General features: G+C 38.0%; 1 long non-coding RNA gene and 1 pseudogene across 1 annotated transcript; one reads left to right on the top strand and one right to left on the bottom strand.

Moving 5' to 3' along the window:
- The first annotated feature begins 6557 nt into the window (after positions 1-6557).
- LOC132683203 (uncharacterized) lies at positions 6558-39703 on the top strand. The gene is made up of 9 exons (XR_009612100.3): positions 6558-7199; positions 7922-8142; positions 9145-9256; positions 10718-10802; positions 11922-12062; positions 13354-13454; positions 18887-18985; positions 32570-32673; positions 39617-39703. It is a non-coding gene; the product is annotated as an uncharacterized LOC132683203 (long non-coding RNA).
- LOC132684237 (eukaryotic translation initiation factor 3 subunit E pseudogene) lies at positions 37626-39082 on the bottom strand (annotated as a pseudogene).
- Positions 39704-65984: the final 26281 nt, after the last annotated feature.

The raw sequence follows: 65984 nt of genomic DNA, 5'->3' as shown, positions 1-65984 counted from the left end.
TTACTGGGTCTCTGTCTGGTTTAGGAATCAAAGTAATATTGGCTTCATAGAATGAGTCTGGAAGTTTTCCTTCCCTTTCTATTTCTTGGAATAGCTTGAGAAGGATAGGTATTATCTCTGCTTTAAACGTCTGGTAGAACTCCCCTGGGAAGCCATCTGGTCCTGGACTCTTATTTGTTGGGAGATTTTTGATAACCGATTCAATTTCTTCGCTGGTTATGGGTCTGTTCAAGCTTTCTATTTCCTCCTGATTGAGTTTTGGAAGAGTGTGGGTGTTTAGAAATTTGTCCATTTCTTCCAGGTTGTCCAATTTGCTGGCATATAATTTTTCATAGTATTCCCTGATAATTGTTTGTATCTCTGAGGGATTGGTTGTAATCATTCCATTTTCATTCATGATTTTATCTATTTGGGTCATCTCCCTTTTCTTTTTGAGAAGCCTGGCTAGAGGTTTGTCAATTTTGTTTATTTTTTCAAAAAACCAACTCTTGGTTTCGTTGATCTGCTCTACAGTTTTTTTAGATTCTATATTGTTTATTTCTGCTCTGATCTTTATTATTTCTCTTCTTCTGCTGGGTTTAGGCTGCCTTTGCTGTTCTGCTTCTATTTCCTTTAGGTGTGCTGTTAGATTTTGTATTTGGGATTTTTCTTGTTTCTTGAGATAGGCCTGGATTGCAATGTATTTTCCTCTCAGGACTGCCTTCGCTGCATCCCAGAGCGTTTGGATTGTTGTATTTTCATTTTCGTTTGTTTCCATATATGTTTTAATTTCTTCTCTAATTGCCTGGTTGACCCACTCATTCGTTAGTAGGGTGTTCTTTAACCTCCATGCTTTTGGAGGTTTTCCAGACTTTTTCCTGTGGTTGATTTCACGCTTCATAGCATTGTGGTCTGAAAGTATGCATGGTATAATTTCAATTCTTGTAAACTTATGAAGGGCTGTTTTGTGACCCAGTATATGATCTATCTTGGAGAATGTTCCATGTGCACTCGAGAAGAAAGTATATTCTGTTGCTTTGGGATGCAGAGTTCTAAATATATCTGTCAAGTCCATCTGATCCAATGTATCATTCAGGGCCCTTGTTTCTTTATTGACTGTGTGTCTAGATGATCTATCCATTTCTGTAAGTGGGGTGTTAAAGTCCCCTGCAATGACCACATTCTTATCAATGAGGTTGCTTATGTTTATGAGTAATTGTTTTATATATCTGGGGGCTCGGGTATTTGGCGCATAGACATTTATAATAGTTAGCTCTTCCTGGTGGATAGACCCTGTGATTATTATATAATGCCCTTCTTCATCTCTTGTTACAGCCTTTAATTTAAAGTCTAGTTTGTCTGATATAAGTATGGCTACTCCAGCTTTCTTTTGGCTTCCAGGAGCATGATAAATAGTTCTCCATCCCCTCACTCTCAATCTAAAGGTGTCCTCAGATCTAAAATGAGTCTCTTGTAGACAGCAAATAGATGGGTCTTGCTTTTTTATCCATTCTGATACCCTATGTCTTTTAGTTGGCGCATTTAATCCATTTACATTCAGTGTTATTATAGAAAGATATGGGTTTAGAGTCATTGTGATGTCTGTATGTTTTATGCTTGTAGTGATGTCTCTGGTACTTTGTCTCACAGGATCCCCCTTAGGATCTCTTGTAGGGCTGGTTTCGTGGTGACAAATTCCTTCAGTTTTTGTTTGTTTGGGAAGACCTTTATCTCTCCTTCTATTCTAAATGACAGACTTGCTGGATAAAGGATTCTCGGCTGCATATTTTTTCTGTTTAGCACACCGTAGATATCGTGCCAAGCCTTTCTGGCCTGCCAAGTTTCAAAGGAGAGATCAGTCACGAGTCTTATAGGTCTCCCTTTATATGTGAGGGCACGTTTATCCCTTGTTGCTTTCAGAATTTTCTCTTTATCCTTGTATTTTGCCAGTTTCACTATGATATGTCGTGCAGAAGATCGATTCAAGTTACGTCTGAAGGGAGTTCTCTGTGCCTCTTGGATTTCAATGCCTTTTTCCTTCCCCAGTTCAGGGAAGTTCTCAGCTATAATTTGTTCAAGTACCCCTTCAGCACCTTTCCCTCTCTCTTCCTCTTCTGGGATACCAATTATGCGTATATTATTTTTTTTTAGTGTATCACTTAGTTCTCTAATTTTCCCCTCATACTCCTGGATTTTTTTATCTCTCTTTCTTTCAGCTTCCTCTTTCTCCATAACTTTATCTTCTAGTTCACCTATTCTCTCCTCTGCCTCTTCAAGCCGAGCCATCGTGGTTTCCATTTTGTTTTGCATTTCGTTTAAAGCGTTTTTCAGCTCCTCGTGACTGTTCCTTAGTCCCTCGATCTTTGTGGCAAGAGATTCTCTGCTGTCCTGTATACTGTTTTCAAGCCCAGCGATTAATTTTATGACTATTATTCTAAATTCACTTTCTGTTATATTATTTAAATCCTTTTTGATCAGTTCATTAGCTGTTGTTATTTCCTGGAGATTCTTCTGAGGGGAATTCTTCCGTTTGGTCATTTTGGAGAGTCCCTGGCGTGGTGAGGACCTGCAGGGCACTTCCCCTGTGCTGTGGTGTATAACTGGAGTTAGTGGGCGGGGCCGCAGTCCGACCCGATGTCTGCCCCCAGCCCACTGCTGGGGCCACAGTCAGACTGGTGTGTGCCTTCTCTTCCCCTCTCCTAGGGGCGGGATTCACTGTGGGGTGGCGTGTCCCGTCTGGGCTATTTGCACACTGCCAGGCTTGTGTTGCTGGGGATCTCGTGTATTAGCTGGGGTGGGTAGGCAAGGTGCACGGGGGCTGGAGGGGCAGGCTTAGCTCGCTTCTCCTTAGGTGATCCACTTCAGGAGGAGCCCTGTGGCAGCGGGAGGGAGTCAGATCCGCTGCCGGAGGTTTGGCTCCGCAGAAGCACAGAGTTGGGTGTTTGCGCGGAGCGAGCAAGTTCCCTGGCAGGAACTGGTTCCCTTTGGGATTTTGGCTGGGGGATGGGCGGGGGAGATGGCGCTGGCGAGCGCCTTTGTTCCCCGCCAAGCTGAGCTCTGCCGTCCGGGGGCTCGGCAGCTCTCCCTCCCTTTGTCCTCCAGCCTTCCCGCTTTCCGAGCAGAGCTGTTAACTTATGACCTCCCAGACGCTAAGTCGCGCTTGCTGTCGGAACACAGTCTGTCCGGCCCCTCCGCTTTTGCCAGCCAGACTTGGGGGCTCTGCTTGGCCGGCGAGCCGCCCCTCCGCCCCGGCTCCCTCCCGCCAGTCCGTGGAGCGCGCACCGCCTCGCCGCCCTTCCTACCCTCTTCCGTGTGCCTCTAGTCTGCGCTTGACTCTGGAGACTCCCTTCTGCTAATCCTCTGGCGGTTTTCTGGGTTCTTTAGGCAGGTGTAGGTGGAATCTAAGTGATCGGCAGGACGCGCTGTGAGCCCCGCGTCCTCCTACGCCGCCATCTTCCGGCTTAATCTCTTCTGCCCATTCTTTAATTGGATTATTCATTTTTGGGGTGTTGAGTTTGATAAGTTCTTTATATATTTTGGATACTAACCCTTTATCAGTTATGTCATTTGCAAATATCTTCTCACATCCCACAGGTTGTCTTATAGTTTTGTTGATTGTTTCCTTTGTTGTGAGGTAGTTTTTTATTTTGATATAGTCCCAATAGTTTGTTTTTGATTTTATTTCCCTTGCCTCTGGGGATGTATCTAGAAAGAAGTTGCTATGGCCAATGTCAAAGAGGTTACTGCCTATGTTCTTCTCTAAGATTTTAATGGTTTCATGTCTCACATTCAGGTCTTTCATCCATTTTGAGTTTATTTTTGTGTATGGTGTAAGGAAGTGGTCCAGTTTCATTTTTTTTTGCATGTAGCTTGGTTTCCCAACACCATTTGGTTTCCCAACAAATAGTTTCCCAACACCATTTGTTGAAGAGACTGTCTTTTTCTCATTGTATATTCTTTCCTGCTTTGTTGAAGATTTACTGACCATATAGTTGTGGACTCATTTCTGGTTTTTCTATTATGTTCTATTGATCTATATGTCTATTTTTGTGTCCCTACCATACTATTTTGATCACTACAGCTTTGTAGTATAACTTGAAGTCCAGAAATGTGATGCCTCCCGCTTTGCTTTTCTTTTTCAAGGTTGCTTTGACTATTTAGGGTCTTTTATTGTTCCATACAAATTTTAATATTGTTCATTCTAGCTCTTTGAAAAATGTTAGTGGTATTTTGATAGGGATTGCATTAAATATGTAGATTGCTTTGGGTAGCATTGACATTAAAACAATATTTGTTCTTCCAATCTGTGAACATGGAATGTCTTTATATTTCTTGTATCATCTTCAATTTTTTCATCAGTTTCTTACAGTTTTCAGAGTACAGATGTACAGGGTATATCTTTGGTTAGGTTTAGCCCTGGGAGTCTTATTGTTTTGGATGCAACTGTAAATAAGATTGATTCTTTAATTTCTCTTTCTGCTCCTTTGTTATTGGTGTATAGAATTGATTTTGTACACTGTGACTTTACTGAATTCATTTATCAGTTTTAGCAGTTTTTGGGTGGAGTTTTTTGTGTTTTCTATATAGAGTATCATGTCGTCTGCAAAGAGTGAAAATTTGACTTCTTCCTTGCCACTTTGGATGGCTTTTATTTCTTTTTGTTGTCTGATTGCTTATAGTTAGGACTTCCAGTACTATGTTAAATACCCTCTTAATAAAACTTTAAGTTTACAAATCATTGCTGTTGACTATGGGTACAATGTTATATAGCAAATCTCTAGAGTTTATTCATCTTGCTTGCTTGAAACTTTATGCTCATTGATTAGTAATTTCCCATTGAGAACTTTGTTACGGAAAGTGTGAGCTAAATAGTGAAATCCCAGAAAAGCACTAAATGAGTAAGATTCGCCATTACCAGATCTATATTGTTGCCATGTGTCACAATCTCTCAAACTAGGAAAACGTTTTAATGATTTATGGAATACAGATTTCCATTAATTCTTCAGAATTGTCAAGCATATCTCATACAAAAGCATGTCTACATAGGAAAGATCAACGCTTCATTTATCATTTAATAAAGAAGTCAAGGAGAAAACTCTACTTACCACTTTCCTTTCCACTTGCTGTAGGCTAGTACTGTACCAAGAAATATATTGAAAGGGGACATCTAAGCACATCTTTTTAACTATCAAAATCATACACAACTTCAGAGTTTATTGAGTAGAAATATTTACAATATCTCTACCTCATTTACCAACACAGAACCATGGCTTCTATTCCATTGACCTAGACTTCTTGGGGCCATCACCATGCCTCTGTATCCACAATAGGAATACAGTTGTTAATCATGCATGCAGTAGATGCTAATGAAAGAATTAGTAAGGTAGACTTTTTACAAAGATAAAAACTAATTTAAGTCAATAAAGAATCATCATCCCAGCAAACTATTATCCATAATGACTTTCAAATGGCATACATGTTGAGAGAATCATATCCCTAGAGTTTTTTCTTTATTCTTTTCATCATTTTTCTCCATTTTATTTTATAAACTAGAATTGAATGTCATATAATATTAGGACTCTTAAACTTCCTACCCATTACTCTAGTACAAGTTATACAAACTTGCAACGTCGAGTCAACTTATTAAGAGAAAATGGAAAGATCCTATGCCTGGTTAACTAAAAATTTAGAGTATTTCCCATTTAAATTGGTAACTGAAATTTACACCTTCAAAGTTGGAATCTGTTCTTTTTAATTAAACTCAAGCACATTCCAGTAAAAAGGTGAGTTTGATGAGATTGTACTGAAGTTCTCAATTCTGGTATGACCATTAAAATCTTAGACACATTTGAATTAATTGGTTATTTCTTTCTTCTTTGATAGAAAAACAAACTGATTGAGACATCACACTATGAATCCACATCAGTGAGTACACTTTTACCTCAACCATTTTATGATTACTGCAAAAATTCACATGTTAGAATTTGGGGTTATGTATTGAAAGAATTAAATTACATCCATTGTTTGTACTTTCCACTGTTTGGTCTTTTGGTGTTTTTCTGTTTACCCAACAGAGTTTTCCACTCAGTCCAAATCTTTTTGTGTACTTGGGGAGCAAAGGTCTTTACCTCTAAGAGGGCTGACCTGGGGCATTGGTGCAGATTAGATGTCATCCTGCACCAACTACCCGGCATCCTCCACAAATCATATTCTGCTTTATATCATGTGGCCCAACCCACTCGACTCACCATTGAGAATGAGGAACACTGCTACTGCTACATCATCACAGTGATGAACAGTGCTTGAATTTATTTGTATATATGTTTAAAAACCTTTTAAATTTAAATTAAATTGTAATTCAGAGGCTTTTCATGAAATGTCCAAAGTATACCAGTCAGGAAAATTGTATCTTCTTTTTTTTTCTCATCCTTTTTTATAGTACCAGTTGATAAGTTTTCAACACAATTTTACTTTTTACTTTGAGGTAGTATGAGAGTGACTTACATAACTTCGTATGTTATATTCTATTAAATATTTATAATCTATTGACTAGGCTAATCAGATTTAGCAATAGAAATATAGGACACCCAGTTAAATTTGAATTTCAGATAAATCATGGAATTTCAAAGCTCATTTGGGACATAGTTTCCCATGTTTACTGATGGTTTAGCCAAAATTTGAATTTAATTTGGTGTCCTGTATGTTATCTTACAATCTTATTTGTTGATTTGTTCAAATTTTCTAGGAAACATAATTCTAAAACTAAGAAAGGGGCCACAGTAGGAACCCATTCTGACATGATGAATTATTACATATAGCGAGATATACTGAAGGCTAGAGAATATCCATCAAAAGTAGCATATTCACAGAGTAAAACACAATTTGGGATGATTTAATCCCTATCCCATGGTCATAAAAGTGTTCATCAATTGAGTATCTATGATACTCAAGTATCTTTGAAGTCGGGTTGACCACTCCTATGCCCGAGAGAGAAATGCAGCGATGGATGTGATGCAGTGATTTAGGTACAAAGAAAAGAGGCCTAAAACAGAAACGTAAAGACCCCTGCATGTAAGGGGTGGCAGAAGAAGACTACTCTAGAAAGAGACTGTGAAAGGGCATCAAGGGGAGGAAGAAAGGAAGAAGCATTCTCCACTGAACACTCCCCACTGAAATAAGCCACAGTGCTTGAGAAGATGGCTACTTCTAAGAGAAGGGAGGTAAGGAAAGATTCAAGATAAGCTTGAAATGTTGGTGGTACTGGAGATATGTACTAAAAAGATGATGTAGAAATGTCATAAGGATCCAGGAGCCAACATGAAGGGACTCCCATAAACCCAGACAATAGTAATATACTAGAATTCATTAAATAAAAGTTGATTCCACGAGTTTCTACTGACAATAATAGAAGATAGATAGATAGATAGATAGAGGAGAAGGGAAACTTGTTCCTTACAGCGAGGTGCCGATTAATAAATATAGAAAGAATGATGGAATCACTATTGTGCAACCATAATTGTAAAAACTGATTGAAGAAAGAATCATGGGTGAGTGTAGAGGTTAAATGAGGTTCAGTCTATTTACATAATATCAAGTATCTCCCCACAAACTACTATTACAGTTCATCTTCCTTATTCACAAATTCCACATTTGTGAATTCACCTGCTCCTTAAAAGGAGGTAACCCCAAGTTCAACACTCACAGCATTTTCTCAGTCATTCATGGATATGCACCAAAGGGTAAAAAGTCTGAAGTCCCCAATGTGCACATTCTCATCTGAGGTTGAACAAGGCAATACTCTGCCTTCTTATTTCAGCTGTCGTTCTGTAAACAAGAGTCTTTTTCAAGGTATATTTATTGTCAAGTTTTTGTATTTTTGTGCTTTTTATTGGTTGTTTTGCTGTTTTTAAAATTGTTTTTAAGTTTATTTATCTTGTGAAAGGAGAAAGAAAGCACACATGCAAGCAGGGGGAGAGGCAAGAGAGAGAGGAGGATGAGAATTCCAAGCAGACTTCGTGCACTGTCAGCACAGAACCCGCAAACTGGGGCTCGAACCAGCAAACTGTGGGGTCATGACCTGAGCTGAAATCAAGAGTTGGATGCTTAACCAAGTGAGCTGGTTATTTTGCTGTTTACCTTGTCTCCAAAGTGAAAGTCTTAAGGGTGAGAACATTATAATATGACTCGTGGAGAAAATACTGTTAGATAAGTTTCTTCAGGCATGAATTACAATGTTGTTGTCCATGCGTTCAATTAATGTTAATGAGTTGACAACATATATTGAGTAAAGCGTCTTTGAATAAACAAATGGAAATACTCATAAAACAAAGTTATGGATTGATTGGTTGATGAAAATGTTATGATTAGAGGCTCTCAGACACTTAACCCTGTATTTCCTTTGGAAGCAATGTTTAGTACTTGCTAATTCAGTGTTCACAGAAAGTCTATAGCGCATAACTATTTTGAATAATGACACTCAACTGTTACTACAAAGAGAGAAATAATAAGCATACAGTGGAGATAAACTTTAACCAATTGATCCAAATTAACATCACTAGTAAGGAGCAAATGGACATTATGGTCCACCAGATCTGATATTCTGAAAAGCAGATAACATTCCTCATGCAGTACATCCAGCCCAAAATGTTTAAGCACTCGAGAGAGAGAGGAAACGAGAGAACTCTCACAAGGTAAAAAGCATTTTATAAAACAATTCGTTTCTGTTCTTAAAAAACGTCAATGGCTTAAAAAATCAAAGAAAGATTGAGGAATTTGTCCATATTAAATAGACTACCAGAGTTATGCACATGCATTGTGCAATTCTTCACAAAAGTCTGTACAAAGAAAGAAGCCATAAACTTCATTAAGAAAATGGACTGTATTTGGTAACAGTTTTATACCAATACTTAGTTCCTGAATTTGATCATTGTACTGTGGAGATGTACAAGAATATTTTTGTTCTTAGGAAATACGTATAGAAGTGACATGGGGTAATGGGAAGTATGTAACTTTTGGTGAAAACATTCAGGAAAAAACTTGGTATATATTATCTACCTATCATCTATTGAGAAGAAGAGAGAGGACAAAAGAAACGACATATTACAAACAGGTGATTCTGGGTAAAGGGAATTATTTATATAATTCTTGCAACTTTGGTTTGTTCAGAACAATTTCAAGACACACAGTTTTTAAAAGGATGGGAAGGAGGCTCAGACCAGTGTGCTGTCAGAGGAGTCTGGGGAAGAAGAAATCGTCCGTAGTGTCATATGCTACAGAGGTGAGTGAGGTTGGGGATTTAGGTTAGATTTAGCCAGCGGGGAGTGCTAGTGATGCTAATTTCCATGGGTTTGTAGACATAGAAGGCTGCTTGTCATGGGTGCAAATGAAGTGGTGTGTGGAAATACAGACACCTAACTCTAGAAGTTTAGCTGTTAAAAGGAATACGGTAAGAGGTGGAATGAGGGACAGAAGTGTGGTTTTTGTTTGTTTGATTTTAAATTGGAGAGGTGTAAGCATTTTTAAATAGGGATGGGGACCCACCCTTGGCATGTGAGAGGGAGGGGGCCAAGCTGAAGACAAATGGAAAGGAAGTAATAATTGAAAAGGGAGAGTTCTCATGAAAAATAGAAGCCGCAATGAAAAGCACAGAGAGGATAGGAGGCAATGTTGAATTCTGCTTAATTAACTGGAAAATGAATCTTTTTAAAAATCGACACGGTGTCATGATATTTTTTAGGTTTTCTTAGGAAATGTCAGTTTATGAAATCCCTTAGGTTATGATAAAGAGAATAGTATATTAATATAGAGAATATGTTTTATTTTTTTAAATTTTTTAAATTTCTTTTTTTTAAATTTTTTTCTTAACATTTATTTATTTTTGAGACAGAGAGAGACAGAGCATGAGCAGGGGAGGGTCAGAGACAGAGGGAGACATAGAATCCGAAATAGGCTCTAGTCTCTGAGCTGTCAGCCCAGAGCCCGATGCGGGGCTCGAACTCACGGACCGCGAGATCATGACCTGAGCCGAAGTCAGACACCCAACCGACTGAGCCACCCAGGTGCCCCTAATTTTTTAAATTTCTTAATTGATATTCAAGTTAGTTAATATGCAGTGTAGCCTTGGCTTCGGGAGTAGAACCCAGTGATTCATCATTTACATATGACAGTGCCCATCATTTAACCCACCCCCACCTGGAGCCATCAGTTTGTTCTCTGGATTTAAGAGTATCTTTGGGTTTGCCTCCCTCTCTGTTTTTATCTTATTTTTTCCTTCCCTTCCCCTATGCTCATCTGTTAAGTTTCTCAAATTCCACATATGAATGAAATCATATGAGATCTTTCTGACTTATTTTGCTTTAAATTAAAGGCGCTGCAGTATGCTTTCAAATCTGGAAAAAAAGCAATAATTTATCTTTACTATTGTGAAAAAACATAAGGATGTTTATGGAAATCATATGTCCTAGCATCTTTTCTATTGTCTCTAAAATATCTCCCCTGTGAACGTGTCCATTCTCTTGATATCAGCTCTGGTTTCAGGACTACACTTCTAACTGCCTTCCAAAGTTTGACATTTGGATGTTTCACCTTACATGCCATAATCTTCCTCCCCAAACCTGCTTCTTTCCATTTTTTTAGTAGGTAATTGAGATGAAAAATAACACGGCACAAAGTATTTTGATAGACATAGTGTTTTTTAAATGAATGAATAATTGCATAATGAATTCTTCCACTTTTCCAGGGTGCCAGGACAGGAATCATGCGTTCCAAAGAGAAGAAAAGTGTCACATTTAATTTATTTTTTGGCCACACACCTAATTGAGGAGGTAATGATTTAGCATTTATGGAGTAGCCTAAAAAACAAACAACACTAAGTGTGAAGTCTACTTTAAAGTCTCATTAAATGCTAAGGGAATTGTTAAAATTTCAAACCCATAATGAAAATAATCAACCTTGGTGCTTGTGCTTGAATCTGAGCTGCAATCGAACAAATGGAACTACTTTGGCTGCATGTGACATAGATTTGCTAGCACCAGCTCCATAATAACCACGAGGAACTTTTTGAAAGTTTAGGTAGATTATGGGATGTAAATACTAACCAGTGAAACAGCTCTGACTGAAAATGGTAACATTTAGTTCAATATTTCTGTTTGTGTGGGAACAGGAAGAAGTGATAGGGGAAAATTGAAAAAAAAAAAAAAGAAAAAAGAAAGGGAATTCAGGGACAAATATTTCTCTAGGAAAAATAGAAAAGCAGGATCTTTTTTTTTTTTTTCTGGTATTATGTACCAGAATGTTAGTTGTATTAACTCTCTGCTTATTCTTCTTTGAGTTCTTGGGACCAAAGCCATGTGACATTTACTCCACAGTTTCTTTGTATGTTACATTTTTTTTATTTTCCTTGGTCAAAAGCCCATGGCAACTTACTTGATTGGGGCAACACATACACAAGCTTTTAGAATCTCAGTATCATCAGCTATAAAGGGGATCAGATTATTTTAGTAGTAAATTAGGTTAAGCTGTGTTTTTAGAAAGAGCTGTACTTTTAATTTTTGCTACGTGGTCATACTTGAATGGGTAGTTGTATGAGAAATTGCTATAACTTTTGTTCCTGTTATTTCTCCAAGACATATATATATATAGATAATGTTAATCTTGTTCTTCTAGAGTTGCAGTCCTTTTTCTTAATGTCCTCCTATGATCTGGGTCCACTAGCATTTGTGGAACCACTTCGAAAAGATATTAACTCCGCGAGACACAACAGCTACAGTTTAAATACGCGAACAGATCCACCGAAAAATTCTCATTCATAAAATAAATGGTGCTGTGTAGCAAGTTCATGTGACTGTGGAAATTTGAAAAATGTGCTATTGCTTGGGTCATTTCAAAAACCATGATTTGAAAAAATATGGTGTGAGTTGTAATTCTTTCTAATTAAAAACCAGGCGAGCCCTTAGGTGGGAGTCACAGTGAGCTGCCCTGAGTTTTTCCCAAGCCTAACAAAAGAAAGAAGGACCGGCCACCGCTTGTGCCTGCCAACCGTGCATTGTTCAAGGAATCAAAATAAAGAGGCAAAGGGGTCAAGGGTGAGGAGCTCATATTTCCACTCTACATGACCCCGTCTCGGGGCTGGGGTGCTCTTGTCATCTGTTTCTGAAGGTCTCTCAACACAAGACTCTCCTCCAGCCCTTTTGGCAAACTCCTGTGTGGACTATGCCGGTGATTAATGAAAAGGGCTCACAGGAGACCTTCTTAAAATGCTTTGGACAAAAGGGTCCTCAGCACGAAGGCTCCACAAGAATACCTGCAGACATTACTGTCTTGAGAATATAGTGGAAATATCTGTGTTTTCCACCAATTCTACCTTTTTGCAACATATCAAGTAACTTGATTAATGGGATGCCACTTTCTATTCTTGTTACAGGCTGTCACCAGAATACTTAAACTTTCACACTTCATGTCGTTGCAGAATACTTGGTTGTTTTTCATGTTATTTTCATCATTTGAAGTATTAGGTGACCACTGGATTGAATTCCGAAACTCCACTTAGTCCACAAATAGTGGAAAATTATAATCATGTTCCGGCAAATAAAATGCAGACGTATAAGGCAATTTTTACGAAAATCTGAGAAGGGAGAACATAAATTATGAATACTATCCTTGTGACATGGTAGGCACCTGAATAAAAAGCACACAAAAGTATACTCCGTTATAATCCACACCTTGTAATTATCACTTATACGCTGGCTGCTTTGCTAGAAATTTCTCAAGAGATTGTAAGAGATATTAATGAAAATCCAAAAGTGATTTTAAAAGATTTTTCCCCCCAAATACTTACAAGACAGTGAAATTAAACATGCTGTGGCTATTATTTTTTCCAGTGGTTTGGGACAGTGAAATAAGACGTAGGCTCTAGTTCTAAGAGCTATCAGGGGTCCAATTTCTGGAAACCCTAACGTCTAATGCCTAACCTACAACTGTACTGATTAGGACAGTGTCTCACCAATTCCGCACTGTTCACACTAATGAGCCTGCAGAAAACTAGGAATTATCAGTTAAAGCTGCTGTTAAGCTGCTCCCCTCACAGTATATCAGCTGCACGACTTTCTTACTATCCTACAATTCAATATAGCATCTCCTGAAACAGTCGGCTTCTAGTTAACATACACATTTGTTGTGAAAGAAGGAAGGAAAGGAGAGGCAATATTTGTCTATGACCATGAGTGTAAAATGCCTCCAACCAAAAGTTGTTGCTTCAAATAGCACATTCTATCAAATAACATCCCTTTACTTTGTCTGCATGGAATTTTATAGGAATATACTTTTGACCAAATGCAAAACCTTTCCTCCCATTTTCTGTGCTTACTCGTTTTTCAGAGCAAACGGTGTTCAGATTTCCTAACCGCCGAAGTGTAAATCACAACTGGGAGACTATTGAGGCGATTTGGGCCAAACTGCAGAGAAACAAGAGAAAAAGGGTAAAAACACATCTTTTCATTAAATTTCATTAAATTTAAATTTAGATAACTAGGAACAAGGCAGCTATTTCCTGTTTTATCCAGGTGTTTAACCTCCAAAATAACCATGGCTGTTGAGAAGTCATGTCTGTGCTTTGAGAAGTGCAGTCACACTTTCCAGATAAACTAAATTATGATTACAGAATAGCCTTTTTGTTGAGAGATTCACTGCAAATTTCAGGTTGCTGAAAAACTGATACCAAGGGGAAGGTTAACACAATACATACATACAAGCAGAGGGAAATGAAAATATTTTTTTCAAAACCGTTACAAGGACTCTTTGCTTCTTTCCAGGAACTGTCAGTCAAATATGAAGTTCCAACTCTTGTCCTTCTTTTCCTCTGAAATGATTCTTTGATCATATCCATCTACATGCTCCTCACACCTCTTCCTCCAGCACCCCCTCCTGCACCCCCACCTGTGTCTCTTACTCTCTTGTCTGTCCCTCGTAAAGTGGCAGGGTGGTTTGAGGGGTAAGAACCTGACCTCGTGCCTCCAGGTCTGAAATTTGGCTTTCTCGTTTACCAGCTGTGTGTGCTCAAATTACTTAACCTCTCTAGGCCCCGTTTCTTCAAATGTAAAATGGAGATCAAAATAGTATCTACATTGCAAGCTTGATAAGAGAGTTGAAGTGTTAATTTATGTGAAGCATGGAGCACGGTAGGCATTAAATTATTACTAGGGCCACTTGCATGCAGGTGTCTCCCACATAACCTCCTTGGAGGCAGGGACCCAGGTTTCTTTTTCTTTTAAAAAAAACTCCTGAGTTACCCGTTTCAGTGTTCAGTAGTCCTAGCTCTTAAACGAGTAGCGAACGAAGGAAAGAATAAAGGGGAGTGGATTGCAATGGTTAGAAGTTTAATCATCTGACGAGAGTTGATTCTGTCTCAGACAGATTTTGCTCTGCTCTCTCATCTTTGCTTCCATTTCCCCATCTTCCATTTGCTTCCGCCTGGAATTCACTCTGACCTGTCTGCAGCCTGAAGCCAAAGTCGGAGCACAGCTTTCCAAGCTGATAGGTCCTTCCGGAAAGAGGGGAGGGATGATAAGTGGGAACTCACATCAGGAACATATACATCCCACTATGTTTCTATGTGAATTTCAATATGAAAACCTACAACATTTTCAGGATCTTGAAACCGATTCTCTGTGATGTTTACAGAAGGAAAAAAGAATTTTACTTCCAATACAAACTTTACATTTGGGCACGGAATCACTTCTTATTAACAAGGAGATAAAATTCCGCAGAGAGAGAGAGGGCCAACTGCTTGTCACCTCTAGAGATGATCTCTATTTCAGCCAAGGAAATGATTATATGGATAAGTTTAACTTTGAAAACAGACATAATACCAGGCCCAGATCTTTATGTCGGGGGCTTCTGTTGGCAGTCACTCACATCACCTTGATCAGTGAACCCGATCATATTTGCGTGTTCTAATCGCTGCCTTGACAGAACAAGATAAGCACCTGTAGAGATTTTTAAAAGGCATTTGCTCCCTTTATCTGCAAACTGTCAGCACCCTTGCTTTAAAGCACGCTTGCCTTTCCCAATATAGATTATTAGTCTGAAGATTTGAATTAGCGGGATGTTAAAAAATGCCCGCGCTAGGGCTGGTGCCACTGGCCACAGGAGTTAATAAACAAGTATGTTCCTAGAGATGGTCTTCAATTTTAAAATGCTGGCCCCAGCAAAATTCCTCATTGCATGTATTAATGGCAATTGATGTCAACAATGAAGGAAGGCCATGATAATTATTTGGCCGGCTACCGAGCTTATTTGAGGTGTAAACAAAATACCTTTCATGAACTCCAGATTGACTTTCCACTTTACAAACATTATCCCCTGTTTACTTGCTAGCCTTTATAACTAAACATTGCTGTATCATACTATTAAAAGGAGCTCTCTGCTCAGGAAACTCAAGGTAATATCATCTAGCATTTTGGCATTCTCCCGAAGAATTAGTGCCTAGGGGAGGCAAAACAGAACATTAGTGAGGATTAATAGAATTTTTGAGTGAGCCTTCTTTTTCCCTCCTCTCTCTGTCCCTGCTTTTATGTGTTAACCTTCAAATTATTTTAGCATGTCTTTTGTGTGTGTTGAATTATTTAAAGTGGTGTATTTTTCAGTATCTAGCCAGTAGATTGTTTATGACGGCTTCACATTTTTTTTTAACAGCCACACTATATTTAAATGTCGATGCTTCAATATTGCTATATTTTAAACTTGGTTTAAAGTCCAAGCAGTTATGAGATGTGTCTTCTTAAAAATGTGTTCTCTCCAGGCACATTGATTTAGTAGTTTTGCTGATTGTCGCACAGGGCACTTAAACCATCCTCAAACATCTCTGGGATTTGATAAGAGATAGATTAAGAAACCCTCACAGGTTCTTGGGTGGCTCAGTCAGTTGTGCGTGGGACTTGATTTTGGCTCAGGTTATGATCTCACAGTTGTGGGATTGAGCCCTGTGTCAGGCTCCTCACTGAGCGTGGAGCCTGCTTGGGATTCTCTCTCTCTCCCTCTGTCTCTGCTCTTCCCTTTCCCCTGACGCTTGCACACTCTCACTCTTTCTTAAAATAAATAAACGAACATTAAAGAAGAAACTCTTATAAAGAAGTTTCCTGCACCTCACAAATGGTGTGATGTTTTGTAAGTAACTTGTCTGTGTCTGCATCTAATAAATAATGGACTTAAGCCAGATGATTCTGTGAGTTGCTTCCACGCTGGAGTGATATTAGACACTGTAGGGGACAGGAAGTCTGAGGCCCTACCTCTTGTGGTTTGAGTGGCTCTATAATTGAAATTGGAGGGAAGAATGGGCTTGAGAGTGAAGCAGTTTATGTAGCATAAAGCTTTCTGCATAAAAAGCATCAGATATAAAATAAAACCTATAAGCCACACCGTTCCGATGAGGTTTCCCTCTTCAACAGTACGGTTATTTTTTAAAGCTCAAACTGTAGACTCAGGCACATTCCAATCCAAGACCTTATGCAAAGTGGCCATAAAATGGATTGAATAAACATGCTTCTGAAGCACTTTTAAGAATCAAGTAAGGTGAAATCCTTGTCATGTTCTCTGTTTTCATTAAAATAAAAGTACTTTGATTTCCTGCTTATTAACATGGTCACATTTTTTTTTGGTTGTAAATTGCTCAGGAAGCCAGTGATATTCCAAAATATTTTAACAATTCCTGTCTAAATATGTCAACTACAGCCCTTAGTTAACAGTTCTATCAGGCATCTACTCTTTCTCACACTAATAAGACTGGTGGAATTGTTTTCCTAATTTAATTCAACCCCGCCACACCAGTGCAATTGTCTGATTCCCAGATCTTTCAGTTAGCTGCAGAACTGAAGTTCTTGGTTAAGTCGAAACTATTATACACATAAGTTGCCATAAATAATGATTCATTGAGAAGAATGTGGGTCATAAACATAAAGAATATAATATAAAAGACAGTTTCAAACATATGTTGCTTCATTTCTGTTCAAATAGTCTGGATAGCCTGTTAAGATGCTCCAACTTCCTGTAATAGAGAGTGAAATGAACATTTTTCTACAAAATGTGTCCCTCTTGGTTATTTAATGTAGCAGAACAATAGCAAAATAAAATACCAGCAGAATATCTGATAATTTTTTATTGAGGAAACAGGGAAGTTAGGATGAAATGTAGGACTCTTCAAGTTAACAGGAAAATACACTTATAGCTTTCAGGCCCACCTCAAGATCCTCTACCATTTATCAAAAAATCTCTTCAATTTTCAAAGGCCTTCTAAAGACCTCCTGGGACTATAAACAAAGGCTATATTGTATCCTTGGCTGAAGCTTGTTAAGTGGCTCATGAATAATACTAAACGCATCCCCCCCATAAATCTCCTTGATGTAGGACTACTGTTATCCAGCCACAAACTTCACTGTCATTCATCATAAACTTGGAGATGGGAGGTTTGCCATATGCACCCAAAACCACTACTTCCAATGTCCCATCCATGTGATGATTCTCTTGAAGTCAGAGAAAGGAGAGATACCGACACTTTTTTTAGTGCAATATGTTGAAAACACTTCTAACAGTCTTGCCCTGCTCTTTTAGACCAATGATTTAAGGTGATGAATTATCGGAACTTACATTTGCAATAGCATCTCATTCAGAGAGACTGGAAAGAATCGAGCGTTGCGAAGACTGTTTTAGATTCTAGGCATTTATTCTTTAATTTTTTTTTTAAAGAGAAACCCACAAATAATGTCTTTAGATAATCTATGGAAGGTGGCAACAACTTGGAGGTGTTTCTTCTAACGAACAACCAGTTTTTGGCCACCTGTTTGTGACGAAAACAAAAGAAGAAACGGATGGCAGGTAGAACCTGGTGCATCTTAGTGATGTCCTCTGTAGAGCGGAAGGGGAAGTCTAGGCAGAAATCACCTGTTTTCTTTTTTAGTTTTTTTAACGTTTATTTATTTTTGAGACAGAGAGAGACAGAGCATGAACAGGGGAGGGGCAGAGAGAGAGGGAGACACAGAATCGGAAGCAGGCTCCAGGCTCTGAGCCATCAGCCCAGAGCCCGACGCGGGGCTCGAACTCACGGACCGTGAGATCGTGACCTGAGCCGAGGTAGGACGCTCAACCGACCGAGCCCCCCAGGCGCCCCAGAAATCACCTGTTTAGAGTCCCTCTATGGTGAACAGGATTTGGTGGGAAGTCCAGTGTCACTTGAAGGAGCATTACTCACCTTTTTTCTCAAAAGTATACTTATCATGTAAAACTACATCATTTCAAGAAAGAAAGGATTTATTTAATACCTCACAAGGAACTCTTGACTTTCAGGGTAAGCATAAACAACATTGGACACTTTCAATAGGTCAAAGAAGTGTAAAATGTGTTTCATCCACCATCCTGCGATTTAGATCTTCTAGGAAAATATTTTAATTCCTACAGTAATAATTTAGTGATGTCGTTCTTTTGGGGACAATGGATAAAGTTATACTTGCTCTTCAGTTTGTTAATGCTCACACAGAGAATGGGACTTTCTGAATGCCCTCGTCTCAGTACCTCTTCACAGTGACTATAAAGCAAGTGTCTATTTATTTAGACAGGTGCATATCAGCCTCCAATTTCATATGCATATAAATTGTGTTTAGTTCTTCTAGAAGTCAGACAATGTAGCTTATCTGCTTGTCAATGTACTATAGGTTAACTATATATAACTTTATAATATAACTATGATAGATAAGTCTTCAACATTCAGTAGGCTTTTATTGTAACGACTTAAAATGACAATTAAGATGGGTTTGCTAGTGTTAAAAAAAGAAACAGGTCCAAAATGGAGTCAGCTGTGCTAAATGCTCTCAGCAAACCAAGACTTGGTACCTAACTTAATTGCAGTTTTATTTTTTCCCAGTAATCATATCTTAACCCAGTCAATCCGAAATTTCCTGGTCAGCAATAGTAAGGAAACCTGCCTGACAGATCCCTCCTGTCCCATCCCCCAGAAGATGAGGTAAGCCTCTCTTTCTTTGCCCCTGCCCCCTTCTGCTTATTAAATTCTTCCATTTTGTACAACTCTTTGGATCTCCTCTCAATTTGCTAGATGGGATGCTCCCCAATTCATGAATTGTTGAAGAAAGCCAATTTGACTTTCAAGTTTACTCAGTTAAATTATGTTTTTTTAATGCTAGTATAGACCAAGAATATTAGATTAACCAACTGAAAGCTATTTTATTATCGGTAAGTGTTTCCAGACCTGGAGTTTGGGAGATTTAGGTGGAACCATTTAAGAACACATTTGAAACATGGAAATATTATTGTTGTTGTTATTGCTGTTCTTGTTTATTGTTCACTAAGAGAATTTATGAATGCTAAAAATCAAAACAGTGTTTATTTGAATAGATGGTTGCTAGAGGAATATTCTGAATTCAATAGCACACAATTCTTAGAAATCTCCCCTGGCATTGACCATGGTCAGTGATTAGTACTTAGTTTAAACTCCAAATCTATAGTGTTAAAAATCTATATTTAGTGTTAAATATAGCATTTAAAATCTCTACATAAGAAAAATGTTGTAGAAGATTGAATACTTTAATCAAATACTTTATAGAATTGTGAATTAAATAAAGCATATAAATTATAAAATCAAAAAATAAGGACCCATAATTCTATCCTCCAGCCCCCTTCCTCCAAAAAAAAAATTTAAAAAATTAAAAAAAAAAAATAAAACTCATTCAGGGGAAGTCTTCCAAACTTATGCTCATGGGCATTGAAGGTCATATTTTGCATCATTGGCCAAGTATGTCAAACTTGACATGCAACGTCAGCTGCATTCCAAAAGAAAAGAATATTCTGTTGATACAGCTGTAGCAGGATATGCTTTCTTCCTACAGAAGCAATTGTCTTTTTATTGAAAATAATGGAACTATGGGAGATAATGTCTCCAACAAACTTGAGGTGTATCCAGTGGATATCTAAATATCACAAAATAAAAATGAACTTTTTGCTCACTACATTTGTCTTCTTAATAGTTTGTGTGAATTCATGTAAATGCCTGAGTAGGTTACATCTGCATTGTAACTTTTGGTTTGTTATTTGCCTGAAAGTGGTGAGGATGTTATTAAGACCTCTAAAACTGGACAGTGTTTATTCTCCATTAATAATAGCTAGTACTGACACTTAGAAAGTTTTCATTGTCCGAGAGCAGAATATGGTAATTTTCTTTTCTGCAAAGGTCCAGATAGTAAGTATTATAGGCTCTCAGAGGCATCTAGTCTGTTCGGCAAATATAACTTTGTTGTTGTAGCATAAAGGCAGTCATAGATAATATATATATGAAGGAGTGAGACCCTGCTCCAATAAAACTTTATTTATAGGCACTGAAATTTAAATTTCACATAATTTTCACATGTCCCAAAATATTATTCTTTCTTCAATTTTTTTTCCCCAACCAATTTAAATTATGAAAACCAATTACAGCTGGCGAGATGTACAAAAACAAAACCAGGCACTGGGCTGCATTTGGCCAGTGGGTCAGAGTTTGCCAATCCCTGCCCTAGAGGAATGTTTGGACAGACATTCACTCCACAGTTTGACTCATTTTATGTTATTTTTGGTGTAATATTTTGCTTCTCTGGAAGAATCAGCTTTATATATTTCTTCATACTGAATGTCAGAGATTAATAATTTTCTTTGAAGATCAGGAATGCAGAAGAAAAACAGTGAAGAAGAGATGAGAAACTAAACTAAAAAAAAAAACAAACAAGAAGGCAAAGTCACTTGAATTTTGTTTTTCCAAAGGAAAGCTGTTTTTTGATATTTGACAGTCTCTCAATAATGATGTTGCAACCTTGAGACTCTCTGGAGAAATGTGAAAGTGACACCTTCTATAATGTGTTCATTACTGTGTTACGTTTGTTAAGAAAATTAACATAATCTGAACAAAATGAAAACTAGCAGTTAGCATATTAGCAAATTTTAGCATATTTCTGAAAGTGTAAAATTGAAGTAAAAGTTTATTTTCTCAAAATACTACTAAAATATGATAAACATGTTGATATGAAAGAGGTTCCTAATTATTATGTACAATTATCATAAGCATTGATATTTATGTTAACTCTAGAAGAAATTTTTAGTTCTATGACCTTAGACAAGTTACTTAACTTCATTAAGCCATAGTTTATTCCTATGGAAAATAGGTATAATTTTACCTACTATATAGGGATTTTTTCAATGTTTAAATAGGTAATACAGTTAAAATGTTTAGTATGGTTGTAACATGGAAAGAATAAATGTTCAATAAGTGTTAGTAATTATTATAAATACAATGATATCACTTTTTCATTTTTTAGCATTGTATTTGAAAATAGTGCATGGGAATAATAAAACTGTTATGTACAGTCTTATAATATTTGCCTGTCCTTCGCACCAAAAGACTTAACCTATAGAGGAAACCACTTGTAACAATTGTAACTGTTTTTCAGTGATTAAGTTTTTTTCTCCAGGTGATTTATTGATTTATTAATTTTTTACAATATATGTGAACCTCAAATTAAAATAGGTAAGAATTGGGGCACCTGGGTGGCTCAGTTGGTTAAACATCTAACTCTTGATTTCGGCTCAGATCATGATCTAACAGTTCATGAGATCCAGCCCCGTGTCAGGCTCTGAACTGACAGTGCTGAGCCTGCTTGAGCCTTTCTTTCTGTCTCTCCCTTGCTTTCTCTCTCTCAAAATAAAAAAAAAAGTAATAATAATAATAAATTTAAAATAGGTAAGGATTTAACTCATTTAAACCATTCTTACTTACTCTCTTCCTGATTTTAAAACATCAACTATCTTTCTCTTCTTTCTTTCCTTTCTTCTTCCTCCTTTTCCCCTTCTACTTCTTTCAATTTTTTAAAAAAAACTAGATATATACTTACTCTTTTCTATAACAAGTATGTTTAGAAGAATCATTGTGAAACTAAGGATATATATCAGAATCACTTGTGAAGCATTTAAAAAATACAGTTATCAATCAATCAGAATCTTCAGGGATTGAATTTAGGCATGTGTACTTTTACAAAACCATACCTGATTAAATCATTTGTTACAAACTTATTGATCCTTTTTAATCTATAGAATGAAGAATTTCTTTAGCTCAGGAAAGTTTTCTTCTATTATGTCATTCATTATTTTGTCTGTTTCCATTTTTTTTCACTCTGAAATTCCTACAATTTTAAGCTTGGTCCTCCATTCTCTCTCTCCTCCAAATCTATAATCATCTTTCTTAGTGTTCTGATTTATGTACTTTTCTTTCATTTTAACAATGACTGTACACTCAGCTCTGTACTCTTTTGCTTGAAGATGATGACACCGATAGGATTGTTCTCTTTTCAGTTAAATTATAATTTAAAATATAAAAGTAATATTGTTATATTTAAGGTTTGTTTTGTCACTGAAGCTGACATATAATATTCCCATATTTGACTGAGACTCTATCCGTAAAACCTTTAGTACCTGAAACCTTTTTTACATAGTGGAATGGAAGTGGTATGATGGTGTCTTATCTCTCATCATGAGTTAATACATATAGAAGTAACTAGGGAGGCTTGAGGATAAAACGCCAGGGAGTTAGACTTCTCAGGGATTCATAGGGTCCCTTTAGAGCGAATTCATCTTGTGGGAAGACAGAGACCAAGCAAACAATGGATTTGTCATGGAAGGCTGAGAAAAATGGCAGAATTTAGTTTACACTGTTCCTTTACAAGACTACCCCAATTGACTTCCTCATGGATTTCCTTTTTCCCCAATATACACAACATTTGCCACTAAGGCATTTTAGCCAAAACCATAATAAATGGAGGCTGTAAGATTTTTAAAGCACAGAACTCAAAGCATTCAGTGCACTGAAATTTAAATAAGGGAAAGTGATTGATGTCATTTTGATATGAAATACATCATTATTTTAGAATAAGGTAAGTTACAGAATACATAATGTGGCCTTGGCATATGAATGGCTTATTAAATTTTCTATGGCCTTGGGACCCGGCATCATGGCTGTTCCAGTGATAAGACTCTGTGCTCAAACCATAGCTATTTTAGCTCTTGTAGAGGCAGTACTCTCACCAATAAATTTTGGCAGGTTTGATGTAGAACTAGGTGAGTATCATCAACTTCCAGAGCAGCATTGTCATCTCATCATCCATGGCAACAGATAATGAGTCAGTGTTCAAATTTAACTCACAAATGATCACAATGTCAGCTGAGACAAAGAACTTCATAAGTAAATGAATGAGGATTTGGTATGGAGAGGGACAACTTCCTAAAAAAGAGGTAGGATGCCTAGAGCAATGGCATTTATTTTCTCATGAATATGAGATAATAATAGATCGCATTTCTTTGTATTTAAGATTGGTCCGCTTGATGCACGCAGAAGATGTCAGATTTGGAATAAGAGTTTTAAAGACCAAAAAAGTCATAAGCATGTGAAATTCATGAGATTCTCTGTTTAGGAAAACAATCATCAATAATCGATAGGTCAATTTTCCAGATATAAACACTGTGCTTACCGTAGCTTACAAAAACAACTCAAATTTTTCACAGTTCAGACTCAGAGCCTAATTCTGCTTATATCAGAGGCAGACAGGGGAGTCCTGCAGGAATCCTGGGGACTGGTAGTCCATAAAGGTTTGGCTGGTTTTGATGAAAATTAGTGTGAGATGATACACAGATGAAAGAGCAAATGGGTTTTCTTTACTTGATGAAAGCAGTGAATTCTGAAATTATGCACAGCAGGTACAGATAGAAAGATATTGCACAAATATCGCACATAGTTTTTATGCTGAAACATTTGTTTTATCCTTTTACCTCCCAGCCTTTTTGTGGGGAGAGGAAGAACAAAAAGTGAGCATATTAATCTAAATAAGTAGACCTTATTTTGCAGGGAAAAATAAATGATAAAAAGACAATGATAAATCATGCTGCTTACTCTTCCTTCATCCATTCATTGAATAAATATTTATTGAGTCTCTACTATGTGCCAGCCATTGTGCCACAGCAGATTTCTAACCTCCCTCCACTGACTAAAATAGAATTGTGTGATTTGGATAATTTCTAGGCAATATTGCTAACCAAGTGAATTTTTCAGAGACGTTGCTCTTCCCTCTCCTGAGACTCTGCTTCTTGCCTTCCCAGAATGATCACTCTTCAATTCTACCTGCTAGCATTTTTCTCTCTCCTTTCAATTATAATCTCTTCTAAGCATCAGCCTATAAAGGCCTAAGTCTGAAATCCAATGCTAACATAAAGCAATAAGGCAATGTGTGTGTGTGTGTGTGTGTGTGTGTGTGTGTGTGTGTGTAGAAAGATGTTTTGGAGTGAGACTTCTACTTGAAGGCCTACAGATCACATAATGTTGGTACCATTTTCTTCCCCTTCAAAAACCAAATTTGTGTACATTTCTTTGAAGTCCTTGGGGATAGAAACCATTTATATTTCTTTGATCTCTCTGTAGTAGATAAAAAAAAAACTTTTCTAGAATGAGTTAGAAATTTTAGTTTATTCACTAATTCATTCAACATTTGAGTACTTACTCTATGTTGTTCTAGGGGTTTTGGGATATAGAAATGAACAAATTAGGGGCGCCTGGGTGGCTCAGTCGGTTGGGCGGCCGACTTCGGCTCAGGTCATGATCTCGCGGTCTGTGAGTTCGAGCCCCGCGTCGGGCTCTGTGCTGACAGCTCAGAGCCTGGAGCCTGTTTCAGATTCTGTGTCTCCCTCTCTCTGACCCTCCCCTGTTCATGCTCTGTCTCTCTCTGTCTCAAAAATAAATAAATGTTAAAAAAAAATTAAAAAAAAAAAGAACAAATTAGACAAAAACAAAAAAATCCTTATTCTCATAGAGCTTACATTCTCGTGGGGGTAAGATGACAATAGAGTAAACATCATAAATAAGTTAATTATAGAGTTTGTAGTAATGTATTAATTTTCAAGTGAATAAAGTAGAACAGCAAAAGAAAATTTGGAAATGCTAAGGGTAGTAAAATTGAGATTTTAAGTAGGATGAGGAGTAGACCTTATTGAAAAGGTGACATTTGAACAAATACTTTAAGGAAGTGAGGAAATTAGCCACTTGGATACTTGGGTAAGAGTGTTCTAGATAGAAATAGAGTATGTGCAATGGCCTGAGGTGGAAAGTATTTGGCATACACCAGGAACAACAAAGGGGTCAGTAGATAAGGAACAGAATGAACAAAGGGAAGAGAAGTAGGTGTTGAGCTCAGAGGCACCATAGTGTGTGGGCCTTTTAAGACATTGTACAACTTTAGCTTTTCTTCTGATTAAAATGGAGAGCCATTACAGGGCTTTGAGTGACATAATTTGATTCATCATTTTAAGGGCTCCTTTTGGCTGCCTGGGCAAGAGTGAAGGCAGAGAGGCCCATGAGAGGCAAATTTGGTAACTGAAGAGTAAGTTTCATTGTTTCATTTGTTTTAAGTGGAGAACTATAGGGGTTCCTGGGTGGCTCAGTTGGTGAAGTGTCCTACTCCGGTTCAGGTCATGATCTCACAGTTCATGGGTTCGAGTCCCATATCAGCTCTGTGCTGACAGCTCAGAGCCTGGACCCTGCTTCAGATTCTGTGTCTCCTTCTCTCTCTGCCCCTCCCCTGCTCACACTCTGTTTCTCTCTGTCTCTCAAAAATGAATAAACATTAAAAAAAAAAAACAATTAGATGGAGAACTCTGATTCTCTCCTGTAGAATCTCCCCACTCCAATTAGCCGCTACAGGAAAAAAAATTGTTATTTCTTTGTAGGCATAGATTAGTTGAATCCTGTGCTTAAGGGCATGGAAGGCATCTATCTCAAGGGAAAGGGAGAGCAGGGAAGGGCAAATTAGGGAGTAACCACTTACTGCACTGGGCGACATTTCAGGCTTCTTACTTTAGAAACACCAGGGCATCTGAAACAATAATAGCACAGTAATAATAATAATATTCCTGGGGCCAAAGCCAAAATAATTAAATTGGAATCCTATGTTTGAACCTTAGCCACTAGTTCATTTTAGAAGTGTCCTGATTCCCATGTGCAGTCAAGACTCCTAGTTACTGGGCTACACATTGGAAACTCTAGAAATCCGTCTTCTACATATGATTTCCAAGGTTATTCTATTCATTTATATTCATTTTCAGCCAAATGGGAAGAAAACAGGAATAGCATGTCCAGGGCTAGTGTCTTTTAAGCAGAAGTTCTGCTTCCTTATTTTTATATTTCATCAATGAAAAATGAATTTTTTATTCATACCTAATCACAGGGGAGACTAGGAAATATAATTGAGTTGGGTATCCAAATGCGGATAATTGTGCATTGTGGAGGGGGCAACTAAACTGTTTGCCATATTATCTTGGTATGACAAGGGGGAAGATAAGTTTGGGGACTACTTGACATGGGCCACTTTTTTATCCAGCCAGTTAGAGACAAAAACCGAAGTCTATGAAAGCTGAGGAATTGAAACACTTGAATTCTAAAAGGTTTTCCTTTCTTGTCTACTCTGCGTCAAAGTAATGTGAAGGGCGTGGAGTTGACTATGAACATAAGCATAGCAGCATACGAATTTTCTCTGTGGTTTGTTTCCATAGTTTCTATAACTGACACTGACTCAAAAAGCCTGGAGTATGGGAGAGAAAGTGGGGAGGTCACAGGATAGTGTCCCTTTGTGCTGAGAACCTAGGCTTGTTAAATATATGACCTATTTAACTTCCCCTCTACTAGAGATCCACCATTGTGAGTTTTCTTAAATGTAGTGGGTTAGAAACAGAGCATCAGGATCTGACCGTGCTGTTTCAAGTGTCTATTACAACCAGTAATTGTTAGGCAAGAAGACTGGAGATGTCATGCACAGTCATTGGGTGTCCTGACAGTGGGTGGTAGGAAGACAATTGGATATTGGCCGAGGGAATGCCTAGCGTACAATAAGCGCAAAGAAGCATTCCAGAAGCAAGTGAAGAAGGAGAGGAAAGGAGAGGAAGAGAAAAATAATTTTCCATTTTGGAATAGCCAACTTGAGGTCCTGGAATCTGAAAAAAGCTTGCTCGTATCAGTTCAGGGTGATTATACAATTAAGAGCAAACAAGTCTCACAATCCAAAACTCACAGCTGCTTCTTTTGAAGCTATGATTGTAACAATTGCTCTCTTAATCAGAGAGATTAATTAACTTTCCCAAGGTCGCATAGATTCATAGCCAAGCCTGGCAACTTCATCAGACTTTGTCTTTTAATCTTGCTTGATTAGTTTTATTTTATTGTCTCACTTTTCCTGATCCTGTAAGTTCCTTTTGCAACTAGACATTAAGTTGCATTGATTGCAAGGACTCAAACATTGCTGCTCACAATTATTTTTATACAATGTACCCAAATATCGTTTTTCTAATAAATGCAAGAAAATGAAATACTATGTAAAGAAGTTCCTCTCATCTTCATAGAAACCAGAATATATCCTTTTATAACACTCTATCCTTACAGAATAGCATATCAAATTGTGGGAAATTTAAGAAAATGTTTCCCCCAGGAGTAGTCAGGTTATCTCTTTTGGGTTCATTGTTTCAGCAAATATTTTCCCATTGATTCAGAAGCCTTTAAAAGTAACTTCTCTTATCTTCAGCTGGTGAATAATGGCTTGATTTGAACTAAATGGGTGCAATTCTCCCTAATGTCACTGGGTATAACATCTGCTGTCATTTATTTTTCTTACTAAATTGTAACAGGTGAGACAGGCTGGAAGCTTAGGGGTAGCATTACTGCACAGAGACAGGCCAATTCCCAATCTAATGCCCAACTACATCGGGTGCAGTAAAGCCAAGTTAAGCTTTAGGATCTCAAGTGGATGTTATGGTGGTCTATGACACTGGTCATGTCAAGGAATACTTGACATCACACATAGCTGTGATGTTTTGGAATATTTTCCAGCATTTAAGGTATGGACTTTTATGGGGAACTGTTCTAGTCTCAAATGGATTGGGGTAGGGGTGGGGAAAGGATTTTTGTCCCTTGTTTTTTCTTCACTGATATACCCCTAATATGCAGAATAATATCAGGAACATAGTAGGTGCTCAATAAATACCATCTGTGGATTTAACACCCAAATCACATGTGGATTATGTCTACCTCCATGGAGAGGTCATGGAAGATGGAGGTGGAAAGGGGCAGCAAGATTGTTTGCAGTTTAGCCCAGGATCTAAAATTTAAACATGCTCAGGCCATACTCTCTATCTGAAATCAGTGGCCTCCTTTTCACACCCACCCTTCCCTAACCCATTGTCAAGTGTCCATCCTTCTAGGTCCAGATAAAATCCTACATTTCTACTGATACCATCGCAATTTCTTCATGAGAGAGAGTGTGTGTGTGTGTGTGTGTGTGTGTGTGTGTGTGTGTGTGTGTTTCTTTTTCTCTTTGCTGAGTTCATCCGGGAACTCTGTGGAATGTAGCATTTAACACCTTTCATTACTGGCTTATCACCCTAGCTTGACACAGTGCCTAGCCCCAACCCTAACATACCAACATACCAAGTAGGAAATTATTAACACTTTATTGATTATTGATCAAACTATATTACTCACTGTGGAAAACATAATTTTAAAGTTTCTTTCTTCATTTTGGGCCAGAAGAATATATGTAATAGAATAATGGAATTATCAGTGCTCCTAAAACTAAAGACTATTGCTCTAAACAAAAAGGCAGAAATATCTAGCATTTAAAACAAATTTCTCGGGGTGCCTGGGTGGCTCAGTCGGTTGAGCGTCCGACTTCAGCTCAGGTCACGATCTCACGGTCCGTGAGTTCGAGCCCCGCGTCGGGCTCTGTGCTGACTGCTCAGAGCCTGGAGTCTGCTTCGGATTCTGTGCCTCCCTGTCTCTCTGACCCTCCCCCGTTCATGCTCTGTCTCTCTCTGTCTCAAAAACAAACAAACGTTAAAAAAAATAAAAAAAAATAAAAAGAAATTTCTCAGAGAAAAGAGACCATAGTTTCAACAGGAAAATGTTGGGAAGTAAAAGGTTGTCTTTTAACCTCTATCCTGTGTGGTGATATATATATATATATATAAAATTTTTAAGTATTAGAATAAAGAGGTTTGTGAATATTATTAAGGTAGTTGACACTTTTTTTTTGAAGGAGAAATAAGCAATCCCATTCTTATGTCAGCAAAGCATTTCAGTAACTGTACCTTCTAGTCTCTTGAAGGTACAAAATAAAATCAGCTCTTACTCACAAACCTGGCTGGATGGCATGTTAACCTAAAAATATTCCTTAGCATTCTTGGGGTAACTTGCTGGCTCAGTCAGTAGAGCATGACTCTTGACCTCAGGGTCATGAGTTCAAGCTCATGTTGGGTATGGAGATTACTTAAAAATAAAATGTTAAAAAATAATAAAAATAAAATCAAATGATAAAAATGTAAACATTCCTTAGCATTCTATTTCTACTGAAATTAATTTATGAAGTTGGGGTAATGCTATATGAAGATGAAATGTTAAATGGCACATACTGAATCCCAGTGTTTCTGGATTAGGGGAACCCCTTTTCATCGACACAATTAGTCTCTACTCACCATGATGTGAAGATACATACCAGGAGCAGAGTATTCAATCAGAAAATTATTAGTCGTATTTAGAAATATTTGACTTTGAAATGATTAGCCAACAATTTTGTATGTAAAGCTAATTTCCTATATTGAAATTTTTTTTAATTTTTTTCCCTATATTTAAATTTTAATCTGATTTCATAGACCAGGCACTTTACATTAGGAAACAAAATACTCTATCAAACACATCTAGGATGCCATGCTGAATCCCTGAGAAAACTACTATCTGATAACAATAATTTTTCCATTGCCAATCTAAGTACATGCCGTATTAATTTGAAACTAGCCCTAGGCATTTAAAGTATAACAAATATATCTTTAACCTTTGCTGAGTGGTAGGTGGACTAGTGATCTAAAACTTTTTTTATGTGTATATCCTTTTCATTATAAATGTGTAAATGCACATTCCCAACATATCTATTTTTTGACTTGAAACACAAGTATATTTATACTCAATATACCATTTACAAAGCATAAACAAAATTAAAACGATGAAGTAAAACTTCTACTTCAAGGTACTTTTATGTAAAGAATTGACTTGCACACAGGCTGAGTTGCAGGTACCCTACTTTGGAAGTCACTGATCTAAATGTACATAAGGAACAAAGGGTACAGTTCAGGACCCATGGCGAAAGGGATCTTGTAGCAATATGTATGAAGGAAACACTAAATACTGCAGTGAGGAATGGTGACCTGCAGTTCTGGAAAAATAGAGGCGTAATAGTGGTATTATCATTAACACTGCAGGAGTTTAGAGGTACTATCAAGATTTCTTTTGGCACCTGGGTGGCTCAGTCAGTTAAGCATCTGACTTTGGCTCAGATCATGATCTCAGGTTCCTGAGTTTGAGCCCTGCGTCTGGCTCTGTGCTGACAGCTCAGAACCTGGAGCCTGCTTTGGATTCTGGGTCTCCCTCTCTCTCTTCACACCCTCCCCCACCCCAGCTCACACTCTGTCTCTCTCTTTCTCTCAAAATAATTAAATAAACATTTAAAAAATTTTTAAAAAGATTTCTTATCCTGCTTTTATCAAAATGATCACCTGACTGTATGGGATGTTTTTCATAATTGTAGAATGCACAAAAAGGTATTATGTAGTACATCTTTAGAGGTCACCTAATGTAAAAGTTTAGTTTAAAAAGAGCGGCCAAATGTTTTTGGTAAAGACTGCTGGTCTTCTGATGATACCAGGAGAAACACAATGAGTTCCAGCTTCATTTTGCCTTTTGGGTCTCTCTGGTGCTTCATGTGGTATCATAACACCATAATTTAAGTACTGCCTTGGCTTAAATGTTCCTCATTTATTTTTCAAAAGTAATGCTGTAAAAAACACTTCCAGGAACATTATAAATCACATGGTACTATACTGAGATACTTAACTAAATCCAGAGGCATTCCTGTTTTTCAAGTAAATACGAATTCTGTCTTGTTTGAATATGTACCCCAAATTGGTGCTATAAATTATTTTGCCTTTTGTCACCCACATAAGCGCACACACATACACACACATTTCTAGATAAATATTATTTTAGCAATTGACTGTAACTAAATACTTAGGCACTTGAAAAGATTTTTTCTAAACAAATGGATCATATGAATTTCTTTCAAGCCATTAGGTCCACACCATGAATACAGCGCCACGTGGGAAACAGCATTTTGTACACACTTTGCAATGGCAAAATAAATGTGTTTTTAAAAGAAAATTGAATACTTTTCATTTTTGAAGATTAATAACAAGTGAATTCTCCATTACTGACAAATAGCCATACAGATTCCGTTTAGAAATAGAGGCCCGACAGCAGATGTAAGTGACTATTTGGATACCTCACATTTAATTATCTTCAGGGGTAGCACATTATTACTCCTGAGAAGAGAGTTCTGAAACAGGTCAATCCCCAGCAGGCACCTGGACGTTATGGGGGTACCAGAGTGTCTCTCCATCACTGAAAAATGTCCTAGGAATATCTGAACACCAGGGGAGAGAGATTTTTTTAATGTGACTTTAAAAAAATCATCTTCTTAAGCTTCCTGATCCTCCTATATCATCATCCCAATGACATGACCAGTTGTCATTTTACTTTCTGTCTACGTAACCTCATGCACAGCTAGGAAATAATGATTTAGGACTTGAAATTCAAAACATAATGGTGTTCCTTTTTTTTTTCCATTCCTCATTTTACTCAACACCCCTGCAGAGTTGATGCAAGTACTGAGCTCCCTTTGAAGTCAGCTTGCATCATCTTTGATGGAGTATAAAGCAATAGGAGATACTGACTGTAGTTTTGAGCATCTCAATTCCCATCTCAGATGATGCCGATACATTTGTCATTAAATGCGTGACATGAGTAAATCCTTGGGAGAATTGCCAAGCAGTTAAAATTGGCAGGTATAGACTACATATTTATACTTTTATAAAAGAATAGGAAAGAAAAGTATCAACCTGTGTTTAAAGCATTTTATCTCATATTGCACTTAGGTTGTTCTTACTGTGGGTGATTTTGTAACAAATTCTTGTACTTGGTTCACTCTTTCTAATACTTGGAATACTTTGTGAAAAGTTATGTTAAACGGATATATTTAGATGCCAAAAACACTTGAGGCTTTGAAGGATGATGTTCTTCTTTGTTTAAGTAATGGTAAAATAAACCGGTTCTGTGGATGAATGCTGGTAGTGTTAGCTTTTTAACAGTTTGCTCTTGGCAATAATTATAAGCCACAGAGTGAAGATGAGAGTAATTTGGAGATAAAAAAGAGCAAGGCATTTGATTGTGAAATTCTGTCCGCCTGTATGCTGGCACAAGTACAGACCACCCATCTCTGGTTCTTGTCTTCGATAAGGCACAAGGGAAAATTGCACTCCTCTGCCCCTTTAATGGTGGGTGTCAGCCACAGGACATGTTTTGGCCAATGAAATATGAGCAGAGGAGCTGGGTGAAGCATTTGATGACTTGAACTCTCTTCTTGCTCTTCGTCTGCAGAGATGCTCACAGAAGTATGCGTGCTACAGGATCAAAGCATGCTGGAATGCCAAGTAAATACGTGGCATACAGGTGCTGTGGAAAGTGACCAAGGAGAGACCACGGTAGATTTGCCTGCTCAAAACTTTAATTTTGTTGCGTGAAACCATTGGTATTAACGTGCTGCTCGTTAACACAGCACAACCTAGGCTATCCTAACCAATATGTGTATGTGTGTTTGTGTATCTATCTATCTGTCTATGTATCGATCTATAATTAGAAAGAAAGATAATTTTCATAATTACAATAATTCAAAGTGGAAGATACCAAAAATCCATTTGTGAAATATCCTACGTCATTTTTGTGATTCCCATGGGCCTCAGTGCAATATTCTGTATATAGTTCTGTAGTAAATGTCCGAAAGTCTTCTCTAAACACTCACATTCTACTTTTGTTAGGACAATCACATCAATGCCTATTGCCGTATCCCCTTCCAAAAGTGAAACCTTCGAAATCACCTTATTTTTATAACAATGTAGAATAAATCTTGATTGCTGGTGAAGAATTTCAAAGGAGAAGGACCAGCAGGTAACAACTTTATAAGAGCTTTAGAGAGCATAGTTTATTTGAGAGAATGTCTAGTTGATTTGGGTGGCTAGATCACAGGTTACAAGAAGGCTGGGAGTAGAGAGGAGGATTATGGCAGAAAATATGTGTGGCTAATTCTTTCCTGTGTTGCCTTAAGTCTATATATCACAAGATATTACATTCCATTAAGTTCTACAACATTTTCATTAAAAATACAATCTGAATCCTAAGAGGAAAATAGTGACTACCAGAAACATAAGATTCTCGGAAGGCTCAGCAAACTGTATGCTAAATTGCAGACAGACATGTTAGTTTCCTTTGAATCAGTAATTTAAATCTTTCCCCTTATTTTTCCATCTAATTTTCAGTAGGTCACTCTCAAGTCAAAATTTAATTTTATGTGGTTGAAGTGGTAAAGCCAAAATGAAATTGCATGCTGTAGGGGGAAAACTTTAACCTACTTTTAATAGCCCCTTTGAAAGATACTTTGAAGACATGACTTACTCTCATAGTATGTTGACTATCTGAAGAATGAATTATTATATCCTTGTCAAATTTTAAATAGCATGCTGTTAAAAATATTAGTCACACAGGGGGCTGTTTGACAGTAATGTCACAGAAAAGCTCTGGTCTATACGAACAGGCAGAGTCTGCAACTTAATATCATGGTTCCATGGAGCTCTGTCTTCCACGGGCGGGCATCCATGGAGGGGTGGGGGTGGGAACCCGCTTCAGATTTCCTTGGAACATTGGCAGGATTCTGCCAACTGATGCATTTTGCTTACTGTTCCAGCCAGCTGAGAGGGCCTGTGTCTTTCTCCCTTCCGTCCATTCCTGGCAGAGCTTAGACGAGAGCCTAAAAGAAATGGAAAAAGCTATCATTTCAAGCGAGGAAGAGTTTTTTTTTTTTTTCTTAATACATCCAAGAAATGTGAGTTGAGATCTAGACTAGGGGTTATAAAGAAAATGATCCAAAGAATTTCTTTTAAAAGATAGGTTTCTTTTTTTTTTTTTAAGCCTAAAAAAATAAGATTAGAAACTGGCTTGGATAAGCCCAACTGTGATTAAAAAAATAAATTCTTTATAGTTAAGTCAAGAATTTTTCCCCTTTTTGTTCTTTGACTTTTCCTGCAGGGAAAGGGGCAATCTTTACCTAATCAGAGCAAAGCAAGAATTACTGAGGCAGCGGAAGCATCATGCAGGTGAAGGTCAGGCCAATTTTCCCCAAGTAATGCTGTTTTATCACTCATCGAACAAAGATTGGGGCCTTTCTTGCCTTGATCCTTTGTGCCTTTCCCTATTACTTTAACAGATCTGAACAAACCAGAGGCCCTTCATCCAAAAGTTCCATTTAGCTACATTTATTTCAAAACCTCCAAATTTCACGTTTCAATATTAGAGCAACTTAAGGATGATACAAAATCCACGTGTCAGGCAGGAAGGCAAAGTTACCTAGAAACAGAATTGACACGGGACATGGTGATTGTTTTCATTGGTCCTTTGCCGTTTACTGCTGGCTGCATGTCAGCTCCATTAATTCAGGCACCTTTTGGTTTCAAAGATTTCTGTCTTCTGTGTGTCTACAAGACACGAACGTTGTTGGTGAAACATTGAATTACAAATTGAATGATGTTACTCTTGGCAACCCGGATAGGGGTCAGGCGGAGAAGCCAAGACTATAAAACAAACACTCACCCTAGGGATGTGTGGTGTCCTAAATAAATGTATTCTGCAGTTGCCTCTGAGTAACTGCCTCAGAACTGTTAACACTCCTGGTCACATGCTGGTCACGTGCTGGTCACATGCTATGCCCCTTTACCCTCATTAGTAGATGTGGTGTTTTCACAGGGGGCATCAAGATGAGGACATGGGAAGAATGTCATTATGCAAAGACGAAATTAGGAATTAGTTTAATGTTTTTTTTTTTAATCATCTCATTTTAAAAAGATAGCGTTTTGATTTAAACGTAGCCCCGTGGCTCTTCTTCTTCATCCTTCGAGCTTTGACTCTGTTTTCCCAAATCTAAGGGATTTTAAGTAATCCTGGCTTGTTTATCCAGTCCTCTCCCTATTTTTCTCCTTTCATTGATCTTTCTTTTTCTCATATCTTTACATGCCAATTACTTCTCCCTCCCTTTTTTTTTTTCTCCCTTCCTTTGCAGGAGCCCAGCTAAGGGGATGGTTGCTTTCAAGTTGAGGGATCCATCTGGATACTTTTCCCCCTCCCAAAGTGGCTTAAAGTAACTTTTTAAAGCTAAAAATGTCACAGCCTCACAGGAATACTGAAAATGTTACTTTGAGGGTACTCCAATGAATCTCTAAATACTAGTGATCTGAATTCTTTACAGATGAACAGACTAGAGACCCTGAGATTAACATTCATATTTAATCTTAAATACTTTTTAGTCATTAGGAAAGATCCAGAATTACTTGGTGGCATTTTACCAGCAAGTTAGTTCCTACTGCTCTCTCTCTCTCTCTCTCTCTCTCTCGCTCTCGCTCTCTCTCTCTCTCTGGAAAGAAAAAAGAATTTAAAAGACCCCCAGTTTTTCTCTGATTTGGGGATATATACTTTCTACCACCCATTTCAAATCATGAGCTTTCACAATATATTTGCTTCCCATTCTCCAGAGTTTCATTTATCTTCAAACGGAACAATTTCAAACCACAAATTTTGTTTTTTTTTTTCTAATTATCATTAAAAGAATTCAGTGACTTCTATCACAAACATGGCTAAAATAAAAATGCTTACTTGGTAGGTTTTTAGTTGATTCAAGGGGTTTGCAGAAACCAATAATGTATGATTCTCTGGCACAGTGAGCAACATGACTTTTTTTTTTATCCGCTCACCCGATGTTTGTATGCTCAGTTAACCAGCCCTTGCATGCTCTGTCTGTTCTAAGGGTTGTGGAAATTTAAATACAGTAAATGCTCTATGACAGTGCTGATGTCGTGGAGCCAATTCATTTCCTTGAGTACAAGATCAGTTCACAATTACTGCGGGGCAGTCCATACAGGGCCTCTTAGTTGGCCATTAATTAGGCAATAGGACATGACAGGCAGTATATTTCTGGGCCATTAAACATATCTCTTGAGAGATTTTTTAAAGCAGGAGGCTAAAGGTCAAGTGACTTCAACCACTTGAGAAGTTCACTGCCAGGACTTTTTTATGACTACCAGAAAATTTAAATAGGAATTATTGAAACTAAGACAAACATGAGGATTTTTTTAGCGTATACTTAGGAAATGAGGCCAAAACAAAACTTTAAGAAATGAGTTTATACAATGCCGTGTATTGTACTATGGTTTCCCATATATCATGTCATTTAATTTTCCCAATGACCTTGTGATGTGTCCATTATCTCTATTATACTGCTGAGGCATGTGAGGCTCAGAGCAATTTTATGGCTAAAATGCTCTGTGTTATGTTTTGGAATTCTGAAATTAAATATTATTGGATTATAAACTCTTGAATTATCCAGTCTTAAAGCATTGTTCTCCCCAAACCAAACTCCACCTTCTTTTGATGAGAGCAAAGATCTTTTTAGAAAACATGGCTATCCCATGGGCTAGTAGAAAACCACTTCTTTAGACTTCAAGGCTCCTTTTAGTGAGTCTTGCAAAAATTAATAACAGAGTTTATTAAATAACTATTAATCCAATAAGTCAAAGAATAAATATAATGGTAGACATGTTAGGCAAACCATCTGGAAGAAATTTTTGAGCTTCACTGGGCAATATTTGAAATGTGTCTAGAAACTGACCCACCATGCTGAGATTCTTTCTTGATAACATCATCCTATTCAAGTACCTTATTTCATTTCCCCTGGCCCAGACATTTGTCCACATCTGTCTCCTAGGTGTCACTCTCAACTCCACTCTTGCTGTATGTATAGACACATTCTATTGATTTCTTATTGTGAAATGAACGTGGTCAGCTCTCTTTTGGGGTCAATTGTTTAATTTTCCCTAAGTTATTCCTGACCCCTCACTCAGCAGTCGGTATGCCTTGAACTTAGCCACTCAAGTCTAGCAAACTCTCTTGACTTTTTCCTACTCTACTGATTCTCACCTTTACCTGATTGTTGTTTTCAGTAGAGATACCCAGATAAGCAGGTACCTGATTTCATTTTTTATCCCAAGTGCGTATCATGGTATCAGACGTAAATGCTCAATAATTGTTTTCTTTGCTAAATTGATGAATGAATTATTTTACAGATTTAAAATTTTCAAACCATAACTAAATATTAATCAGGACAGAATGTTATTTAATATCTGATTTGATTTTTTTTTTATCCAGGATTTTTTTTTATAGCTTCCCAAACTCACTTTCACTTAAAAAACAAACAAAAGAAACAGCTTATTTTATTCAAATTTCCCCAAATGCATACTCAATATATTGTTTCTAAATGTATATCACCCTTTATATAATGGTTTTATTATTTCATCTTTATTTTTATAGTTTTTTCATCTTGTCTTTATATAGTTCTTCAGCAGAAACCAGAGTCCTATGTTGTGTAGTTAGGAGCCTACTATTCTGATTAAGTTTCTTCTTAATATTTTTGACCAACATCTGCCTTCTAAATGAAAGGCTTTTGGTCATTTCAATCACTCACTGATAGGGTGAGACTACATTGTTACCCATAACCATATGACCTAATTTAGAATCAGTCTCGGCATCCAAACTTGCATTTCTAATCAAATTTACAATCCGCCTTTGAGCTTCTTCTGGAGTCATGGTCAGTTTGCCTGTCAACATGTTAATGCCGATACACACTAGTGGATGTGAAAAAAAGTCTTAAATACGAAGAGATGAGCATTTTCAATGAAATCCTCCAGACAAGCCACCAAGAAGTCATTCACAAGTACTGAATCACATTCCCTCAGCTTTTTCTGAGCCCCATCAAAGTGGTAGTTAACATATAAGCATTCAACAAATTCTGTAATTGGGTCTGTGTCTGTATATGTGTACGACTCCTGCTGAATGACTTTAATCAGATCTTTTAGCACCTGCTGGCATTTTTGAACATTCTTGTTTGTTATGACAACTGTAGTCAAATATGTGGACAAATGGTCTGAATTGCATTAAGATAGTGTGACTGGTAAAGGAAGCGATCGATCATGTTATCACACCTTTTGGGGTGGTCGAAGGCAACAAATAAAGACCAGTGGATGAGCCATGTTCATTACTGAGGAGACCAAAATTAAGATCTCACAAAATTATCAATGATCTCTTTTAAGCATGTAAGACCTTCCATAGCTGCATCCCAATTCTGCATTAAGATTTCAGAGGCCAGTTTTCTGCCATAATGAACTCAAAGCATTTCTGTGTTTGCTGGAACCAATACTCTAAAGAAGTAAAGATGTTCTGCTGCTCCAGAGTAATTCCCACATGCATTTGGAATTCTGCATGTTTAGAATGTATCTGAATATTCTTGCCATGCTTGTCCATCAGTTGGTCAAGCAGCATTTGACCATCTCTGGTTGATGGCATTTGCCTTGTAGTTTCTGGATCTTCCAACATCTTCAAAATCGGTTTAGTTTCTCCCTGAAGCTGTTTCAGCTGTGCAACAACTGTGGTCCTTTTTTTCTGTCAAAGCATGTGGAATATCATCAGAAGAAAGATTTTTGTGTACATCCATAGCAAAGTCTGTCATGTTGGTAACATTAAGAAGATCCTATTTCCTTTGTAATAATTATTTTTCATTATTTATCTCTCCCATGGACAGAAACTTGAGCAACAGAAAGACTAGATGTGGATCCAAAAAGTGTGCAATGCAAGTAGTCAAGTTGTACTCTGCCCTCTTGCCAAGGAAAAAGCCACTTTCACTTTTAATACACCCAGAGCATTAAATATATTTTCTTTGCCTTCATGAGAAGTTTCTTCTGTCAGCTTCCATGACGCACCACTCACCTCATTTTTCTTCTGTCGAATGACTTCATTCATTCATTTATTCATGTTTATTGGGGATCGGCTATGCGTCTTCTACTTTTTATGTTATCAAGATTCTACTTTTATCAGGATTCAGTAGCTTTATGCTTGGTTAAAATTGTTTCCAGATTCTGACCCTACATTATTGCTCAGTCTGTTTTCAAAATTGTACGATTTTGTTGTGTGTATGTGTGAGTGTATGTGTGTGTGTGTGTGTGTGTGTGTATGTGTACCTCTGGATATACTCCAGGTCAGAATTTAGTGAGTCAAAAGTTGTTATGCAAAAGACATTTCAAACCAAAAGAATGTCCTTTGGTCACCCTCTTGGTCAAACTCGTAAGAAATCCACATGGTTTTCTTTTGTCTCCACTGGCTAAAATCAGAGGAAATCCCTGTACATTTTTTTTTTTTTCATTTAAATCTAGGCCAGTTCGATTAAACAACAAACAAGGCTTTCTTGAGTTTTCAAGAGGGGGTTGCAACATTGAAGGGAAGGGAATAGCTATTGCCATAGGATATGAGCTTGTGAAGATGTGTGCAACCTTGCAGGTGCTGACAGCCTTCCTGTGGAACCGAGAGGGGTGCTTGCCTGAGAGAGGAGCCAGCCTAAAGAGAAGACCCCATGAGAGGTAGGGAAAAGCAGGCTGACTTCTGATGTCATCCTTCAAACTTCTGGATCCAGTAATAAAACTCATGAAAACCAACAACCATTCTTTCTACATCTTTTCTTTAAATCAGTTGGGCGTTTAAATTTTGTTTCATTTTTTTTTTTTTGTCATTTGAAGCCAGTATAATAAAGATAAGATTCATAAAATTCTGGGTGTAGGGGCTCCTGGGTGGCTCAGTCAGTTAAGCGTATGACTTCAGCCCAGGTCATGATCTCACAGTTTGTGAGTTCAAGCCCCATGTCAGGCTCTGTGCTGACAGCTCAGAGCCAAGAGCCTGTTTCAGATTCTGTGTCTCCCTCTCTCTCTGCCCCTTCCACGCTCACACTTTGTCTATCTCTCTCTCTCAAAAATAAACATTGAAAAATTTAAAAAAAAATAAATTACTTTTCCAAAGTCTATTACTTGAAATATTGACCCAGTGGTCAGGTTTATTCTGTAAGAAAGAAATCCTGTTTTTGCAAGGACTGTTCATATGTTGGGTCACTCATATTTTAGACTCTCTGCCCAAATTTGCAATTATTTCCATTCCAGTAGGTCCCAGAGAAGTACAAATAACGAAACTGGTGAGGAAGGAAGTATTTTCAAAATTCAGTATTATTCTGAGTAATGATGTTGTCAGGAGAGTGATATAAATGATCACAAATATGCGGAACCAAATAAGGCTAGCTCTCCATATATAAATTTATGGTAGAAGCAGATTTCTAACCATTTCCTCAGAGTTCTTTCATAAGGTGGATTAGATAGAATGTTTACCACATGACTTTTTCATGGTTTCACTGGTAAGGAAGATTTTCAGCCGTCAAGTTATGGTGTCATGTAAAAAATTTACTCAACGAAGTCTTCTTGTGGAAATCTCAAGCAAAATAGTCTTTGCTGAGGAACTGTTTGAGTGCTACTTCCTGTTGAAATGGAGTTCCGTGGAAAGCATGCATTTTGAGGTCCATCATTGAGGCCAAACTTCAAGGTGTATTTTGTTCATCTTTTCTAGGCATCTGACGTCTGCACAAATATTAAGCTTTTATCCTTAGAATGCTTTTTCAGGTCATTTCCAGGAAGACCTGATCTGCTATATTACTGCAGATGGCTGTCTCTAATACACCAATAGTTATTAAAGGCTCAAATCACGGGTTCTTAGATTTCCTCCACATTTTTTCCTTTTTTTATTTGTAAGAGGCTTCTATAGGAATTACTGTACATGCACAAAAAGGCCCCATTTAGAAAATAGTTTGTGAATCCCCATTCTGTACAGTAATGGTCCATATAACTGTATTAAGTCAGCACCTTTAATAGGCAGAGTGCCTTTTTAGTTTGTGAGAAATCTGCCCCTGCTGAGATTTGAACCAGGTACCCTTGGATCTAAAAGCATGTGCTTTACTCTTTAGATAAAGTGAAATCTTCTTAAAAGTGGGGGGAGGGGGAGGGGGAGAGAGATGGGAGTTCTCTTTGACTTTGGAGCCATTTCTTTGACAATTTTATTTTTCTTTCTGAGTTACTTTCTCAGTCTCTTCCCTCCATCCTTTGTTTTATCTGTTCTGGGGTCTTTTTTTTATTTGATCATTTGGCTGGTGTTGACCTTTAAAAATATGAATATGACCCTCTGAATCTAAGACCCACATTTAATACGTAATGAAAGCAATGTTGTTAAACCAAATAATCTTATACATGCCGGGTCCTAGACTTGGGCTACAGAATCTCTAATATTCTCCCACCTCTAAGAATTCGTGAGTGTAAGTTATTTGTGTCAAGTTAAAAATGGAAACTTTTTTTTTCCCCTGTGGAAGAAAAATGATCATGTGGTCCTTTGAATTTGCTACTTTCTGTGTATTGCCTGGTGGTGGTCATTTTACCAACAAGGCTTCTGGAATCCTCTTCTTACAAATATATTTTAGTAATAAAAGAAAAGTTTGATTTTCTATATTTCCTAAGTTTCATTATATATGCAATTAGCCAAAGTCTAGTGTCATGTAACATTCCTTCATCCCTTGCAAATCTCATCATATTCAATAAGGTTTCATGAGAGCATTATAGATACTTGTGAGCTCTGAGAAGATGAGCTTGTTTTATTCTCAAAACAAAATTGTGTTCCAAGTGCTTTTTAAAGTAAAATAGAGTGCGGGGATTTCTAATAAAGAGATCAGATGGGATAATAGGCTGTAATAAAGTAACCGAAGTGATGTTTCCTCTTCCTTTGTCATAGCAGAGTTCCACTTAGATTACCATAGCCACAGGAAACCAAGGTTTAGATTCTTAGTTGCCATTGTTGCATCATTAAACACTTCTTAAATGCTCACAAAATGCCAGGTGCTTTATGGAACATATAAAGACTAGGTCTTGCATAGTTTATTCAAGGATGACATTGGACACATTGTAATTACTCCCACTGGAGCCATATGTATAACAAAAAAGGATTTGGGTACAAGAAGGAAAATTTAGCAAGGCATATTTTCTTTTTGTTGCCATGCCAGCCCTAACCGCTCACTCATAACTCTCTGAGGTCAAACTGGCAACAATCCAGATCTGGATTTGGTAATTTATTCAAGGTCAGAATATGGTAAAATTTGTTATTTAATAGGATCTTGGAAAAAAAAAAACAGTGAAACTTGCGTGGATTCTTTCTTGGATAGTCATCTGCAGTCCAGCCCTAAATTCTTGGATCACCTTGTATTTGTCCTAGAATAAAGTCCCAAGCAATAGCTAGGACCTTGATGTTCAAAGTTGACCCAAAATCAGGCTGAGCCCATTGGAAAGTTTTGTATTAGAGATTAGTACCATTTCTAGTACACTAGATTGGGAGACAAAATATAAAAAGAAATGTTGTTTAATTACCCAGAGTCTCTTTAGTGTCAGACCTAGTTGACTACACAACACATATAAGAATGACAAATGGTCAGAGAAGTGCTTGCAATATAAAAATCACTCAATGAATATTTGCGAAAGAAAGGAATTTCTAAGAATTGTGGTAAGAAAATATCAGTCATGATCCCTTGCCACAAGAAAACGAAATTAAAGTTTGTAAACCAGTTAGATTGGTAATTGTGAGGTGCGGGATCTAAATTTCTAGTTTTCCGACCTCACCTTTTACATGCTATTAAATGTCAAAAATAATTTTTTCTTTCAGGGTCAACGTGGACATCATTAAGTTTTAGGGGCAATAAGAAGGTTCCACTTAACACCACCCCCCGTCCCCCACCACCGAGTGATTTCTTCCCTCTCAACTGTTTTCTAAAAGCAAAAAAAAAAAAAAAAAAAAAAACGGAGCGAGTTCACAATTTCAGTAATAAAAGATTTCAATGCTTTATTTCACTAATTGGAAAAGTTAAGATGAAAAGGTTTGCCAGAAAGTTTTCTTTCTTGTTTCTCTGGGACCTGGATATTAGAAAGTAGGAGGGCACTGGATACCTAAAGGAAATAAAATAAATATCATGGAAATGTTTTAAGACTATAGAAAGGAAACATTAAATTTTACACTTCTTGCTTCTGCTTGAAAAAGAAGATGTAAAAGTTGTGTATGGCTATTTCAAACAATCATGAGCACTCCAGTTAAGAATTCTGTCATTTTTTATATGAGTGCATTTGCCTCTTTTGTAGCATATCAAGGAGCACAATTTTCTCCAGGCAGTGGTTACTATTTCCCCAAATATGACTAATGTGATCAATACCTTTTTTCCCCCACCTTAAATTCTTTATTAAGGAAGCATAATTATCAATAAACGTGGTCTATGGAAAGATACAGAGATGCGAAATTGCACTTAAAGGTGTATGAATGATTGCCTTCCACTGTATATTCCTTTGATTAATCGGCCTGTCATCACCTGCAGTGTAACTAGCACCTTGAAAGAGGGAGAATCCACAGGGTGCAGCCAGAATTCAACTCTGCCTTCCTTCTCCCTACTCCTTCCACTCCCTGCCATCGTCACCTTAATCTTTCAAACCTCTTCTCCAGCCTTGTTCTTCTCTGCTCCATGGATGAAATTTCAAGCAGGTAACATTACTTTCCCTGGACGTCCTTAGGTAGTAAGTCCTATAGTCAGTTTGGGTAAAATCAAGGACTCACAGGTATTATGAAAAGGTCCCATTCATGGTAACATTAAATATGACATGAATTTCACATAAAATCAAAGTTCTTTCTCCTTTCCAGCTTGGTATTGCTTTAGGCATAGGGCAAGAAGAGAAAGAACATGGCCGGCTCCATCTTTGTTACTTATCCCTAACACCTCCCTCCTGTATCTGCTCCCCTTGCTAGCTGAGGTTTCTAACCCTTCTTACAGATGGAGTGAGGAAAAGGAGAAGCTAGACATAGTAAAGATCTTATTTGACAATATTAACTTAATCCAATGATGTTGTTCTTAGGAAGGACACCCTAGATTCCTAATTCTGATTCTCCCAGAGCGTAATTTTATGGATTATTTCGAGAATACCTTGTTGAGATGCTCTGGTTGCAATGATCTCATATGATGAGGTTTCCATTTGGCTAGCTGCTAACAACTGCCATCCTCAGAGCGTGGGCGGTCCATGGCACACAGGCTCTCACCGAAGAGGCTCTGCTGTCATGCCAGGCATCTCACTTGGGAAAGTCCTTTTCAGGCTGGCTTGAGTCTGACTCCCTTTCACATGGTCCACATTTGGCCCATGGGAAACTTGTGCCTTCGTTTCTGCCAAATGAAGACGGAAATTGCCATTTCTCTCAATGTCATCATTTGTCTTTGCTCACCAGCTGCACAGATATTTCCAGTCATAGGCTTTAGCTTTTTACTTTCCCATGTGCAGGTCAAATGCCATCTGATACAAGAAGACACATTGTTAGCTCTATGAAAGTGGTCCCTTCTATCCCGATCCCTTCTTTATGGGCAAGGGAAAATTCAATAATTTTCCCCAGAGAAATTCTTTCTCCAGAAACAGTCATTTTTCTTGGCCTCTCCAACCTGTAAATATCCTCAAGGACAGTGTTAAATTCAGAGTTAGAAGATGGGTTCTTCACCACCTTCTTTTGTAGGTCTTGCGTGGTCTAGTCCCCCATTCTGGAGTTCTCAACACACATAATGTTTATTCTCTACGTCTGGGGTCTCAGCTAGAGCTAAGAAAGAAAGATTTTTACTTTAACATCCTTTTCTGATGGTTGGTAATTAACTTGCCCTTCTTTTCTTACTGGAGACATCCATCTACTACAAAACTGTAGCTCCTGCCTCTCTGAGCTTAGAAACATCTAGGGGAAAGGACGAGGCCAATTAGGTGAGGAAATGTTACCAAATATACTCCACCTCCATTTATTCATATTTATAGATGAAGACTCTCCTCCACTGAGATGATATTAAACCACATTATTTGTTCTTCATCCAATTTCACATAAATTCATAGACAAAGACCATGCCCATCTCCAGCCCTGGGTTTCTGTGTCTGATCTTTGCCCAGGCAGAGGTCATGCCTTGTGTCTGGCCTAAGTGTGAGTACACAATACACAACAGTATATTGCCATATATTCTTAATATCTAACTAAACCATATACTGTGGGACAGTAGTGGTGCCTCACTTCTCCTTTTGGTTAATTTAACCCAATTGGAACTTTGTTTGTTATCTCTTCTGCTTCCACCAGGGAACATTAGTTGTACAATAATTAATTGCTACAAATTCATACCTTAATCCATTCAACAATCCTTTAATTTCATTTCTGAGGAATGTTAGTGACTCATAGATAAATAAAAAGAAATAACACAACTACAAAAATTTAATGTAGTATATAACCTATAGAGTGTTTTTAATATATTCAAGGGAAAATGCTGTGAATATTAAAAGGAAAGAGATTCACCTTAGTTGAGAGTGGTGAGACCCTAGGGAGGACTTCTGAGAAGGAATTTTATTTCATTGGGGTCTTGAAAACAAAGCAGCAGATTGCAATGGATGTGTTATGCAGGATTGAGAAAACAGCATGGATACAGTTAAAATATTGGGGCCTGTTTTCAGTAAAATCTTCTCATTGTATGTCATATACAAAGGGAAAAATCTAAAAAGGAAGACTTCTGCCAGACTTGGGAGAACCATAAATGTCAACATCAGAGAGACTGGACTTTATGCAATCAGGAGAGTGTATGAAGGATGGTGTTGAAATTTCTGAGGAAGAGAATTAATTGGGGCAGCCATTTAAAAAGGTTAAATTGGTAGCAGAAAAAAACCTAATAAGCAGAATGCCTGGAAATGGAAAACAGAAAGTGAACATGAATTTATGACAAGGATCTAATCAAGAAGCAATGGATTCATGAATGAGGGAGTATGGTGGGAAGGAACGAGGGAATATGGGAGCTCTGTCCGTGGTAGAATGAACAAGACCTGACTACTGACTGGACGTGAGATTAGAAAAGAAGAGTAGTCAGTATGACTTCAGGGTTTATAGTATGACCTATAGTAATCAGTATGACTTCAGGGCTTAATTTCCAGAGGTGCAATTAAGCAAAATTCAGGAGAAAACCTTCCAGTACAAGAAACAATTGATAACAGGGGCACCTGGCTGGCTCATTCAGAAGAAGAGAATGCGACTCTTGATCTCGGGGTTGTGGGTTTGAGCCCCATGTTTTGTTTTGTTTTGTTTTTTAATTTTAGTTGGTAGTGTACAGTGCAATATAGGTTTCAGGAGTAGAATTCTGTGATTCATCCCTTTACATACAACACTCAGTGCTTATCACAACAAGTGCCCTCTTTAATGCCAATCACCCATTTAGCCCATCCCTTGCCCACCTCTCTCCATCAATGCTCAGTTTGTTCTCTATCAAGAATCTTTTGTGGTTTGGGGAGCCTGGGTGGCTCAGTCGGTTGGGCGTCCGACTTCGGCTCAAGTCATGATCTCACGGTCCGTGAGTTCGAGCCCCGCGTCGGGCTCTGTGCTGACCACTCAAAGCCTAGAGCCTGTTTCAGATTCTGTGTCTCCCTCTCTCTCTGACCCTCTCCCATTCATGCTCTGTCTCTCTCTGTCTCAAAAATAAACAAACATTAAAAAATTTTTTTTAAAAAAATAATCTTTTGTGGTTTGTTTCCCTCTCTTTTCTTTCCCCCCTCCTTCCCATATGTTCCTCTGTTTTGTTTCATAGGTTCCACATATGAGTGAAATCATATGGTGTCTTTCTCTGACTGACTTATTTCACTTAGCATATTATCTTCTAGCTCCATCCACATTGTTGCAAATAGCAAGATTTCATTCTTTTTGATGGCTGAATAAAACTCCATCTTTTTTTATCCATTCATTAGTTGATGGCTATTTGTTGAGCCCCATGTTGGGTGTAGAGGTTACTTAAAAAAAGAACTGATGACATAAAGTCAAGTGTTATATGACTTTCAGAGAGGGGAGCAATCAGATGTTGGAATAGTTGAAGAAAGACTTCATTGGAAGCTTTGAAAATTGAACAAGAATTCCTAGTGAAAATGTGAGATAAAATGAAGAAGTGCATGAAGGACTCTGGCTCCTTCCAATTTGTCATTAGGTTTTCTAATAAAAATGTGTTATAACAGATTATTCTGTCCTTTAGATAGTACCCAAGTTGATCAAGGATAGAAATAATAGATTTAGATTCACTTAAGATGATAGTTAAGGTAGCTCAGTCTTGGAAGGAACAGACTCTTTTAATCTCATTTTTTTCTTCTTCAATTTATTTTTTAAGTTAACAAACAGTAAGTTTCACTATTTTTGGTGAACAGTTCTAAGAGAATTGAAAAATTCAGAAAGTCAGGTAGCCACCACTAAAATCAATATATGGAACGTTTTCATTTATTCCAAAATATGTTCTCTTGCTGTCCCTTTGTAGCCAGCCCCTTCCCCTACATTTAACCCTTTTGCCACCACAGATCTGTTCTCTTTCCCTACAGTTTTTCCTTTTCCAGAAAGTTGTTGTAGGGAACACAATTTTAAGACGGCATTTAACCCTGACCATAACAACTCCCATAATTATGCTACATGATATGGGTGGGTCTAACATAATCACATAGGTTCTTTAAAAGCAGAGAATTTTTGCCAGCTGATAACAGAAAAGGAATCAGAGATTTGAAGCAGAGATTTGAAGCCTCCTCTGATAAAGATGGCCATATGGACAGAACCTGAACATGGCCCCTAGAAGTTGAAAGCAATCCCTGACGGACAGGCAGCAGGGAAATAAGCACCTGAGTACTACAATCATTAGGACTTGAATTCTGCCAACAATTTGAATGAGCTTGGAAGTTGCTTCTTCCCTTGAACCTCTAGGTAAGAGCCCAGCCCAACTGATACCTTGAGTATCAGCCTGATCTGACTGCTGATATACAGAAGCGTGACCTAATAAAGGGAGGCTGTTTTAAGCTGCTGAGTTTGTGGTAATTTGTTATGCAGAGATAGAAACTTAATTGTCATGTAAATGAAATAATAGAAGGTGTAGCCTTTTACAACTGGCTTCTTTCATTCAACATGTTGCATTTGAGACTCATTCATTTTGTTATAGGGATCACTGAGTTCCACTGAATGGATTATCTCAATTTGTTTATCCATTTGCAACCTGGAGGACATTCGGGTTGCTTCTAGTTTTTGAGGATCTGAGAAAGTTTGCTCCAATCATTAACACACAGGTTTTGTGTGAAAATACGTTTTCGTTTCTCTTGTGTAGCTATCTACGAATGGGATCTCTGCATTGCATCAGAAATATATGTTAAAATTTTTAGCAACAAACTTTTCTGAAATGGTTGTTCCATTTGCCTTTCAACCAGCAATATGTAGGAGTCCCAGTAGGTATTGAGGTATTTAGCCATGCTAATAGGTGTATAGGAATATATCATTTTGAATGTGATTTTAAATACTTTTACCACAAACATTAGAGGTTCTGCACAAATTATCATTTTAATAAAATTGTGATGCAAATATAATAAGGTCTTAGCATCTTCAGTGGTAAGTCGCATTCTGAAAATATGTCATCGGTAAAGACCAAAGTTTTTCAGAGAGTAGTTTTCCACTAAGAGACAAGGGAAGTGACTTGACCTGAGATTATCAACATTTAGCGATATCAGCTACTGACTATGTTCCAGGCATGATGCTAGGTTCTAGAGATAAAAGATGAGTAATACATGCCCCGCCCTCAAGAAGCCCATGCTATCTGAGGAAACAGACACATAATGTGTAATTATAATATAGTCTAGTAGTTGTCATGATTCATATATTATTAGGTCAGTCCTACTAGGTCACAGGTGAGGGAGCAGTGAATTTCGCTTGAGGGAGCAGGCTAGTGAGGTCATAAATTTGGACTGTAGGTGTACAATGCCCAAGACTGAAAACTTATTAGCAGTCAGTATTAGCAGTGAAGATTTACATGATTTACATGAAGATTTACAGTTGTGTGCAATTGGAGTCACTTTGAACAAAGTTTAAGAATTGAGAGATGTTTTCTCTCAAATTCTTTCAGATTTTTGGAATCTTCCCAAATAACTGTGTTGGATGTATAACTAAGGATACTATATAACATGATTTTGTGGATTCCCACAGGAGAGATTCTCATTCTCACAGATGCATGTTCATCTGGGCAAGTATGAAAAAATTCGGTGCTTTGGATTTTTGTTTGAGGGTCACCAGTAAACATATTAAACAGGATTTCTTGGCGGAATCTTTCTCACTTGGATGTTGTCTTTGTTTTGAAGTTAGTCAATCATTTATGCAGTGTGTGTGTGTGTGTGTGTGTGTGTATCAGTAAAACAGTTAGATGGGAATCATTAGAAATAAGGCTTCATGAAGGCCAACCAGGCCAATCATGTGCTTCTAAGTGGCTACCTCTGCTAGTGATACGATCTTTGAATTTCATATTCAAGATTAATTTATCTAGCGGTGCTTGGGTGACTCAGTCGGTTGAGCGACTGACTCTTGATTTCAGCTCAGGTCATGATCCCAGGGTCATGAGATTGAGCTCCGCATCTGCTAGGCGTGGAGCTTGCTTAAGATTTCCTCTCTCTCTCTCTCTCTCTCTGTCTCTCTCTGCTCTTCTCCCCACTTGCACGTATGCTCTCTCTCTAAAATAAAAACTAAAAAAGAATTAAAAAAGAATAATTTACCTGTATTCTAACACGGATAGTACAGTGTATGGTAAAGGCAATAAAAGGGGCATTTGTAGTTCTGTTTTTTCTAGTACAGCCAGTATCTCCCATATCCACGGCCGAAGCCCATGTGGCAGGACTATACGTGTGAAGATAAACTGAGAGGAAACAAACTGGTGTCAAACAAATTAGGGATTGCACATAATTGAGTAAATGTAGGGTTAATGATCCAATCATCGTAAAATCATTGTAAAAAACATTTCTCACACACGACGCCTGAGTTCTAAGGAAACCATTTGGACACTGTGAGTTTTATTTGATTTTACATTTCAGAAGAGTTTTCACTGAGGTAACATTTACTTTTGAGGTATGTAATCTAGGCTCAGCAGGTTGTAATGCTAGAGCCTTTGATGTTCGCCAAGTTTGTTTATGAAGTGTGTCAGAGAAGGCAATCCAATATCTTCCACAAAAATTCGGAAACAAACACAGGACCTGTTTTTCTATTCTATTCATAATAGTGTCCTTACTGCCCGAATGCGACCAAAGATCTGTTAGAAATGGAAACAAGATTGTCTCTGTGCGCCAGAGAGAATGTGATTGGTGATATCAAAAGCCGGTGCATTTTAGATGATTGTAAAATGTGCTGTTACGGGTGCCATAGCCTCAAGCATCGCTAAAGCTGCCCGAAGCAACACATAGACACTGAGTCTACAGAATATGAGTGATTTGTGCGCATCGTCATATTTTGAAAACATTAAATATGTTTTCCTTTGTTTGTGTTTGACTTTTTGCAACCTGTCAGCTTGAGCTAGGGTTTGTGAGGGCTACTGAGACACCATATTGCAGATTTTGAGAGCTCTGCCTTTGATGGCTTGTAATAAACCACATAGGATATTCCCATTGGGGGGAAAGAAGTTGTAAACTGTCAGGGATATTACAATTTACATGATTTGGAGCTTGGGGATCTCTTGTTTAGATTTTTAACGCCAGCTAATCACAGATTTTTCTGTTTTGAAAACAGCGATTTGAATGTAAACCAACTCAAAAAAGCACAATAAGGCAATTTCAACAAGCTAATTAATTTCCTTAAAAAAGAAAGAAATTTCACATGTTCTGAATTTTTTTTTTTTTTTTTGGAGGATGGCTCCAGAACATAAACTTCATTTACGGAATCATTCAACACCAGTTCTGCTGGTAAACAAACATAAGGTAGAACTCAAGTGCCTGTGTCTAAGGATAACATCTAACCAGGTAGCACTGTGAAAATATATTAACACTCATTCAGAAGAAGCAATTAGGAAGTGTCAGATAAAAACGCTAAAAATAAAAATAAATTAAAAGAAACACCTTTACTACAGACGGGAAAAGGATTTTCATTTTCATAAAACTATTAATTTAGAATTTTAAATGAAATATTTATCATCTCTCTTATGTTCAAAGCAGACAGAATAATAGCAGATCTCAAGCTTTGTTTAATTTGTTTTTCCTTCCAAACAAAAATATTCTTCTTGACTTTTCTACAAATGCCACCATCTTGTCGGAATTACTTTCAAAGGGAGACGTATGGTGAATAAACCAGATGCATAATCCATTTGGTATCTTGTAAAAGTAAATGCTACCTGTCTATAAATAAATACTCCTTGAATTTATATTAACAGAAGTAGAAATGTTTGCTTGTGGACATTTAAAAAGAATATCTATTGATCTAATTTCAAAAAATCTTTGGGGGCACTTAGGTGGCTCAGTAGGTGAAGCGTCCAACTTCGGCTCGGGTCGCCATCTCAGGGTTCCTGAGTTCAAGCCCTGCATTGGGTTCCGTGATGACGATGCGGAGCCTGCTTGGGATTCCTTCTCTTTCCCCCTCTCTCTCTGCCACATCCCCGAGTGCACTAGTGCATGCATTCTCTCTCTCAAAATAAATAAATAAACTTAAAAAATGCCTATAAAAAATCTTTGTACATGTCTTTTGTTCAATTTATGAACAGGCTATATTGTGTTTAAACAAAGTGTTAGCCATCACTGTTGAGATGGGAAACCTTTTACTACTCATTAGTTTAACAAGTATTTTCAAGGACCAGAGTCAACCATTTTCCCCATCCCACTGTTACTCTTCCATTGAGCGCCGCCATCATTTCTCACCTGAGTCATTGCAGTAGGCTCTCAGTAGATCTCCCGGATTCTGCCCTTGTATTAGTGATCTCATGGCTCTTTTCTGTGTCAAATCTCCCGGTCATTTCCCATTGCACTAAGAGTAAAAGCCAAAGCCCTTGATTGGCCTCCAAGACTCTAAATTATCTGTTCCCATCTTCTACCCCCACTTTTCCTCTCTGATTGCATCTCCCACCTCTTTCCCCCCTGGCTCTTGCTGTTTCAAATGCTTAACAAATTAAACCATTCCCAGAGAACTCCAGGTGAACTTCTGCTTCAGGATATTTGCCATTGCTGTTTCCTCTGCTTAGAAAGCTCTTCCCAGCTATCTACAAGACTCACTCTCTTGCTTCCTTCACGTTTTGACTCAAATGTCACTTTCTCAGTGAGGACTTCCTTGCCCATCCTGATAGTGGCACCTTCGCACTCCCCACAAATGTACACATCCTATCTGTCTTGCTCTGCTTAATTATTTATCTTCTTTAATGCTTAACCACTATCTAATAGACTATTTTACTTATTAATCTTATGTATTGTGGGTGTCTCTCACTAGAATATAAAATTCATGAATATAAAATTCATTCATTGTTTTATTTATTTATTTATTTATTTATTTATTTATTTATTTATCCCTAGCATCTGGAACAGTTCCTGACACAAAATATGATACTCTGGGCAGGACGTATTGCAAGTGTTAGGGTCCAAGACGTGATAAGTTCCGCTCTTATGACAAGAACTTTCTAATAAGAAAAACAGATAATAAACAGGTAAATTAGATAGCATCAGATTAGGTATAGGTGCTACAAAGAATAAATATTGCCATTAAACAGCAAGGCTTTATTTCTCAAATGTGGTTAGTCGGCGTGTGGCTTTTAAAGAACATAAGATAGTTACTTATTATATACCTGGGGACACAACACTCACTAATATGAAGCAACACATAATAAAAGATGGCACTTCAGTAAGGAGATACAAACTACAATGTGAATCATAATAATCAGCACTGGTGAACGTGGAGGAGTGATGACTGGAAACCGTCTGGGCAAAGTGAGAATGAGCACTGTATGCAAAAAGAATAAGGAAGATTGATGACTGGGGTTTTGTAGTATGGAGAGGGGAGCTCGGGATGTAGAACGCTTGCTTTGAAGGCTGGACAAATGAGGTTAGGACCCATCTGCTGGAAACCACGGGAACCATGCTTGATTCTTCCATTTTCTTTCGTTTTTCTTTCATTACCTTCAGTTTATCAACAAGGCATGTGAACTCTGCCTCCAAAATATATCCTGAAGCATCCACCATTCCAGCTACTACCTTACCCTGTTCACACTCCTTTCTTGCCTGGACTATGAGAATTCAAACCATTCTCTCTGTTTCCACTCTTTGACCCCCTGCATTCCATTTTCCATGCAAGGTGTGTTCAAAACATTTCAGTAACTTCATTTTGAACTTAGAATGAAATTCAAACTCCTTACCGTGTTCTAGAAGACCTGTGTAATCTAACATGACCACCTATCTTGTGCAAGAACTCCTCAGTCTCTCCATGCTCCAGTCATGTCTTCTTTATGTTCCTCATTTTCTAGATAGTATGTGGGGTTGATAGGCTTTAGGACCTTAGCTTTTGATATGCTTAAATATTTTTCGCTATCTTCACATAGCTTTCTCCTTCTCATTATGTGAGATTTACCTTAAATATCAAGTCCACATGGAAGAACTCCCTGACCATCTTATCTAAGGGGTGCCTGTGCGGCTAGGTCGGTTGAGCATCCGACTTGGACTCAAGTCATGATCTCACAGGTCATGGGTTCAGGCCTGTGTCGGGCTCTGTGCTGACAGCTCGAGCCTGGAGCCCACTTCAGATTCTGTGTTTCCCCCTCTCTCTCTCTTTCTCTGTCCTTTCCCTGCTCGAGCTCTCTCTCTCTCTCAAAAATAAATAAAAAAAATTTTTTTTTAATTTTTTTTAACGTTTATTTATTTTTGAGACAGAGAGAGACAGAGCCTGAATGGGGGAGGGGCAGAGAGAGAGGGAGACACAGAATCGGAAGCAGGCTCCAGGCTCTGAGCCATCAGCCCAGAGCCCGACGCGGGGCTCGAACTCACGGACCGCGAGATCGTGACCTGAGCTGAAGTCGGACGTTTAACCGACTGAGCCACCCAGGCGCCCCAAAATAAATAAAAATTTTAAAAAATTAAAAAAATATATCACTCCTTGGGTGTTAGGGGGGGCTCAGTTGGTTAACTGACTGACTTGGCTCAGGTCATAATCTCACAATTCATGAGTTCAAGCCCACATCTGACTTGCTGTCAGTGCAGAGCCTGCTTCAGATCCTCTTTCTCCCTCTGTCTCTGCTCCTCCCCCACTTGCACTCACTCTCTTGCTCTCTCAAAATAAATAAACATTTAAAAATAAAATAAAATAAAAAATATCACCCCTATCATTCTCTATAACATTACTCATTTGCATTTTCTCCTTCATTTTTAATCATTATGTGAAATACTTTATGTATTTGTTTACCTATTTATTATTATTTGTCTACCTCTACCAGGATGTAAGCTCTGTGAGAACACAGATTCTGTTTGTCTTGTTCCTTGCCGTGTTTCTTGAGCCTAAAAACCATTTTTCTAGGCATTCCTGAGATGTAGAAGGTAGAAAATAAGTTCAATTGAATGAATGAAAATAATTAACCATTGAAACCTTTTAATCTATTTATATGAAATGGAAAAAAAGTGTATCAGAGTAGCCTAGCAGGAAGATCCTGAGTATCAGGACTGAAAATAAAGAGGGATTGACAGCTATGAGCTATTTCATAAAAGAAATCAATGGGGGCCCCTCACTGACAGCAGTCAGAGAATTGCAGTGAAATCAAAGGAGGATATATCAAAGATGATTCGTTCTGTAATCATCAGCAAATGAGTCAAAAATAATTTTTAGAAAGAGTCCAATGGCTAGATTATATAGTTAACACAGGATATTAATAATTAGCAAAGGGTGCTCTATGGTTGGGGAGAATTCTGTGTACAAATTTGTTCTTTTGTCGTTATCCTGGCATAGTTTTGCAATATTATTGTAGCTCTCATTATTGTGCATTTATTTGCAATTGTGGGCCCATAATGAGGTGTGAACTACTCCCCTGGAGTAAATTAGGCACTTTTGGAAAGTTCGCATCACATCTTTGAAGCCATCAGGGTGCTATTGGGTAAGCTGCTACACCCCCTGGCCCCACCCCATTTCCCCACACATGCTTTTCTCAGGATACTCTAGCCTCAAGGAAAACTCTTAATGAGGCTTGCCACTGTATTTCCCTTTCTTAGCTCCTTTGTATGAGAATACATTTTAGCCATAACATTTCCCTACCTCTGTTTTATCTGGACTGGTTTGGAGAATCGACTGATCAATATACCTCACAACAACGTTTCCTTCTTAAAAATTGCTAAGACCCCCAGAGAACTTTTGTTTATATAGGTTTTATCTATCACTACTCACCAGATTAGAAATGGGAACTGTGTGCCTGCAAGAAAATGAGGATGGAAAATTAAATAATATTGCCATTAAAACAGTATTTCTCAAAAATAGTTTTGACCTCTTAGGCTCCTTGAAGGGAGGTTGAAACCCTGAGGTCCCCAGACTGCACTGGAGAGCCACTAGTATATAATAAGTAGCCTGTATATAGATCTAGCTGACCTGTCATCTTTCTTACATGACATAAAATCTTATACTCACAAAAGGACAGATTTTAGAGCTATTATTAATAACTCTCAATAAAAACTTTTTAGGTTTTGAAAAAAACTGACGTCTTTCATTGACTTCTGAAGTTTTCCACAATTCTAGGTTTGTGATCCATGGATGACAGTTTTATTTTTAAGAATCACATCTAAGGCCCATTTTGTTTAGTTCAAAACATGAAATAATTTGGCATATTTACCAGCAAAATTTATAATTTTTTTTTTTTTTTTTTTTTTTGCTGAGACCACCATACTTTATGCTCTATTTTCAGAATCAAGTTGTATATTATGGTATACCAAAAATGCCAACTTACGACTTCTTCATAAATACAAAATAGCATTGTTAACGCCAAATGCAAAATTGGGAATTCAGGGGCTCCTTGGTGGCGCATTCATTTGAGCGTTTGACTTCAGCTCAGGACATGATCTCACGGTTCCTGGATTTGAGCCCGAGTCGGGTCTGTACTGACAGATCAGACCCTGGAGCCTGCTTGGGATTTTGTGTCTCCCACTCACTCTCCCCCTCCCCCGTTTGCACTTTGTCTCTGTCTCTGTTTCTCTCTCTGTCTCTCAAAAATAAGTAAACATAACTTTTTTTTAAATTGAGAATTCAATCAATTCAATTGAATATTCTTTAGAGAAAGTTTGAGGGCAAGAAGGACTAATTCTTTTAAGTTATCTAAAAATTTTGTGGTGTTTTTTAGTTTACAATGCTCTCTTCACAATCATCATGTCTTTTAGTGTCTGCAACAATTCTGTGAGACTATGCGTTATTTTCTGTATCTTTGTTTTGCACAAGATAAAAAAAGAAAAAGGTTTTGGGAGTGATGAATTTTCTATGGCTGCTGTAAGAAAATACCACAGACGTAGCCACTTAAAACAACACAGATGTATTATTTTACAGTTGTGCATTTTAGAAATCTATTGTCATTGGATTAAAATCAAGGTATCAGCACGTCTGCATTCTTTCCTGGAGGCTCTAGAAGAGAATCCATCTTCTTGCTTTTTCCAGCTTCTTGAGATTTTACACATTTTTTAATTTCATGGCTTCTTTCCTCCATCTTTAAAACCAGCAACATGGGGCCAGTCCTTCACATACTGCCATCTCTCTCGGTTTGTCTTCTGATTCCCTTTTCAACTTTTAAAGACCCTTATGATGACACTGCACCCATCTGAATAATCCAGGATAGTCTTCCCACTTTAAGGTCATTTGATTAGCAAACTTAATTCCACTTAGTTCTCCTTTGCCATGTGTCCTCATATTTTCATAAATTCCAAGGGTTAGGACATAGACATCTTTGGGGTAAGGGATCTTGTTCTGCCTATCACTTGGCCATTTACCAAGCTCACCAAGCTAGGAAGGGTGAGGTTTGGACTCATATCTGGCCCGCTGACTTTATTGTTCTTACGAAGCAAACTGTTCTTGCTCTTGAAAGTCTTACCATGAAGGACAGCAGAACTGCAGAAGAAAGATTGATGGTAGAGAGAATTGGAGTATGAAATCTGAAGCCATCGTGAGGAATTTGGGGCCTTTAAGAAGAGTTGTATGTTGAAGGAAGAGTTGTTTTCTGAAGGAGACAAAAAATTAAACTTTCCTCATTTTTTCTCTATGCTTAAGAGTTTTGTCTTTACTGGTCTATACTCTTCATCTTCCTTTTATTTCCTTCAGTCATCATTACACGGAGATGACATATAACCACAATGTTGTCATGGTTTTATTTTTGAAAATATTTTTATATTCTTATTTTTAAATACATTGTTATAATACCTCTTGTTAACTTATATTTTCTTATTTTTTAAATTAAAAAAAAGTCTAAAACCAATTCTGCTCTAATTCTGTAACCCAATGTCTGCATTAGATGAGTAAACTTCTGTTTTTGGGTGTGAAAATGATTTTTATTTCTGTGAGTTGGCGAATTTTGATAGTAAAAAAGACCCAGCTATTACCTCCTTCTTTTATTTGATACAAATATATTACCTTGGAAATAAGGCACATTAAGCTAAATGATTAGGTCTGAATCTACTTCATCAATGAGTTATATGAGACACAGGGCAAATACATTTTGATAAAGACAAGAAGACAAATGAAAAGACACAGGCCCTCAGACCATGAAAATAGTGAGGATCCTGGGAGACAACATAAGTACTTTGACAGTGGACAATTTCAGAAAATTACATAATCTTTCTGTGGCATGGTTTCCTCATCCATAAAACTGGGATTATGATACTGTCTTATAAATGAGTTAATTTAGATAAAGTGCTCAGAACCTTACTTAGAGTTTTACATATATTAAATTTTCTTTTTCTTTTTCTTTTTTCTTTTTTTTTTTTTTTTAGGGAGAGAGCAAGAGAGCAGGGGAGAGGGGCAGATGGAAAGAGGGAGAGAATCTCAAGACGCCCCGTGCTCAACACATAGCCTGAGACAGGGCTTGATCCCACGACCCTGGGACTATGACCTGAGCCAAAATGAAGAGTTGGAGGCTCGAGCAACTGAGTGAGTCAATTTACTTAAATTTGCCCTTAAACTTACTTATTTTAACGTGTGCAACTATTATCATTATTTTTGCTATTTTTATTAGAGATACAGCCCTAGAAGAGAGTAAAAGGGTGAAAAGTAAAATGTTAAAAGAAAAACCACCCTTTGCCTAATTCACAATTTTCTCTATCATTGAGCCGGTTCAGACATTGAGACTCAAGATTTCTGTACTTTGTTAACATGAGACAAACCCCTTCTAAATTGTTTCTACTTTCTGTAGAGAAACATGCCTATAAATATATGGATCTCTAACCTAAATTTAAAAAGCTTTCTTTGGAACCTTGGGCCTCCTATAATCACTGTTTTCCTCCTTCTAACTTTTGATGCCAAAAAGCTCCATCCAGGGGATGGCTCTTACTTGCTTTGTGTCCTTGCCATGTATTCTCTTCTCAGTCTCCTAAAATCTAGCTTTGAAGGCCACCACATCAATATCAGTTATTTCATCACCATCAAACCCTTCTCGAAACGGTGCTGCATTCAGAAATATTGGCAGAATAAAAGCAATCCACAAAGAGGTAGGTTAGACCCTCTCAAGTTACTCAACCCAACTGGATCCTCAATATCCTTTTCTCTAAAATGGAAATAATCAAAAATAAACATCACTCACTTTAGTACCTATCACATAGTCTCTGTCAGTGAGTGGCTTTTATTGTATAGGTCACTTTATTGAAATAAGGGAATTGCAAAAGGCATGAAAATTAGTACGCTCATTTTGTACACCAGATTTGGAAAATGGTCAAGAATTGTGTAGTTTGATTTTTTTAAATGTTTATTTATTTATTTTTGAGGGTGGGGAGGGGCAGAGAGAGAAAGAGAGAGAATCCCAAGCAGGCTCCTCATGGTCAGCAAAAAGCCCGATGTGGGGCTCGAACTCACACACTGTGAAATCATGACCTGAGATGAAATCAGGAGTCAGAAGCTTAACCAACTGAGCCACCCGGGTGCCCCAAGAATTTTGTGGGTTTAAAGGGGCAGGTGGAGTTAAATGGAAATTGTATCTGCTATTGTCACTTGCTGACAGACAGAAATACAAAATAAACGACATCATTGATCACGACGTACATGTCGCAGAAATTTTGTGAGTAATTTTGGTAATGATTATAGTATTAATTTTTGAAGTATCAATACTAAAACTGAAGTCCTACCTCTAATAATGTCGCTCGAGTTCTCCTTAAGTTGCTGTGTTAACACTTGCTGAAAAGATGAAAAACTTTGGAAAGCTGTTTAGCTGTAATAAAAAATACACTTTGAAAAGGATCTAGAATTCCCATAATTCTCTGTGCTCTTAATTTAAGAGAGGGTACTTGGGGTAGTTTTACAGAAAGTGTCAAGAAAAAGAAGGCACTTTTTGATTCGTATACGTCCTATAACTGGGAAAAAAATAATCTTTAAAAACAGGAGGGAAAAGAATATGTGACATGACATGGCTGCAAGATTTTACAAAAAGCCAGGTCAGGTGTCTCTAAGCCCCATTGGCTAGAAATTTATGCAAATCAAAAGCACAACCTTTATGTTTATTCCCATGGGAAAGTCCATCTTAAATCATGTGTACATTGAATGACGTGAGGTCTTCAGAAACACATCCCTTTCACAATATTAGACCACCCTGCATCTTTAAGTTCAAGTCTGGATTCAGTCCACTGCGCTGGTGGAGTGTTTAAACAATTTGTTTAAATAAATACTCCTTGTAAAGCTTGCATTTATAAACGGACGACTTATTTTTAAAACTACCTCTGATACGTCTTTCTAAATGAACAGAGAAATGTATCCTGCAGTGAAGAATCACATGTCCCCCTCTGCGAGCTCAGGGATGGTCTTCGGCTCTGTTCTCCTTGTCGAGCTGCAGGAAATTCCCTTACCTGTCGTTCACACGTCTGGCCTGTGTTAGAGAAGCGGTTTTGGCAGAATCCAACGGCTTGTCTGATACTTCTCAGGTATATATACGTGACAGGTCAGGGCCTTGATGTCCAGCTCAGCTGTGACACTTGTGAGACCAGGGACACTTCTTGTTTTCTAATAGAGCCTGCTAAGGGACTCCTCCTGCCCCCATCAATTCTCATGCTCTTGACCCCTAGAGACCTCCACCGGAGGTAGCAAACTCCATTTAGTGCTTCCTAGAGACACTGGGGATTTGAAAACATGCCCATGACACTACTGTCCACTTGTCTGTGGTCCTTAGCATTGTGTGGCTGCTCTGGGAATCCTCTGTTCATGGTGCCCAGAGTTAGCAGGGGTGGGGGCTCTGGGGACAGCCGAATAGGCATCCTCTGAAGTCACAGAGCCCATCAGAACCTGTACACGGCTAATTCACTCTGTCAGTGTATTTACTGATGAGGTCACTGCTCTGCCTAACATACATCTCGTCACTACGTTTGCAACAGTGACACAAAAACAACAAACAAAATAAAACAAGAAAAACCCGCCTGGACCATAATCTGCTCCTACTTTAAAAAAGAGCTACTACAATTCTTGAAAATTTGAAATGATGACTATTCCAAATGGAAGATACTTCTGCCAAATGCTACAGATAGAGTGTGTGAGAGAAAGGTTTTCTCAAATTGCACAGTCTGTATGCACAGTCTATATGTCCTTTTCTCAAGGCTGCCTATCTAACTGTTTAAATAAATGCTGGCTGGAGAGCTTATATGAATAAGAGCTTTATTATCTAAGCTGCTTATTTTACAAAGTCCATCTCTTCCATCAATCGTATACCTTCTCCCCTGTTCTCCAACTCCTGCCACCAGGATTGTGAATCACATTTACAGACAGAAAATTGTAACAGTTGCGGTATGCTTATTTCTACATTTCGGTTTATCAGATTCATTTGAATCTACAAGTGAATGAAAACTATAGAAATGTGAAAAAACTTTTCTCTATATGAATTTATACACACTCTTAGAATTATACGTGTCTTCCTTATAACAACAAAGAAGCTATTTTCCCCCATATAATGCACAGAATATTTTAAGTTTACCGATTTATCTATTTTGAGAAAGAGAGACCGCCTGCACGAGTCAGCGTGAGGTGGGGTAGGGCAGAGAGAGAGAGGGAGAGAGAATTCCAAGCAGGCCCTGTTTAACCGATTGAGCCACCCAGGCGGCCCCACAGAATAGTTTTTAAAACTGAAAGATTGGGGCGCCTGGGTGGCTCAGTCGGTTGAGCGTCTGACTTCGGCTCAGGTCATGATCTCGCAGTCCGTGAGTTTGAGCCCCGCATTGGGCTCTGTGCTGACAGCGTGGAGCCTGGAGCCTGCTTCGGATTCTGTGTCTCCCTCTCTCTCTGACCCTCTCCCGTTCATGCTCTGTCTCTCTCTGTCTCAAAAATAAATAAACATTACAAAAAAAAAATTTAAAAAACTTAAAAAAACTGAAAGAGAACTTACTTTGTCCTACGAAACTTCTAAATAAGAACTGATTTATGACAACAACAGCTTAATGTCCTTCATATTATGAGTGATATTTAAATATGTAATAAACCCTAAGGGCATGGGTGTCAGTTGAACAGAGGGGGTAGTGACCAGTTGGAATTGTCCCTTATAAATAACTGTGATACCAGCTCTGATACAGGATGCTGGCTGCTCCTTATTGTGATTTACATGGCTTCTCCTTTCCTAGATGACAAACACAGAAAAGAAAGAGAATGACAGATAGTTTTTGCTTTTCCATCTACTCCCTGTTGGACAAAATGGATTAGCTGTAAATTGGGACCTGCAATGCAACTGGAAAGATTCTTAAAGAATATCAATTTTAAATTAAATCAACCGAGAAATGTTTCTTCAACTTCTTCCAGTGTACGAGACATCATTTATAAGTTATTGTGCTGGTGAGAACACAGTGACATACAAGACCAAGCTTGAAAAGTGCCAAATTGCACCAAGGAAATACTTTGTCCATAGAAATTCAGATTGTGACAGCCAGATATACTGGCTCAGTGTCCACCACCTGGATGAGTACCCCATTTTTTTCCCCTGAAGGAGCAAATAACCGTGTTGATCATCTACAGTCTGTCCGGCACCGGCCAGGGGCATTTGACATACCTCACATTAACACTGCATCTTCTGTGAGTTTAGTTTCTAACGTCACCTTGTAGAGCCAAATATCAAAATTATGCCTGGAAATCTCTTACAATAACATCACCATGGAGATGGAAACTCCATCTCTTTTTTTTTTTTTTTTTTTTTTTTTTAATTTTTTTTTTTTTTTAATGTTTATTTATTTTTGGGACAGAGAGAGACAAAGCATGAACGGGGGAGGGGCAGAGAGAGAGGGAGACACAGAATCAGAAGCAGGCTCCAGGCTCTGAGCCATTAGCCCAGAGCCCGACGCGGGGCTCGAACTCACGGGCCGTGAGATCGTGACCTGAGCTGAAGTCGGACGCTCAACCGACTGAGCCACCCAGGCGCCCCGGAAACTCCATCTCTTAATAAATCCAGAACCAACGCTCTTTTTTTTCCCATCAGCTTTGGGACAGGATGTTCTTTCTTGCTTTAATTCATAGATTGAATAGTTAGCTTGCACCGAAACAGAAATGCTTATCTTAAAGCACTATAAAAATAACTCAAGATGGTAAGATGCTTACACCACAGGAGATGGATAGGACCTGAGACCAACTGAAGGAAGTGTGGATTGACACCTCTCAGCTAACGCTCACTCACACTGTCACATGAGTTCTTTGAATACATAAGTAGTTGGAATCTCCTACATTTTTTTGCAAGTGCCTTTTCTCTTTCTTTTCCGTCCCACTTTTGAGACCCAAGAGTGCAAATTTGAATTTGTATTACCGCTAAGTGAATGTGTATATCCTGTTACTCTACTGTATTCATAAGATGTGCAACTATCCTGCAAAGTAGGGTAATTATTCTCATTTAAAAGATAAAACATTGAGGGGAGCCGAGGTGGTTCAGTCAGTTTAGCATGTTGATTTTGACTCAGGTCATGATCTCACGGTTCCTATGGTCAAGTCCCATGTTGGGCTCTTGGGAGGGGAGGCTGCTTGGGATTCTCTCTCTCCCTGTCTCTCTGCCCCTCCTTACTTGCTCATACAAGCACGTGCTCTCTCTCTCTCTCTCTCTCTCTCTCAAACTTTATATAAAAAAAGATAAAACACTGAGGCTAGGAGAGGTTAAATGACACACTGCGGATCTTGCAGCTGGAAGAGCTGAGTTTGAAGGAACATTGCTCCGAAGGCACTACGTTCTCACCAATGCGGTGCGCAGAAACTTTGGAGCTAGTGCTGTGCTACTGTGTTATTTACAGAAGCTCCAACAGGCCCCTTCTTTTTCAGACATCCTGACATCCTGTCCTTAAAGTCTATTTATGGACTAGACATACTGCTCAGGAATCTATCTGACCTATGGAGTGATAAATTTTTCAACTAGATGCAGGGTCTTAAAAAAAAAGAAAGAATGAAAAGTTGAATCTCAGATAATTCAGGCCTATAATAATTATGAATTTGAAATAAAGCATTAATGTAAAAACCATAGGTCTAAAGATTCTGTCTGCTATTGGTTCTCAGGGTTATCAGCTATTATGTTGAATCAAATGATATGCCATTTTTGCCATTTTTATGAATGAAAGTGTTGATTAGAAGCAATTTCATGTGGTTCAGTGTAAATTTATCAGCATGACTTTCATAGCAGAAAAAGGCCTTGAAATGACGTAAAGTATTTTCTGGTCACCTTAGGAAACACAGTCTTCTGGTGACTATTCTATCAACCTGACTTGCTTGTGTTTTGTGTTGTTTTGTTTTGTTTTTGTTTTGTTTTCTCTCTCTCTTCAAAGCAATGATCAGAATCTGGACTTGTTTTGTCTTTTTGTTTTTTCTTCTTTATTTGCATATCCTCTGTTTCCTTTTCCACAGTAGAGTTTACTCTCATCACCTAGAAAAGTGCCTGGAACACAGGAAGCACTCAATAAACATTTGTTGAATGAAATAAACTTGATGGGTTGAAACATATGCCTAAAATGTTGAATTATTAGGTATATTTTCTATTTGGAGTGTTGCTATAAAACATACATTTCCAATTCCCCAATGTGCCTTTGAAAAAGATAAATTAATTCATTTTGTTAGTGATATTGCATTGCCTGTGGCCTGACTTCTCAGTGTGGCTACAATAGACTAATGATTGGGTAACAAGAGTTTATTTATCATAGAACCAATTTTTGCTACTGAACTGAAGTATAAATAATGGTATATCAGGATTTACATTATAAATACTGTTCTAGGGTTTGTTAGTTGGTCATAAAAATTCTCCCTAGGCTGAAACAGCTAGTGCATATACCACATATAATATATCAAAATAAGAGTGAAATGCTCCCTTTGTTAGGCAAAGAACAAACATTGCATACAAATTATTTTGGTACAGGGAGAGTGAAGCTATTGAAGAACCCCAGTTTCTTGATGACACGCACGATCTTGGAAAAATGATTAAAATAGGAGGAGATGAAGTGTATACCACACAGAAGAAATGGAGTGCTACTAGAATGTTCATTCAGAAGAGAAAATTAGATTTTTTTTTGATAACATCAAGAGGCAAGAAGGTTTCATAACGGTGGCCAAAAACTGGGGGTACCAAAAAGAGTTGCCAAGAACTACACGTCAGGCTGCTGGTGGTAGTCCATCGTGCCAGCACTCTTGACGTTGAAGTGCAATCTGATCTCCTACAAGCATAAGAGATTGAGTTTTACAAACCTCCTGTATAAGTCATTACTTTTGGGGAAAATACAATTTGGCTACAAAATTCTCTCTCACGTCCAAAAAACTTACTCTGTAAAGCATAGTATTTTCGTCAATTGAGAATATTCAAAAATCCTTCCTCTCCTACATCCTCAGACCATGGAGGTGCCAAAATCAAGTGACTTCTCCAATGGGACTTCCCTGGCTAAATATGTCACCACTATAGGGCGCCTGGGGGGCTCAGTTGGCTAGGCATCCAACTTCGGCTCAGGTCATGATCTCGTGGTTCACAAGCTGGAGACCTGCCTCCAGCTCTGTGCTGACAGCTCAAAGTCTGGACCCTGCTTCAGATTCTATGTGTCCCTCTCTCTCTGCCCCTTCTCTGCTCACACTCGTTCTCTCTCTCTCTTTCTCAAAAATAAATAAACATAAAAAAAGAAAGTTGTCACCATTACAGAACAACTTAGGGAGCAGCCTAAGGATGGAAGTCTACCCCGCAGCTTCTGGTTTTCTGGTAGCTAGGATAGGCAGATTTTGCAACAGCCAGCCACAGGAAATAATGGTGACTGCCTTGGAACCAGTAAGCATTAAAAATCATTGTTCTGATGACTTACGTAAAATTCTTTAAACATTAAGAATTGTTGTTCTAATGACTTACTTAAAATGTTTAAAATTTCCTCTGATGAGAGAAGCTCTTCAGAGATGTTATACATATAATTTTATCTGCCTAGATTGTTCTTCCCTTGATCACGGCCTACCTATCCTTTCGGGGTTCTGGTTGTATCTTATTTTCTCAGACAAATCTTCCCCACCAGCCCCTCAGCCCTTATCTTAACAGCCATAGCTATACACAGAGGCACACACACTCGGGCCTTCCTAGTACACATCCTCATAGCCCCTTCTACATTTCCCCCATAGCACCTTGATATGTGTGTGACCATTAGCTCTGTAAGGGCAGGCACATCTTTTCCGCTTTCTGCTGCATCCCCAGAATCTGGCAGACTACCTGGCACATAGTGGTTACTTAATAAATATTGCTGAATGCTTGACGCTTTGAAGTTGTTTTTCTTCGGTTCCTCTGTGTTTTCCTTTGAACTAGAGTTCATAATAGATACAGACGGTGCATTCCTTTGTGGGACTGCCC

Source organism: Panthera onca, chromosome C2 (assembly GCF_046562875.1).
Source record: "Panthera onca isolate mPanOnc1 chromosome C2, mPanOnc1 haplotype 2, whole genome shotgun sequence".
NCBI classification, from domain to species: domain Eukaryota; kingdom Metazoa; phylum Chordata; class Mammalia; order Carnivora; family Felidae; genus Panthera; species Panthera onca.
The sequence above is the reverse complement of the archived record's forward strand: the minus strand, read 5'-3'. Positions and strand labels throughout refer to the sequence as shown.